Source organism: Chenopodium album, chromosome 2 (assembly GCF_948465745.1).
Source record: "Chenopodium album chromosome 2, dcCheAlbu1.1, whole genome shotgun sequence".
In the NCBI taxonomy this organism is placed as follows: Eukaryota; Viridiplantae; Streptophyta; class Magnoliopsida; order Caryophyllales; family Amaranthaceae; genus Chenopodium; species Chenopodium album.
The window spans coordinates 41,036,949-41,109,037 of NC_137835.1; the positions used below are offsets into that span (position 1 = coordinate 41,036,949).

Genomic DNA, 72,089 nt, shown 5'->3' on the forward strand with positions numbered 1-72,089 from the left:
CCATATGGGGGGTTCCTAATGCTATTTTTCTACTAGTGAATTCCTTGAGCTTAGATTTGGCATCCTTCAGCTTTGCCTCATGGTCATTAGCCCGACTGGTGGCTTCGTCGTTTGTAGCCGTCAAGCTCCGGATCAGCTCCTCCTATTTCAACTCTACTGCTTTAATCTTTAAATCACACATATAATTAGCATATTCAGCAGAGTTGAGGTTTTCAAGGGCCCTCCGTTTGGCGTCATTTACCTCTTCCTGCTTCCACCTAAAGGGGCCCCGGAGTCCGTCCACTCTCAGCATTACCTGAGAAAAGAGCAGCCGGATTATGATTTACTTAGTAAAATTAAAAGAAAAGATATCATGGTTGTGGGATTCTTTACCTCAGCCAACTGGCCCATTATCCGGTCGAAGTCCACTACCTGCAGATCAGGTATGAAGTTCTTCTCTGACCGGGTGAGGGTCCTCACCATCCGTTTTGCGAAACCAGCAAGATCCGGCTCGTCGGATGTTAGATCTGCACCAAAAGTAGTACTCTGTGAGTAAGAGGCAGCATAGTTGGCATTCATCCGCTGCCGGCTGCTGACCGAACCCCCGGAGGGGTCTGCCTTAGTTTTGACACTCATGAAGTCAAGTGGCCAAAGTATTTCAATCTCTCCCTTACCTTGGGTATCCGGATGGGGTGCAGGCTTCTGCTCCTCCCCGGTTGTTGCCGCACCGGCTGCAACATTAGGTGGCGTGCCACTCTTCGATGCCGTGGAGGCATCCAGCGCTTTCTGCTGCGAGCGTTCTGAGCTTTCGCTCAAAATCTTCATCGCAACAGGAGATTTGCCAGCGGTCGTTGGACGATCGGTTTTGGCAGAAAAGTCTGATCGGGGAGGGTCTTTTCTAGCTACCTTTGCAGCCGGAGTCTTTTCTAGGTCCTCTCCTTGCCTTTTGAAAAGCTTAGAGAAGGATCGGGGTACACACTTTGCAGAGTCCTGCAAAATGAAAGTGCTTAAGTATGCCCAGCCGACAACTTGTTTTTTTTTTTTAAAAAAAAAAAAATAATATATATACTCAGGCGGTCTTACCCCGCCTTTTTTGAACTCTTTGGCGTCAACGGCTGCCTTCTTGGCAAGAGCCGCCTCCTTGCGCAGCTGTGCCGCTGACTTAGCCCGTGTCTTTGCCGGATCTACCATTTTCAAGGCGTCGGCTGCATGAATGGAATTCAAGGTTAGAAGAAATTGTGGCAAGTTTGTAATAAAAATAAAATAACAAACACTCCGGATGTAAGTGGATCTACCCTTGTGAAACATGGGACTTAACCCACAAGCGGACAAGAAGCATTCATCCTTGAAATAGTCCGGATGGGGGATCCAGTTTTTGGGTACTATAAAGTGAGTCCCATCCCCCTTGGGCTCAGTTGTGGTCTCAAATAAGCCCGGCTCTATTATTTGATCCCGGGCCTTAGTAGATAGCTCCGGGATAGGGCATTTCCTTCCTGAAGAGTCGACGCTGTGTTGTACCGGCGGAGAGTCCGGTTGTGTCTCAGAGTTGGTGAAGAAATCAAATAGAACTTTTCCTTCCACCCGGATCATTTGGACACCTTGTCCAAACTCATCAAATACTGGGGCAAGGTAGAAAGAGTGTATCATGCCCCATGACTGCCTGGTGCCTTGCTCAAATAATGCATGTGAGCGAAGGCGGAGAAATTGGGATTTATGTTTTGCAGGCGGCGATGTAACTCAGAATATTCACCCACGAATTGGGGGTGAGCTGCCAGACTCCTAAATCATACCCCTTTAGGATTTTCCTAATCCAGGTATAGAGAGGGAACCGGAGGCCGGCTTCTATTACCGCCTCGTAGCAGACAAAATAATGGTTTGCATTATCAATGTCATCGTCCCACGCCATTACTGCGTCAGCAGGCGGAACGATGATATCCCACCCCATTCCAAAGGGGTGCTTCTCTTTAAAGTCCCTAAAGCCGCTTCTTAGTAGGGCGATGTCGCTCGACAGCATTCTAGTCCTTTTTGGGTTAAGGTGGTCAGCGACTTTAGGCGGCTGCTGATAGTTAGCCGCAAAGTTATCCGGGTCAGAGCCAGAAGATTCGGCCTTTGACCCTTCACCGACCTCATCGTCGCCGGTTCCGTTAGAGGAGGCGGCTTCCTCACCGCCTACCTCTCGTACTCCTGAGCTCCCAGAAGTAGAGGGAGCCTGTTCATTAGAACCACTCTCCTCCCAATCCCTCTGTTCCCCGTCTGGAACAACCTTATCGGCTGGCACTGACATAGTGTGCCGGCTCCTAGATTTTCTGGCCGTCTGTTTGACTCTGGCCATTGTGTCCTTCACAGACACAGAGAGGGAGGAATTCGGAGATGAGCACACCGGTTCTGACAGTCCAGAAAAGGCACCCCCTATTCTAGACTCAGTCGTTCCGGGGGACCAGCTGAGTGTCCTAGGCAGTGCCGAGTGTGTGGATTGAGAACTCATTTTTATTTCTAAAACTATGTATATAGGCGGAGAAAGAATGTATACAAGTTTAAATAAAGGAAAGCTAAAATGGTACAGGCGATTACCTTACTTTAGCTCTTATTAATCTGAAAACAGCTACAGTCGGTGAACCGGGTGTTACAACGCTAGCACACGGGAATCCTAAAATATCTGACGCAGACGGAGGTAGAGAATCTCTCTCTAAAAGCTCTCTCCTTCTCTCTCTAAAAAGTCAAATGAAAATGAGGTGAGAGAAAAGGGGGGGGTAAGCTTCTATTTATAGAAGGTGAAAACGGGGGGAAAATTCTTGTTTAAAATTTAAATTTTACTATCCGTTACTGTTCACCTCTGATAGGTGAACAGTTGTCACAGGCCCCACGTGATATGCACGTGACCCTTGTGAGGGGCAAATGTTTAGGGTATTTTTACCCTAGACAAGTGGACCAATGAGAGGAGGCCACGTGGAGAGTTCAGGATGGCCCTAGTGGCCTAATATCCTCTTGACACATGGCCCCCTTGGATAAGCCTCTGAAATGGCGGCCTTCAAGGGCCCAAATCCCTAGGAGCGCCGTAAAGCGGCGCAGCCCACTAAAATCTAGGTCAAGTGACCTAGATAGGGGCACGTTCTTCAAAGACCCTATAAATAGGGAGATATTTCCCCTTTTTGGGGACACGTTCAATCATTTATTACACCTGCATTCTCTTTCATCAGAGAAACTCCTGAGCTTGGAATCCAAGCAGATCTCCACCTAAATTTCCGTACTCTTTATTCCCTTTCAAGTTACTAACTTGATTTTCGGAGGCGGCGCTCCAACCATCCGAAGTTTCCGTTGTTTTGCAGGTACAACTCAGCCGGACCAATCTTTGTGACGTAACTCTCCCGAGGAACAAAAACACCCAAAAGAAGCATGACCCCTTGAGATCTATAAATCTTCAAAAGGTATTCATTTGCAATTTCATGGCTTCGTCTTCCAAGAACCTCCATCTTCAAGACTTGACCATAATTTAATGCAACTACTAGTATCTACGATGAGGAATAATCTAAATTCTAAGGTACAAAAATACTCAACGGTACGCAGACCGTATTTAGATTTACAAAAATACATCACGGATCGCAGTCCGTATTTTCTATCCTAATCGGGCCCAACTAGTTGCCATTTTATAAAACCTGTGAGAGAGTATACATTCCATTCATCCATTCACTATTTGTGAATGGCCCATGCATTTTACAACGATAAACAAGTAACAATGCATAAATACACGTGAACTAGTAAGTAATCTAGGTGGTTAATCCAATTAACACGCCTAATTAAAACTAGTCAAAGTTGTTTTAACCGGTTATGTAAATAAGCGCAATTTAACATTTGAAGCTCCCACTAAAATCCGAATCCAACTTAATTAATCCAATTAATTAAGCCGTTAATTCCCAAAATTTGTCAAAATAAATTTTGCAAATGCTGCTTAAAACCGAGGCCTAGCCTCCAAAATTTATAAAAATAATTAAAATAAATTAGATCAATAAAAAAATTAAAACAACAATTATTAAGCATAAAATACGTAGTCCAAAATGTCTAAGTGCCTAGCACTAAGACACGTAGTGCTCACATTTCGCACAACCGTTCGATGCTCAATGAACGTGGGAGTGGGCCCGATGTCGCTAAGCGTTACACCGCCCACTTCAGCGAACTTTCACACATCAAAAACGTGGCCCTTGATGGCCCATGTTGAACGAATTCATTGCACTACATTGCCTCGCAAGCAACGTCTACGCATACCCCTAATTACACGATGCATGCACCAAGTCCAAACGATGCACCATGTGCTCGTGCCCCACATCACCGCGCCACAGCAGCCCCAAGTACACGCAACACAACACATACGCACGCACGCACATGGCAGCGTGTTATTGCTGTGCTGCGTCGCTTGTGCTGCTGCTGCTTGCGGCCGTGCACACCAGCCACGCACAGGGCATCGCAGCCCCTTGGCAGCCACATGCGGGCTGCTATGCAGCCCGACTAGCCAAGGGCGCTCATACCTTGTTTTGCGTGCCATTAGCCTCAGGATTTGATCCCCAAAATTTTGCGTGACTTTCAAAATTTATTCTAAATTAATTTTAGAACTAATTTAATTAGTAAAATTAAAATTTAAACAAGTCTAACTCAAATAAAATTTTTAAAGTGCATGCAACCAAAATAATTTCCAAGAACCATTCTTTAATTAGATTGGTTTAACTCGGTGCAACAAAAATAATAGGGCAAATAATCAGTATTAATTTAATTAATTTAAATTAACTGTGAGTATTTGACAAAATAAGAGGAAGTTGGAAAAATGAACATAAATTCAATAAAGATTCCAACTTTAATACTTCTGAATCCTTGAAAAATTATATCTTCCAATATGAAGATAAACAATTTTTCTATCACAAAGTTTCAAACTTTATGATTTCAATCAACTAAAAAATGATTAAATCAATAAAGTTTAAAAAAAATTCATGGAATTAAGTAATATAAAGTTTCAATAACTTAACATAATTAAAGATTGAATCTTTAATACTTGGAAGCCTCAAAGAACAACAATTTCACACTTAATGCAATTAGTTTGCAATTATGTGAAAAATAAAACCAAGCATTCAAGCATAAATTACTACAAAGTAACCATGCCTAAAGTGGTTTAAAATTTCATATAAAATATGTATTGAACCAATTACATAACCACCATAAATATGCAATTAATTTTCAAGGTTTGAAAGACTTAAAATTTTTCGTAAAAACAAAACAACCCTCGAAAATAGCATTTCTGGTTGTTTTTTAGCTAAAAACCGCTCTCTAAAAGAAAAAAAACATTTCTAGAACACATTTTCCACCCAAAATTCAATATTTTTGGGTCGAAATCTGGGTTCGGGGCTGAAGGTAGCTTAAATACAAGATTAAAATAGATAATACGAGCTACTAATCTAATTACCAACTTAAACCAGAAAAATTAAGCCATAAAAAATCACCTTGAAAAATATTATGATTTTAAAAATAAACGAGTGTGGCTCCGATACCGCTTTTGGGGTTTGGTACGTCCAACTTACCGCGGAAACGACCCCGACCCAAAGAACCACTCGCAATTATAAAACCATAAAGCATAACAAATAAACATAAAAGGATAAAATCGGATTTTACCTTTGACGCGTGCTTCGCCCGACCTAATGGGCTCTTACTTGAAAGCTTTAGCTCCGAAAATACCGAGCCTCCAACGATATCCACCCACAAAGGACGAACACCGACATTTTAGGTCCGCTACCTTGGAGTTAGCAAGGTCCGACCAAAACCCGAGTGATTAAATGAGTTCAAAGGTTTTCACAATGGTCATGCCTTTTCCAACTCTCACTCAAGTGATTTTCCCAATACCCCAACTTGGGTATTTAGAGGGAAAACAAGAGAGTGAAAAAGGCTCTCCCATTAATGTGGGAGAATTTGATTTTTCCATTTTATTTTAAAGCTAAAATAAAATAAATAATCAAACTAGTAATAAATCAACTAGTGGCAAGCTCATGAGTGAGGTTAGGTGAGGACCATTTGGAGGAGGGGGGGACCAAACTTCCTCCCCACTCCCTCTCCAAAAACCGGCCAGCTCAACCCTCAAGCTTCCTCTTACAATGAGCCACATGGCACCACACTTGGGGACCAAGGCACCCAAGGTGGGCTGCCATGTGCGGCTGCCAGCAGGCCCAGCACAAGCGTGCGGGCTGCTTGGCGCTGCTAGCCAGCAGGCCCAGCACGGCTTGTGCGGGCTGCTTATGCACTCGGCCAGCAAGCCGCGCATCAAGGATGCGGGCTGCTGCTGAGTGCCGATGCTCCTTGCGCGCGTTGGCCAGCGCTGCTAGCATGCAATGGTAGCATTGGTGCGCTAGCACGCACCAGCCAGCCTAGGCTCGGCTTGGTGCGCATGCTAGACACTATGCTATACCAAATGCCCCTAGCACTCGGTTTGCTCGGGGCATCCCAATGCTAGGGGTATTTTGGTCTTGTTGATTTTTTGTTTTCATGTCTCGTCTTTTATTATTTTGACTCGACTTCCAACGCTCGGTTTCGACGCTCTAAACTCGAATTTTCGACGTCTAAATACTTAATGCTCGGGCGACGAATTAGTTTCTTCCGAATTAATTCGTCGATTCGGTTCGTATATTTGCTAGAGTTTGACTCGAAGGGTTCATTCAAAATAAAGCTGTAATATTAATTATACATTAATATTGCTGATCGGAAGCGGCCTCCACCCAGGCATTCCGATCACTTGACCTTGCTGAATATATTAGCTTTCTAATAATTTTGAACCCGATATCAGAATAATACACTTGTTCGAAGGACACCATTCCTTTCACATACATGTAGCTTGACTTTCATTATCTATTAATTGAGTTTCCATAATATCATTACTACTTGTGTTGGTGTTTGAAGACACCCTGTGACGGATAATTGTACCATCATACCCTTATTGCTACAAACTTAAAGAAATTATGTGCCATCTTGTGTTGGATGGTACATAAGATACGACGTTGAACTTGATGTAACATTCAACTTGATGTGACAACTCACTCCACTGACACTCAGCAGATGAGGTCAGCAGATTACTCAGAGTGCCAACGTTTAAACAGATGATGGCAGAAGATTAAACAACACAATGACGTTGAAATTTTAAAAAATGGCTGAGTTCAAAGTAGCAAAGAAGTTGTACCGCTGATGAGTGACATTTATGTCACTCTTAGGGAGTAGTTTTAGAGTCATTTTCGTGTTTATTTTATCTTATTTTCCCTTTCTTTCTCTTGTTTTCTCTTTAATAAAGTTTCTTGTTTATTTGGTAGTGTTGGAGCGTTTTAGTTTATTTTCTTTATTTTATTAGCTTTAGTCTATTTTCGTATTTTATTTCACTTTATTTGCTTGTATAGTTTTTGTCTTTATTAGTTTTAGTCTTATTTCTCTTATTTCTATTTTACTTTTATTTATTTTAATTAGTTTGGAGTGTTTTTCACATTTTATTTGTTTGTGTTTTATTTAATTTTGTTAGTTTTAGTTTTAATTCTCTCATTTCCTATTTTAGTTTATTTAGTTTTATTTTATTTATTTCATTCCTTTTTGTCTTGATTTCTCCTCGGTTTTGTGTGTAGGGGTTCGGGTTTTATGTCAAATGGGTTCGGGTTCCAAGTTGAGTCAAACGCCAACCAAACCTGCTGCCCCTTATCCATCACCGCACCCTTCATTATCCTACACCACACCATCAGCAACAACAACAATTCCCCTGCTCCTCTTTCCCATCCAATCAGCCAACAACAATTACCACCAACCCATTTACCATCACCAACAGCCACCACGTACTTCACCCCGCAGCACCAGCCACCACCAAACCACCTGACCACATCACAACCAACACACACGAGCCGCAGCAGCACCAACACGAACAAACCGCAACCCAGCCTCACAACAGCCCGCATCACCCCGCAACGCCACCAGTCCAACAGCATCACAACCAACCATCTGACCACCAACTGAAACCCCGCAAACACCACACACACCACCACTCACCTCCCTTTCCCCCTACTACAATTCGCACCATTGCCCCGCAACAGCAGCCACGCAATTACCAACACCACCAACACCAACGCAATCCGCAACAACACCAACGCAATCCCCAACACCACCAACGCCAACGCAATCAGCCGCACCTAAACAAGCAACATCAATCCACCAATTCACACAAGCATTTCGGCCCCTCATTTAAGCAAAAATCAGATTAAATTTTGATTTTAATCAAGATCGAGCATACCGTTTGTGGTTCGGTCGAAGTTCGAGTCAGAGACTTTGTGGGTTTCGTTAATTGAAGAGGAGTGGTCGAACATACCCATGGTTCGACCGAACCAACCCCGTAGTTCGGCCGCACCAACCCATGGTTCGACCGAACCGCTTCACGAGCTATGCACACGAGTTTTAATGAAAATTGGACGGCCACGATCTTGGATGCTTGATGAAGATGATGATGATAAGCGGTGATGATTGATTATTTTGATGCGTGGTGATGGTGATGAATGGAAATCGGGGAGCTGATAGTTTTTGGGGAATTGATGGGTTTTGGTTTTCTTTTTTCTTTTTCTTTTATTTTTTATTTCTTTTCCTTTTCCTTTTCTTATTTCTTTTCTCTTTTGTTTTCTTTTCTTTTTTATTTTCTTTTTATTTTCCTTTTCTTTCTTTATTTTATTTCCTTCTTTTATTTTTCTATTTTTCCTAGTTTTATTAGCTTAGTATAAATACCCAATTTTTGGGGTAATTAAAAACATTGAATAACTATCTATTCCTCTCTCTAGTTAGTTTTAGTTTTAGGTTAGGTTAGGATTAGTCTTCTTTGGTAGAGAGAGAAAGTGAGGTTTTCTTCATTAATGAACTTGGATTTTGAAGAAGGAGCTTGTTCAATCCTTTGTAGACCTTCATCTTCAATTAATGAGCAATTTCTTACTCTCTCTCCTCTATTTTTATTTGTTTATTTTGATTATTATTTTAGTTGTTGGTATTGCTTGTTGATCATATTGATTCTTGATTATTTGTTGATTAATCTTGTTATTATCATGATTAGTGAGTAATTTCCCCATTAAGGGGATGGTTGTGGTGTAGTTGGACCTTGAGCATGTTCTAGGGTTTAGAATTGATTTATTTGTGATTAAAGCCTTTATATGCTTGATATTCTTTAATCTTCTTGCAAGTGCACATTGTTGGTTGATTAAAGGTGAATCTTTGCTAACAAGAAACGGAAGTTGACTTAGTTAAGGTTCATTACTATCGATTGTTATTTAATAGTACCTCCTAGTATATGGTTCTAATGTGGAAACATAGAGGCTATGTTAGGAGAAATCGATTAACCCCGGAAGGCGGTTAGATCGAGTTTTAATTTCGATATTCGAGCATGTTTAGTTCATAATTAATTCAATTTCTATGCCTTTGTTTATGTTCAAGTGAATGCTATACCTAAACCATTTCCCTTAGTGTTTTATTTCTTGTTTTAGCTTTTTTTTTAGACTTTAGTTTATTCATCTCCTATTCCGGACTAGCTTAATTGTCGATAACATTTGGTGGTGTTTACCGTTCTCTGTGGTTCGACCCCTATGCTTGCCTTATACTCGTATTAGGTTTGTTTAGGTTGTATAAATTGTATTTGATCTAGGGATAGACAATTGACGACGCGTTTATTTACCTTGTCAAATTGGCGCCGTTGCCGGGGAATGGCTTCCATTACCGTTATGTTATCTTATTGAGACTAGTCCATTGTATATATTTTCTTTTGATTTGTTTTTGTTCTCTTTGTTTTGTTTTTGAAAAATGGCACATTTTTCTTTTCCTCAATATGATGATGAGCCTTTTTGTGTCTACTTCCATAGACTTGTGGGGTTTTTGAACTATAATGGTTGTAATCCTTGTGAAGCTTGTGAGATTTGTTACTATGGCATGAATGAACAAACGAGATATGAAGTTGAAAGTAGGTTTAATGGAAAATTTCAAGCATTATCGGTTCATAGTGCTTGGAGCTTTTTTGTACGGTTTGCTAAGGAAGTACGCAATAGGGCATGTAATGTTGCTAATTTTGATTCTGAATGTGATAATAGTTTTATTAGTGGCATGCATCCCCATGATTTGTCTTGTGATCCTATTTGTGAACCTAGTACAAGTGATTTCAACTCTTTTTCTCGTATTGTTGATAATGAATCTCATTTGCTTGATTATGCCCCCTCTCCCCAATATGATGATGCTCATGTTTATAATGTGAATGATCCTCCCTCCTCATCTTCTTGTTCTTACATGGCTTCAAATGATTTCCCTTATGCTTCTAATGAGTCCTTTTATGAGGGTAATTCTATGGAAAGTTTGAAGGAAGAGAAGATAATGAGGATAATAGAGATGATGGAGAAGTATAGCGAGATGAGGGAAGTTGAGAATAGGGAGACGGAAGCTAGAATGAAGATGCTTGAGAGCCAAATTCTCCAACTAGCCAACTCTCAAGAAAATGCCCTTCCTTCTTCTTCTCTTCCCCATATGAGTGAGAATCCCATTAGAGAGCATTCGAGTGATGGTGAAGGAGTTGAAAATGAAAAGAGTGTTGATTTTGAAAATCCTAATCCTTCTTCCCATCTTGATGAGTCTCAAGTGTATGTTTGTGACCTTTCAATCTATGAGTATATAGACTCTTTTGAGGTAATGTCCCACATATTTTTCAAGAGTCATATGAGGACTTATAGATTATTGGATGATTTCATCGAGAATGCTTCTTGGGACTTAGATGAGTTTGAGATGAATCTACCTCCCTTCATGCACGATTTTGGGACCTTGGGTTTTGAGATAGTTGAAGGAAAGGTTGTCTATTGTGGTGAAAAGGAGGATAAGGTTGACTCCCTTGGAGTTTTTGAGCTTGAGGGAGGTGTAGATCGTGAGTGCCCTTCATTTGAGGATGCTATGATATATTTTCATGCTCTCATTGGCGATGTGAGACCTTGTGGTGAGGGAGTAGCTACCCCTTTTCCCGTTTCTCATACCCCTTTTTCTCTAAGGTTCGACCACATCCTTCCTTACCCTACTTCTCTCCCTTCATATCTCAAACAACCTATTGGGAAGCCGCCCTCTATGGATGATTTTCATGTCTCTCATTCCATCATCATTGAGGAAGAGAGGAATTTTGTCAACAAAAAAATATGTGATGAGGATTTGCCTTTTTCCTTTTCTTTCCACTATTCTTTTCCTTCTTCTACTTCTTACTTTCTTGAGTTTCCTTTCGATCCTTCTTCTTATTTCTTTTGGCATCTCCCTCTTCACTTGCGTGCAATGATTTTGTTGCACGTTCTTATTCCGTCATTTGCCTATTTACACCCCCATGAAATGTGTAGTAGTGCATTTGACAAGCTCTTGCGTGCGTTGAATTTTTATTTCCTAGAGCGGTCTCGCTTGGACGTTAAACAAGCCTTTGCGGGAAGTAACCCGTGTTTTATTGCTTTCATTTTCTTTTGTTTTTAGATTAGATTTTCTCACATGGACGTGTTTGTGTTCCTTGCTAGGTACACAACTTGATATACTCTTGCGCATTGGTGATGATCAAGAATCAAGGAAATGTGCCTCAACTTACCTATCATGTGGAATTCAAGCCTTATTTGTAGAGATTATGGCTCATATGAGGTTATTTCGGGTTTTTTGTGTGATTTTGCATTTATCCCATATCCGGTAATATCCTTCTTTTCCCTCTCTCTCTTACTTATTGTGACTTGAAGATCATGTGTTGGTAATGTTGGATTAATTTTTCCTTGTTTTCCCCTCCTTGGTTTCATTGTTTATGATTTGAGAGCTTGGTTTCATTCAAGCTTGGGGGAGGGTATTCTATCATGTTTGGTGGGATGTTGATTCATATATGCCATGCACGTGAGTATATGCATTTCCATGTTTTTCATGCTTTTGGAAAATCCAAAAAGATTTTTGTTTACATCAAGGCAAGTTTAGCAAAATTGTGTTTTGTTTGTTCTTAATTGGGCATTATATCTTTTGGATTTGTTTACTCTTGAATGTCTTTCTTCCTAAGTGGTTAATGTGTGAACGATTTGAGAGTGTCATTGGTTGACTCTAGGATATTAAATGCTAAGGTAGCCGGGTTGAGAACTTTTAGGAATCCATGAAGCCCTAGTTCACGGGTATGTGGTAAGATGGTGTTGCTCTCTATAGTGGATTTGGCACCCTTAGTTGGTATTTGCTTAGTTATAATCCCGTGTGAGGTAACATTGTTCTAGCCTTCATCACTTTGTTGTGTGGCGCATTTGGATCCTTAGCTATGCATGTCTTGATCCTTGTTTTGACTTATAGCTCCCAAGATCGTGACCGAAGCACTCTAGGGGAGGAAAAGGGCACTTCTTTCTCATTTTTTTTTTCTTTATCTTCTTTTTGTTTTGTTACAAATTTGATTTTCTGTTTTGCATAAACCTACTTGCTAACCAATTTGAGCCTTATGTTTCCCGCTCTTGTTTAAACCACATTACAAACCTAATGGCCTATGTTTACCAAACTTTTAGTTAGTGAAGCATTGGCATGTGAGGTTTAAGTTTTGAGTTGTTGATTATAAACAAGAAGCACTATGAGATTTGGTTAGAGTTGAGCTTGTAAACAAATATGAAAATTTATGAAAATCAAGTGAAGTTTCAAGAAAAAGTCGTCCAAAATTAAAAAAGGCAAGGACAATGAATAAAGTTAAAAAATAAAAAAGAGAAAAAATTCGAAAAGAAACAAAAACAACAAAAATATATTAGATTGATTCATTTTCTTCCTTAGTCTAAGCATTGAGGACAATGCTTTGTTCAAGCTTGGGGGGAATATTGTGTGTTGATGTTGAATAAGCTTGGGGGAATGGCATTAGTGGTATTTTTGCTTGATATTTAGTGAATTCTTGAGTTATTTTTGAGTGTCGGCCGCACTTTTTGCTTCACTTAGGAATTATAACCAAATTTTAAATTTTTTTACCCCGCCTTAACCCTTAGCCTTACGTTACAACCAATAAAAAGACCCTTAGACTCTAGTGGTTTAGGTCAATAGAACGGTGGAGGGAGATAGAATTCAAATCTATGGAAAGAGTATGCATAGTTGAGACGTCGGGATTACCTTCTCAAAGTTTTTCATTTCTTTATCTTTTTCCGGTTCCTTGGTGGAATCTTGAGAAGCTAGCTTAAGGGTTGATTTGAAGCTAGTGGAGAGAACGTGGCCCGATTGGTTGGGCTAGGGTGGATTGAGTCCTAAGTAGTTCTCTATGCTTAGCATGTGTTATGTTTCAATCAACCATTGACATCTTGGAACTTGCATACATTTGTCCATTTAGAAAGGTTTGCATTCATTAGTACTCGTCCTTATTTCTTGTCCATACATGAGCTTGTGTTTCGCTTTTTCTCTTAGTGTTCCTTTTCCTTTTTCCTTTTGTTGCCTTGCCTTGGTTTTTGTCGAGAGTTGTGGGTTAAACCTCTTAGGAAACCCTCACGAGAGCTTACTCGTCCTCTTTGGCGACATAGGGGTTTAAAGGTCTTGATGCATACGCTAAATGCATCCGTGATTCCTACGGCAGTGAGTTAGTGTACATTCTTTCTCTTTGTTTCTATTTTGTTTCTTTTGCCTTTAATAATTCCATCTTGTTCTCTTTTGCCTTAGCTTTGCTCGAGGACGAGCAAAGGTTTAGCTTGGGGGAATTTGATGAGTGACATTTATGTCACTCTTAGGGAGTAGTTTTAGAGTCATTTTCGTGTTTATTTTATCTTATTTTCCCTTTATTTCTCTTGTTTTCTCTTTAATAAAGTTTCTTGTTTATTTGGTAGTGTTGGAGCGTTTTAGTTTATTTTCTTTATTTTATTAGCTTTAGTCTATTTTCGTATTTTATTTCACTTTATTTGCTTGTATAGTTTTTGTCTTTATTAGTTTTAGTCTTATTTCTCTTATTTCTATTTTACTTTTATTTATTTTAATTAGTTTGGAGTGTTTTTCACATTTTATTTGTTTGTGTTTTATTTAATTTTGTTAGTTTTAGTTTTAATTCTCTCATTTCCTATTTTAGTTTATTTAGTTTTATTTTATTTATTTCATTCCTTTTTGTCTTGATTTCTCCTCGGTTTTGTGTGTAGGGGTTCGGGTTTTATGTCAAATGGGTCCGGGTTCCAAGTTGAGTCAAACGCCAACCAAACCTGCTGCCCCTTATCCATCACCGCACCCTTCATTATCCTACACCACACCATCAGCAACAACAACAATTCCCCTGCTCCTCTTTCCCATCCAATCAGCCAACAACAATTACCACCAACCCATTTACCATCACCAACAGCCACCACGTACTTCACCCCGCAGCACCAGCCACCACCAAACCACCTGACCACATCACAACCAACACACACGAGCCGCAGCAGCACCAACACGAACAAACCGCAACCCAGCCTCACAACAGCCCGCATCACCCCGCAACGCCACCAGTCCAACAGCATCACAACCAACCATCTGACCACCAACTGAAACCCCGCAAACACCACACACACCACCACTCACCTCCCTTTCCCCCTACTACAATTCGCACCATTGCCCCGCAACAGCAGCCACGCAATTACCAACACCACCAACACCAACGCAATCCGCAACAACACCAACGCAATCCCCAACACCACCAACGCCAACGCAATCAGCCGCACCTAAACAAGCAACATCAATCCACCAATTCACACAAGCATTTCGGCCCCTCATTTAAGCAAAAATCAGATTAAATTTTGATTTTAATCAAGATCGAGCATACCGTTTGTGGTTCGGTCGAAGTTCGAGTCAGAGACTTTGTGGGTTTCGTTAATTGAAGAGGAGTGGTCGAACATACCCATGGTTCGACCGAACCAACCCCGTAGTTCGGCCGCACCAACCCATGGTTCAACCGAACCGCTTCACGAGCTATGCACACGAGTTTTAATGAAAATTGGACGGCCACGATCTTGGATGCTTGATGAAGATGATGATGATAAGCGGTGATGATTGATTATTTTGATGCGTGGTGATGGTGATGAATGGAAATCGGGGAGCTGATAGTTTTTGGGGAATTGATGGGTTTTGGTTTTCTTTTTTCTTTTATTTTTTATTTCTTTTCCTTTTCCTTTTCTTATTTCTTTTCTCTTTTGTTTTCTTTTCTTTTTTATTTTCTTTTTATTTTCCTTTTCTTTCTTTATTTTATTTCCTTCTTTTATTTTTCTATTTTTCCTAGTTTTATTAGCTTAGTATAAATACCCAATTTTTGGGGTAATTAAAAACATTGAATAACTATCTATTCCTCTCTCTAGTTAGTTTTAGTTTTAGGTTAGGTTAGGATTAGTCTTCTTTGGTAGAGAGAGAAAGTGAGGTTTTCTTCATTAATGAACTTGGATTTTGAAGAAGGAGCTTGTTCAATCCTTTGTAGACCTTCATCTTCAATTAATGAGCAATTTCTTACTCTCTCTCCTCTATTTTTATTTGTTTATTTTGATTATTATTTTAGTTGTTGGTATTGCTTGTTGATCATATTGATTCTTGATTATTTGTTGATTAATCTTGTTATTATCATGATTAGTGAGTAATTTCCCCATTAAGGGGATGGTTGTGGTGTAGTTGGACCTTGAGCATGTTCTAGGGTTTAGAATTGATTTATTTGTGATTAAAGCCTTTATATGCTTGATATTCTTTAATCTTCTTGCAAGTGCACATTGTTGGTTGATTAAAGGTGAATCTTTGCTAACAAGAAACGGAAGTTGACTTAGTTAAGGTTCATTACTATCGATTGTTATTTAATAGTACCTCCTAGTATATGGTTCTAATGTGGAAACATAGAGGCTATGTTAGGAGAAATCGATTAACCCCGGAAGGCGGTTAGATCGAGTTTTAATTTCGATATTCGAGCATGTTTAGTTCATAATTAATTCAATTTCTATGCCTTTGTTTATGTTCAAGTGAATGCTATACCTAAACCATTTCCCTTAGTGTTTTATTTCTTGTTTTAGCTTTTTTTTTAGACTTTAGTTTATTCATCTCCTATTCCGGACTAGCTTAATTGTCGATAACATTTGGTGGTGTTTACCGTTCTCTGTGGTTTGACCCCTATGCTTGCCTTATACTCGTATTAGGTTTGTTTAGGTTGTATAAATTGTATTTGATCTAGGGTAGACAATTGACGACGCGTTTATTTCCCTTGTCAACCGCTGAGTTTCTTCTTGGGTAAGGGTGGATCCTCAATCCTACCCGGAGCAGATCCTTCGTAGCTTCTGTGGATTCCACTAACTGGAGTAGTGTTGTTACGGATTCCCGATGCGACTGTGAATGGTGTGTTTGTCCCCTCAGGCCCGTTGTAGGGCGTACGGATAACTCCATGCACACCTTCATCCTCACCGGGACCTTTCTCATTCTCTCTTGCAACCGACCTTTTGGCAACCAGAGCAACAACTTCATCAACTCTCAAATCCATGAGCTGCAACATTTCTGTCACAGCCTACACTGCCTCCTTACAAGTGGAAGCCTTAGAGCAAATCGGTTCATACGTCCCCATAAGATTGTGATAATTCCTCACCTCATCAGTTGTCAATGGATCATGGTAAGAAACTTTTACCCGTGTGTGTTTCCGTTGTACATCCTTCCTCCAACGACGAACTATATACTTCTCAGGAACAATCGTTACTCCACTAATATCATAAACAAGAATCATATGGTGACAAATGATTCCGTGACACTCAAAGCATAAATAGCAACTTCATAAGTATTGGTATTATATACAACCTGGTAGCATCTACGAATCTTTGTCACGGACCCATTCTTTGCATGTTTAGGCTTGATCCAAATACGGTCCTCAATGAAAAACTTGATTTCATTTGAACCAATTTCATATTGATCTAGGCAATGATAATACAACATCTTCTTGCACTGTCCCTAAACATCTTTGAATTTCACATCCGTGTAGCACTTTTGAAACAACACCTCGGCCGGGAAATCTGTCACTACATGCCTCATATACGGTTGTGCGTTCGAGTCTGCCATTCTTTGGGCCTCTGCCCTTACTTGCATAGCATCGCAGTACCGAATCAAAAACTCAGACCACGTCGTATTCCTGTCAACATACCCTTTGAAGAAATGATTGAAACTCTCTGAACGTTGTGTCGTTTTCATCTAGACCCAAAATAAATGTTTCAAATACGCGGGAATCCACATAACTCTTTCCACATAAAGCCCTATTTGAAATAACTGCAATTATTAGTTTTTCCACAATAAACAACTTTAGTCCTAATAACTTAGCCGCACACAAACATCAACAACATAGGGAAACAAATGCTTTTGCTACCTGCAAGTACTACTTACAGTGGTACAATTAATTGACACAGTCAGGTCTCAAAATTGATAGTGGTACAAAATATTTAACTGTGGGACAAAAATATGTTAAAGTCGGTATAAAAAATTAACATTGCTACACATTATTCGTAATGGTATAAAAATAATACCACTGGTACAATTATTACTTTTCAGTGGTACGTAAATTTAACATTTGGTGCTTACTGCCGATAATGCACAGCAGCAGACCATCCAAACTACTCACACCAATCCTTATATATCAGCAAGAACAGGCACTTACTCAAATATTAAGATCATCAACTACACAGACCCTAAAAATGGGAATACAAAATCATAAGATTACTCAAACAACATAAATTATAAACCTTTACGAAGTGTAATAAACTAACCCTCTAGCCAACTTTTATCCTGTAGTTTGTAATGATCAACTGCATCACACAATCGACCTTCAAATTCATCAGCATCTAAACTACCGTATATGAGGCTCTCAAAGTCATCTTTTACATCATCGTACTCGTCATGCTTCAAATACCTACCAAACTTATGAAGGATGTGCCATATGGACCACCTATGGCAAGTGTCAGTCATAGTAGAATGAATAGCATTCCTAATTGTCGGATCTTGATCTGTTAGAATCGATGTAGGGGCTTTACCGCCCATACAATGTAGCCATGTCCTCATCACCCACTCATACGTTTCTGCGGTCTCTCGAGAGATCAATGCACAACCAAACAATATACTGTCCGTGGTGGTTCACACCAAGAAATATAGTAAAGGGCAAATGGAATTTGTTAGTCAAGTAAGTACTATCAGAACAAACAACATCGACAAACTCCTCATAAGCAGTTCTACTCCTCGCATCAACCCATACAACATCCTGTAATGAACCATCCTTCCCAAACCTACAAGATAATTTTTTTTTAATTTTCTGCACTCATTTTGTTAAAGTACTCAATCATCCCATTTGCATCACCCTCAGTAAGTTCTAGCCTCTTTTTTTCCTCCTCAGCCAGTGCATTCGTCAAGTCTTTTTGAGTAGATGTCATTTGATCCACCCCATTCCGTTCCCTAGCAAAACATCTGTACAACTGGGAAACCTTCACCCTCGACTTCTTCGCTGAAACCATCTCTTTCACCAACTGCTTATTGTTAACAACTAAATCATGCTTCCTGTACATGGAAACATCCTTGGACTTTCCCGGTGTAACTTTGTGACCAGTGTGCTCCAACTTTAGCCTACAAACAACCCAATTCATTTTTGCATTCACACTAGCATATAACTCCACAAGACATCCACACTTTTTGGTTTTCCTATGTGTAATTGTCTCCTCATCTTGAATCAAGCCTTCCTTCAGTGGATCAACTGTACGCTTCCTAGAAGGTCTTCCATAGCAATCACAGGTCCACTTAGCATTCCTCCGCTGCTTACAACAATTCCCACTACCTAATTCCTTCTTCATCTTCACCCATCTAGAAACAGCCCTAACTATGTTAAACCCCTTTTGCCTAGCATAGCTCCAGAAATAAGTATCTAACTCATCCCAACTACCAAATACCATACCCAAAGTTGGGAGTGGTATTTCCTCTTCCACACCGAAAATAGTTTGCACCATTTCCCTACCCTTCTTTTGTGTTACGAATGAAGAATCTCCTCCCTCTGCCCCTTCACCATCTACATCGTTTTCACCATGTAATTCCTCATAATCTTACCCCTCATTTCCTTCATCATCTCCTTCTCCAATTTAATCCTCCTCCTCTTCTGTAAAATCATCCCCACTCTCTACCCCCTCATCATAAACATTTACATCATCCTCTCCATCATCCTTACCATCATCCTCACTATCTTCTCCAAATGGACCAACCTACAACACATATACATCAACAACTCATTCAAGTGGCTCATTATAGAACCAAACAAGAACATAACAACACAAAATACCAAACAAAAAAGTCATAACATGCATTTTGCCCAAATTCGAAGATCACACAACACCTAAAGCCAAAATTATAGAACAAATGCCATCACTATCATCAATTAAAAAAAATTATTACAAACATTATCCTATAAATTCACCTACATTAGCTTATCATCAATTATAAAGAACAACAACAACAACGATAAAAATTGAATAACAAACTTACCCATATAACAATCACAATTTGGACTATAAACACAATAATTACTTAATAATAGATTACCCACCCCTACCAATTAACCAACATAATTACTAAATTACAAAAACTCAACATAAACCCTAACCTCCTCTTACCCATGCTTTAATTTTTAAATTCCACGATTGCTTTAGTTGATTACCCCATTAGCGAACAAACAACCCTATAGGCGTCGTTTGAAGTGTGCCTACGTTAAGCACGTGTGAATATGCTTGGCACTCATAGAAGTGGGAATTGACATTACGATTAGGGACAAGGAAAGTAGGGAGCCGCCAACAAGTTTTTTAAGGAACTTGTAAACCGTTCACGGATCATTTAAGGCAACCACAATAAGGAACAACGATAGGCAACAACAATTGACCTGTGAAGGTTACACCCCATTCATAATCCATGAGATTACAAACTCCATATGGTTCGGAACCACGAAAGAAGGATCGGAGATGATGGTACGAAGTGAGTCATGGAGTCACATTCGCCCGTATTGGCCTCTACTCGATTCTTATAGTGAAAAGTGATTCCTGCGATCTCAAAGGCATACAAACAAAAATTCAATTTGCTCCAAACTATTATTATGCTAAATTGGTTTAATATTAATGCAACACATTACTCTAAAATATTGTGATCACTTGATTAAACAACAAGATTAAAAAGGAACCTAAACCGGTTGTCCAAATTATCTTATTAGGCGTGATTTCCAATTAAATATTCCCTTTGAACATGCAAAATGGTGATCAATAAATATAATAGAATAAACATTAATATTGGAAGCAATTTAACAATAAATTGTTAGTCAAATAAAATATATAATAACCTAATCACGATACTAGCAATATAAAATAAAACAAGAGTAGTTAAATTAATTAATTACTCACATTCCGCACGTTCCTTTAAATTGCTACATCATGAATAAACTGTTAGTAACTTCAATTAAGATATAAATCAAACGGAAATTAAATTAAATTAAAATTAGAATTGATTTGCTCCAAACCCTTAGCTAATTATACCTTTCACGCCTTGGTTTAAGTATAGAACTTCAGGTATTGTATGGACTCCTTGGAGTGCTTAAAGGAAGGAATAGTGAAAGAATGGGGAGGCTAGTGTTTAGGCTAAAGAGGGAGAAGAGAATAAATTTGTGATCAAGCTTGTTGATGATTTAAAAAGGGGTGATATGAGCTCTATTTATAATGAAAAAAGAGGGGTCGAATCAAGAAAAGATAAGAATTCGAATCGGATAAAACTCTTGCGATAGGCAGCAGTTTTTGCGGTTTTTGTTTTTATCATATCTTTTGATCCAGAAATCGGAATAAGATAAATAAGATATCGTTGGAAAGCTCTTGAAGTCTACTTTCTAACCCAATTATATTGGCCGAAATAGTGAGACGGTGTAAGTTTTTGATAGAGTTTGATATTTAATTCATATCTTTTCCGTTATAGCTTGGAATTGATATTATAATATATCATTGGAAATATAATTTCAAGGGCTATCCAACCATATAAAATTTGGATAAAAAATATCAGGCACGAAAATAATATCTTTCTATCTTTGAATGTCTTTCAATTCGAATAAAATTAGGACTTTCAAAAAAAGGAGTTTTATTCAATTTCAAACTATTTAATCTTATCTTTTCAAAAAGGATAATTAAGATCTTTTAGAAACTTATAGAAGCTTCCAATTAATCCTAATTGGTTTAGAAATGCGATTAAATAATTTGGACCCTCGACATGATCATTGGGTCGTAGGTAAGGTGGGCTTAGGTTCGATTTGGGCTCGGTTTAATATTTTGGCCATAACTTATTCATTATAACTCGGATTTGGGCTTATAATATATCGTTGGAAAGCTCTTTTCAAGACCCATACAACTATTCAATCATTGGACCCAGATTATGGACCAAAGTAAACTGGATCAAACGTTTTTATAACAAGGACACGAAATGAATGATTTTAAAGGACACGAAATGAATTATTTTAGGTTTAAAGGCACGAAAAGAGGAAAATAAGTTATGGTTTGGGGAAATGGGCTAGGAATTGGGTTGGTTTATGAAATGGAAATATGGATTCAAGCCCTCCAAAAATTAAATATTTAATTCGACCAATAATGGCGTTGAAAGGTTGTTCATCATCGAGTTTGGTTTTGGGGAGACATTTTTAGGTGTCTACAGAAGCCCCCACTTTGACTGAGTTTGTAGAAACGTCAGTTTCGAAAACGATAGTCAAAGTAGTCGATAAGGAAGGAGAATGTTTTAAGACGTTCTACGATCCTAAATCATTCTGTATACGCCAATACCTGCAAAAAAATGTTAGTTCTACAGATAAAAGAGTAAAGGGATAGAATGCGTATCTGACTCCAGTGTATCGGTGACAAATGAGTTTGGTAGCTTCCTATGCTTGAAGGAATCCACCGGATGACGTTTTTTGAAATGCTTTCCATGCTTGAGGAAAACCGACAGATGAGTTTGGTAGCTTTCTAAGCCTGAAGAAACCTACAGGATGACATTTTCCATGCTTGAGGAAAGTCGACATATGATTTTGGCGTTTTTCTATGCTTGAAGAAATCCACCGATAATGCTTTCCATGCTTGAGGAAAGCCGACAAAGGAATTTGGCGGTTTTCTATGCTTGAAGAAATCCACCGAATAATACTTTCCATGCTTGAGGAAATTCGACAGATGATGAGATTGCAAGTCTCTGTGTATCGAGAACCTTGCGTCATGAAATTATGGTGGTTCGATTGTCCCCGAAAGTGGGCTGTAGATGATCCGCTTGTCCCCGGTCGTGGGCTGTAGTTGGTTCGCTTGTCCCCGAACGTGGGCTATAAATGGTTCGCGTGGCCCCGAACATGGGCTGTAGATGGTCCGTTTATCCCCGGACGTGGGATGTAGATGGTCCGCTTATCCCCAGACATGGGCTGTAGATGGTCCGCTTGTCCCTGGACATGGGCTGTAGATGGTCCGCTTGTCCCCGAACGTGGGCCGTAGATGGTCCGCTTGTCCCCGGACGTGGGCTGTAAATGGTCCGCTTGTCCCCGGACGTGGGCTGTATATGGTCTGCTTGTCCCCGGACGTGGGCTGTATATGGTCCGCTTGTCCCCGGACGTGGGCTATAGATAAGACCTGCAAAATAAAATTTTCCAAGGGACTCGTATATACTGTGATTGACTTGACCAACTGACTTGACCAAGTTTGACTTGACATAACATGACATGTGTATGACTTGTGATTGTGTGTGTCTTGAGTGAGTGTGTGCACTAACACAAGCAATTAAAAATGCAAAGGCAAAAGACTTGACCAAGTTTGACTTGATATGACATGACATGTGTATGACTTGTGATTGTGTGTGTCTTGAGTGAGTGTGTGCACTGACACAAGCAATTAAAAATGAAAAAGTAAAAATTGTTCGTCATTTTTGTCATGAGTGGAGGGTACCGACTTTCTCCCGAGAAAGAAAGACGTGAAAAATGAAGTTTTATTTTTTAACTTCCCCAAAATAAAAGTCATGATAAGAAAAGGGGAGAAGTTTTGAACTTCCTTGTTGAGTAAGATGAAATGAATCACATAGATTTTGTTCTTGTCATATTGAACTGCCCGTCTTGAGTATAATGTATGCATGATTTATGTTCTTAGGCTAGGAGGCTAAGGACAATTACGTCATGTGACACGATAGATGAATGAACTTAGGTCATGGAGCTAAGCATCACATATGGTGTAAAGAAACAATCTTGAACGTTACTAGGTTTGGAAGCTAAGCACGTATATAGATGAAGTGATCGATGAGTATCGCATAATGAATGTCACATAGGTCAAGGATCTAAGCACAATATGCGATGTATGAAACAATGGACATTGCTTAGGTCTAAAATCTAGGCAAGTATACAATGTCTCTTTTGATGTTGTCTTGAAAGATGACGAAACATGCGCATCGTTGAAGTAAGATTTCATGATAGAAGGTTCCTAGAAGGAAAGGTGATATGGATATGTATGTGTGAGTGAAGTGTGTGAATGTGATACTAAGGTTGGCTGCAAGGGTTATGGCGATGGAAAAAGATGTGAGAAGAGTCAAAGATGATGACTCTTTAGGCTAGGTAGGCTAAATGATGTAGGTTCAAGCCCCCAAGTCTAGCTCTAAATGGGTAGGGGTAAGCGTTGGATATTCTTTGACTCAATCAAGCATGGGTATGAATATAAATGTGAATATGAATGTGAATGTGGCCGCACCTCGATGTGAGGTTGCCTACGTATCCGTTAGGAATAAGGCCAACTTAGCTCTAACCGAACTTTGCACAAGTGTATGTAAACCTCAAAGAGGTCTTTCAAGGGTTGTAATGTGGTTAAGCTTAAGGTTTAAAGAAGAAAGGGGTAAAAGGCTCAAGACCCGAGAGAAGCCCCCAAGATATGCAATTATGTATTAGACTTTGCATGTTTTATTTTTCATATATTTTTTTTTGTTTTGAATTTCTTTTTATTTTTCTTTTTTCCATTCTTGCGAATCAATGTAGGCAATCTCAGATCATGCAGTCCATCACTCACTTAGCATTCATGTTTCTCAGGCACGGTGCCAAGCACTCAATGAGAGACGCAATTTATTTGAACTTACTTTCTGAATGTTACACAATTTGCACACCTTCCAATTCCAAGGTTGAGTGAATGTGGGTTGAAAAAATGAAGGCCAAACGTTAGACGAGGCTCAAAGTGGTTAATGAAAAAATGGCTATGTGATTGAGTGGTTAATGGGGAATGAATGGGTTGCAAAGGTGCCTCAAGTCATTGGTGTACCTTGTGTTTAGTTCAGCAAATTTTTTTTTTTTTGCTAATCACATGATCGAATGTAAGAAAGAGATGTTCATTTATGAAGAAGGTAAAAAATGTGACACATAGACACATGGATAAGGAGAACCTATGCTAGACTTTTTAGGGGGAAGGGTTTGAAACAAAAGAAGAAGAAAACATGAAATCTTGGTGAGAAGCTTGCATCGTGCTTTTTCTTCATGGCTATTTATGAGTTAGTTCTTGTCGCCTACTGAGGAAAAAAGTTACTCGTTGTTGATGCTTTGATTGGAAGGAAAGAAGGAAGGAGTGATGTTCCCCTTATTCTTCCAACTACTGCCTATTGATTTTAGACTCAAGTATTGTGTAAGGAAGAACTCATCTAATACATTAACTCAATACTCGGATTGGAAAGGAAGAGTGCATGAAACAATTTTGAAAACTTATGGGAAATACTCTACTCATTCCTATTACGACGGAAAGCGATGCATTCATGGTCCTAGTATAAGATCATAAACAATATAGTGCATTACTCGAAGACAAAGTGTGTGCAATGACTCAACATGTGTGATTAGTTGAGTTTATTAAGACTCGTGGTATGATCGCATGGCTAGACATGAGGACGCTGTGAAAAACAAAGGACCCAATGACCAAATAGAACGGAAGACTAAAAGACAAACTAACTTGATTAATTTTGTCCAATTTTAATGGTTATGCTATTTACTAGGTGAAAACGGTCCATTGACAATCGTTAGTCATAAATAAGATCAACCACAATCAAAGACAAAGAACACATGTTACGGTTAGCACAAAAAATTACAAGAAACTAGGAAGAGGACTAGAATTCTAGAAGAGTTATAACTCATGGGTATAATAAAATAAATATATAAAGATAAAAATCTATAATCCTATGTTATACGAGTTGACACGAATTAAAGGACTTGGCTAAGAATAGCTTGACACGAAAAGATATAAAAAAAAAATTTTAAAAAAAAGAAGAAAGTTGACGCTAAAAAGACACCTAAACTGGACAGGTTGTAATATATCGGTTATAAATTTTTATCTGTCACTCTGATTGAGACGAAACCAACGCCAAATGAAAAATAAAACCCGGGGCTACAGATCCATAGTTGGCACAACACGTAACTCTTTCTAGAACTCCGGCTATGACCAAAACAAGTTAACTCTTGTGCAGTATACGGGAATTAAAATCCGGGTGACTCAAAAATTTAAAAAAAAAAAAATCTATGGCTCGACTCTAATAATAAAAAAACGGGGTTTGATAAGAGAAAAAAAAATAATTAAAAAAAGTTCAATAAAAAAATGCACACATAAGCATATCGTCACGCATGATGCAATGAATTTCGCAACATAAAGTCAAGTTCTATGTTCGACTATGGTCAAGCTTTTGGGTGTCAAAGGGTACCATGGCTAAGAGTTTGGACGCGTTAGCAAGGCAGCCTCCCTTGAGGGTGTATGCCAACGGGCGGCTCCGCAAGTTCGTGATGAAATTGAACTCGACTCCATGGATTGGGTGGATTTAAAAACTCGGATGAACCATTATTGCCATGAGCGTTTTCGGGTTGATAGAGCATAAATCCCCCGGGCTAACCACATACGCATAACACGTACTATTGTGGCAAAATAGGTAACCTAAAAAAATCATATGCATATTTGAAAATGCCAATTAAATCGCAGGAATACAATTCAAGAATCTTTCAAATCTCATCTACTCATCTTAATTAAATACCGATCACGCAAATCGATAAATAACCAAGAATCCTCCCCAGCGGAGTCGCCAAATTGTAGGCGTCGTTTGCAGTGCGCCTACGTTAAGCATGTGTGAATATGTTTGGCACTCATAGGAAGTGGGAATTGACATTACGATTAGGGACAAGGAAAGTAGGGAGCCGCCAACAAGTTTGTAAGGAACTTGTAAACCGTTCACGGATCATTTAAGGCAACCACGATAAGGGACAACGATAGGCAACAACGATTGACCCGTGAAGGTTACACCCCATTCATAATCCATGAGATTACTAACTCCATATGGTTCGGAACCACGAAAGGAGGATCGGGGATGATTGTACGAAGTGAGTCATGGAGTCACATTCGCCCGTATTGGCCTCTACTCAATTCTTATAGTGAAAAGTGATTCCTGCGATCTCAAAGGCATACAAACAAAAATTCAATTTGCTCTAAACTATTATTATGCTAAATTGGTTTAATATTAATGCAACACATTACTCTAAAATATTGTGATCACTTGATTAAACAACAAGATTAAAAAGGAACCTAAACCGGTTGTCCAAATTATCTTATTAGGCGTGATTTCCAATTACATATTCCCTTTAAACATGCAAAATGGTGATCAATAAATATAATAGAATAAACATTAATATTGGAAGCAATTTAACATTAAATTGTTAGTCAAATCAAATATATAATAACCTAATCATGATACTAGCAATATAAAATAAAATAAGAGTAGTTAAATTAATTAATTACTCACATTCCGCACGTTCCTTTAGATTGCTACATCATGAATAAACTGTTAGTAACTTTAATTAAGATATAAATCAAACGGGAATTAAATTAAATTAAAATTAGAGTTGATTTGGTCCAAACCCTCAGTTAATTATACCTTTCACGCCTTGGTTTAAGTATAGAACTTTAGGTACTGTATGGACTCCTTGGAGTGCTTAAAGGAAGGAATAGTGAAAGAATGGGGAGGCTAGTGTTTAGGCTAAAGACGGAGAAGAGAATAAATTTGTGATCAATCTTGTTGATGATTTTAAAAGGTGTGATATGACCTCTATATATAAGGAAAAAAGAGGGGTCGAATCAAGAAAAGATAAAGATTCGAATCGGATAAAACTCTTGCGATAGACAACAGTTTTTGCGGTTTTTGTTTTTATCATATCTTTTGATCCAGAAATTAGAATAAGATAAATAAGATATCGTTGGAAAGCTCTTGAAGTCTAATTTCTAACCCAATTAGAATAAGATTTAAATAGTTTGTAGAACAAAAGATATGGCCGAAATAGTGAGACGATGTCAGTTTTGGATAGAGTTTGATATTTAATTCATATCTTTTCCGTTATAGCTCGGAATTGATATTATAATATATCATTGGAAAAATAATTTCAAGGGCTATCCAACCATATAAAATTTGGATAAAAAATATGAGGCACGAAAATAATATCTTTCTATCTTTGAATGTCTTTCAATTCAAATAAAATTAGGACTTTCAAAAAAAGGAGTTTTATTCAATTTCAAACTATTTAATCTTATCTTTTCAAAAAGGATAATCAAGATCTTTTAGAAACTTATAGAATCTTCCAATTAATCCTAATTGGTTTAGGAATGTGATTAAATAATTTGGACCCTCCACATGATCATTGGGTCGTAGGTAAGGTGGGCTTAGGTTCGGTTTGGGCTCGGTTTAATATTTTGGCCATAACTTATTTGTTATAACTCGGATTTGGGCTTATAATATATCGTTGGAAAGCTCTTTTCAAGCCCCATCCAACTATTCAATAATTGGACCCATATTATGACCAAAATAAACTGGATCAAACGTTTTTATAAAAAGGACACGAAATGAATGATTTTAAAGGACAAGAAATGAATTATTTTGGGTTTAAAGGCACGAAAAGTGGAAAATAAGTTATGGTTTGGAGAAATGGGCTAGGAATTGGGTTGTTTTATGAAATGGAAATATGGATTCAAGCACTCCAAAAATTAAATACTCAACCCGACCAATAATGGCGGTAAAAGGTTGTTCATCATCGAGTTTGGTTTTGGGGAGACATTTTTAGGTGTCTACAAACCCACAAAGCAAAGAACCAAACCATAACTAACCATCTCAGAGTCGAATCTCAGCTCCCTTGCGCAACCATGCCCGCCTTCTCCATCTTCCCAAATTCCTTTCCCTAGATCGACACCCAAAATATCTACAAGCCGATTACTCATTCTACTAATCCACTGCTACACTTAGGAGTTCACATTTGACAAAGAAAATTGCTTTGTTGAGCTACATTATCGCCATTAAAGAACTTCTTCCATTTTTTTTTTACAGACATGCTTACTGACTTTTGCTTTACAGTGATAGAGTAAATAGTTTTCTCGCTTCTATTTTCACTCCCCGTTACACATCATTCACCCCGTAATGAAGATGGCCCACTTGCATGTTAGAAAGTTCCATCAAATTGCAAAACTGCCATCTTATATGCCCCAAAATCCATAGTTGCTACGCGCCAAGACTTAACCTTCATCGTATGGTGCGCACGCACCCCTTACCTGCGCACACGCACCATAAGGGTCAGGGATTTTAGCAAATTTTTAGCATTTGGTCGATAATTTCATCCCTCCCCGAGCTGAATGTGGTGCGCGTGCACCCCCTACCTGCGGGTGCGCACTACTGGGGTCAGGGATTTTGCGAAAAGTCACCCCTAGCTTGCTCTTGCTGGTGCGCACACACCAAGGCCCTGCGCGCACGCACTAGCCGTAGTAGCAAGGTGCGTCCACGCCCCTTTTTTACCCCCAAATATGCACCCTTATTTCTCCTTTCTTTCTCCCCTCTTTTTCCCCTTACTTTCCCATTTTGTTCACTCATCAAACCCTACATTTTCTCTTGCAAAATCAAAGCAATTTCACCTCTTTTATTTTCATTTCAACATCAAATTACATTAAAAACATCTCATTTCCGAAATTCAACAAAAAAAAATTCAGATTTTCAAATATAATTTTTAAAATTTTGAATCTTTTTCGAAAATTTGAAGCTTGGTGTGGAGGTTTGGAGATTATCTTTGGGTGTTTTATTTGTTCTTTAAACTTCATTTTAGGCAATTTGCAAGCAATTCAAGGCTTCATTGAGGTATAATTTCTCATTTTCTAGTCATCTTGTTCCTCATTGTTCAGGCTTGAAACCCTTGTTTTTGCTTTCATGGTAGAATTGCATTAATAGTTCTTTTAACTTGTAATTTATGTTGAATGATGTCATTGAGTGTTGAATTGAAACTTCTTCATGATGAATTTGTATAATTTGATTAAATACTTGAATCACCATTGTTGCTCATTTTCTATCTCATGGGTATTCTTATGATGGTTTAATTTCTTTGATAATTCAAGGTTTGAGATTATTTTGCTCAATTTGATTCATGATTTAGTCTTTTGTGTTCAATTTTGCCTTTAATCCATGCCTATTTGACTCACATTCATGATTCTATATTAATGGCATTGTTCATATGTAGCCATCTCTTGCTTTAATTTTGAGATATTTGCATTTGTGCTTGATTCTTAAGCAATTGCTTATGCTTATTCTTGAAATATGACAAATGTTAAGATTTTCTCTAAGTAGTTTTCCTTCTTTTAAATGGCTCCGATCCGTCAAAAGAAGCGGGCAAGATCAAGTTCAAGCAAACCTAGTCATGTTGTTCCACCTCCTCCCAAGGTAGAAGAAACCTACGGCATTGGATTTTCTATAGAATCACATTGGGATCGTTTTAAGCGTCTATCCAAGAGGAAACTAAGACCAACAAGATTTTACGATCAAGCAACAACCAAGTTTCTCGGAATAGATGACGACGTTCACCCTCTTGCAAAGGGCCTCGATCTTTTGGAGTTTTGGATTCGAGTGCTCCTAGTTATGATAGGGTGAACTATAAATTTCTTTCTTCTCTTGAAGTATTTCGAGAACCCGGTGGTGATTCCTCATGGATTTTGACTTTCCAACTTTTCAATAATGATCACACATTGACGGATTCTCAGCTATGTTCCTACTTCAAGTATCCATGGGTCATGGATCAGGACCATATTATCTATCCGGCACATGTTAGAATGGCAAGCGACCATGGATATAATGAGCAACGTTGGTGGAGAAGTATCTCTGAGGACGGGAAGTACGAGCCTCAAAATTCCAAGACAGCTTTAATGATTTATCTAGCTATGCGGTATTTCAACCGCATCCTCACTTACGCCCTTGGCTCTAAGGACTCTTTGGGAGCTATCTCCCGAGAGGAGCTTTGTTGGTTGTGGGTAGCCGACCAAAACGACCATGAGATTGAGCTAGTGGATTTCACGGAGCATTTGATCAATTGGTTTTTAATATCTATGATGGAGTTAGTCTATTGGAGAGCATCTAATTGGGAGGGATGATTTCTATCCTAGCTCTCTACATCAATGATGCCTATAGGACTTTGTTATATGAGCTTCCCCCAATTATCGATCCTAAAAAAAATCTTCTTCTCAATTCCTAAAAATCACCGCCCTTGTGAACCAAATGTTCCTCGATCATACTAGATGGGATGATGTTTTTATTTGGAAAGTTTCCCGGATAAAAGAATGGTTCCTAATCTCATGCAAAGAGGCAACTACCCGACAAAAGGAGAAAGATTCCTTGTCTTTGAGGCCTCCGGTGTGCGATATTGATCCTTCTATTCGACGAAGGAAGAACCATACAAGAGGCCGCTCAACCAATGCCTTCTCGACGAATGTTTAAACTCTTCCCCCGGTTGAACTAGGAGGTACGCCTATTCCTTTTCCCTCTCCTACTCCTTCTACTTTTGATTTGTCTACCATTCATGCAAGGCTTGATTCTATTTCTAATGTGTTATGCTCTATGCCTACGGTGAAAAACCCATATCTTTGCTATGACTATCATGCAAATCAATTGTACGATTTACATTTTTGGAGGGGGAAGATTGAGCCTATTAGAATTACCCGTATCTCCCGGTCCAACAAGGACCTATCCCTCAATGGGAGTCTTTTGATCCTACCATGGGTCTAGGCCTTGCTACCCTTATTGGGAGGTCCCTCATGTTCACCCTAGTGCTATCATAGGCACCACCCCGGCCACTTACGACTATAGGCGGCACGTTGGTTGTGATTATACATACGATCCCGCTAACCCTTCGCCCTTTCCAGACCCCGAGGTAGGTGGGGTAGGTCGGGTGAGCCGGTCTTAGATGATTGGTCTCATTTTTATGTGGTTGATAGAGCTAGGAGGGAAGGTAGGTTAAGGGGTAAGGCTCCCATGGAGGTGAGCGAGATGGCTAGCTCTAATCATATGAGGGACACTGATGAGGGGAGTTTTAATTTTTCCCCTTACCATAGTGCGGAGTGATACTATCATGGCTACCCCCCTTCTTATGTTCTTTATATGATGTTTCTCTGTTGCGTATATGTTATTAGGTTTAGAGTTGGGGGGTAGTCCATTTATAGCTTGGGGTTGCTTTATGTCGTTTGTTTATGCGTTTCACCGTTTCCCCCCTTGCTTTTGTAGTTCATTCCCGGTCTCATATGCTTCTTGTTTTGATCTATATGTCTCTTGGTTTTATGATGATGATGTTGTACTTCTACTGAAATATGTGTCCGGTTATTGGTTTTATTGATTGTTTCGCTGATCGATCTCTGCTCTGTTTCTCTGTGTCTTTATTATGATGATTCCTAATGATGATTGTTTGATATCTTGTCTCTTGATTCTGCTTCAGTCTGATGATTTTGCTTCCTATTCTCATTACTTAATCCTATTCCTGATGCTATCATTACTTGCTTTTTCTTTATTTTCATACATTTTATTTTCTCTTTTATTCTTTTCTTTTGTATTGAAGTTACTAACAATTTTCTTTGTATACAGTTTTTATTTCTGACGTTTCTTTATTCCTTATGCTTTGGATTTCGAAGATTCGTAAAGGTTCTCTTTCTCCTTGTTTAATGTAGTATAGCTTTGGTGCTCGGTGAGATATTTCTATTTCTCTTCTTTTTCTTTTCTTGGTTGCTTAGTCTAGGATTAGTTCTAGGAGGAGTTGAATGGTTCGAGTTTGTTTTCTTTTTAACACCCTAGTGTGTTTGTGAACATTAGCGTTGTGGCCGAATATTCACTTGTTTGTTGATTGGGATTTATGTGTGTTAGCATTACTTCCTTGTTGCTTTCGACTTCTCCTTTGCTTTTTTATTTTTCACTTCTTTCCTTTTTCTTCTTTTTCTTTTTCTTTTGGTTTTCCTTTTCCTTCATGTTTTACTTTTCTCGTTTTCTTATTCTTTTCTTTTTTTTCCTGACTCTCTTTATTATGATTTTTAGTCCTTTTCTTTCCTTTGATTTAAAAAAAAAAGAAAATAAAATTCCACTTAAAAAAAATTAGTTTTTTGTAAATATGAATAAAATGTTTTTAAGGCATTGCTTTTCTTTCTTCATAATTTTGCTATTATTTTGGACTTAGTACCACATGAACTTGCACATTGGCTATTATTCTTCCTAAAAACAATGGTTTGCATGGTTTGAGAGTATCTTTGGTTGACTCTAGGATAGGGTATGCTAAGGTAGCGGTTTAAACCTTTTCGGGCCTTGAAGCCGGATTCTTTTGGTTTGTGGTAAGACAGAGATGCTTCCTTTGGCGGATTTGACAACTTTAGTAAGTTTTTGCTACAACCGTGTGAGGATTTTTCTTTTTCAAGCCTTCATCATATTTGATTGTACGGCGTGGATCCTTGACCTTTGCATACCTAATCTTGAATCTTGACTTATAATTCTCAAACACGAGACCGAACCAATTAGGAAGGACAAAGGCAACTTTTCGGGGTTGTAATTTTTCATTTCTAGGATTCTCTTCGTTCTTTTTAGTTCAATCGGTTTACATTTGCCTTCTTGCTAACCATTTGAGCATTTCCCCTTCTTTTCAAGCCATATCTTTAGAACTTTGAGCCTTTTGTTTCTTTTTGTTCCATTTTTGGTTTTTGTGAAGCAAATGGTCACGTTTTTGGAGTTTGTGGTGTAAAAGGTTGGATATTGGTTTTATTTGTAAGCAAGCTCGTCTTTTGTATATATTAAGAATAATGGCAAGTGAATAAATGAAAAGGTCGTCCAAAGTTAAATAAGGCAAGGACATAATAAATGAAACATTGAAAAAGCCATCAAAAGTTAAAAGAGGTGAGGACAACTGCTTTGAAAAAATGGAAATTGCAAAAAGAAAAAAAATAAAAAAAATGTAGTGAAAATGAGAAAATTCAAAAATATATATATATAAATGTGTTTCTTTTCCCTTTTCAAGCATTGAGGACAATGCTTCCTTTTATCTTGGGGGAGAAGCTTTTATGCTTTTTGTATATATGCTTGTGAATATAGCTTTGAATTAGCTTAAGGGTATTAGTTTGTTTTTGTTTGGTGACTTCTTGGTTTTGGTGTCGAGGTTTGGCTAATCTTTGCTTCATAACCTAGGTGTACCACCAAATTGTAAATTTTAGGCCTACCCCTAACCTTTTTCCCTTACGTTACAACCTTTGGGAAAGTCCTTTCGACCTAGTGGTTGAGTCATATACTGAGGGAGGGCATTATGAGTTAAAGCCTAAGGAAAAGGAATGCAAGTTAAAGATATCGAGAACCCTCAAATTTTATTATTTTCTTGTTCCTTTGAGGAACCATAGAGACTCTTCCTAAGGGAAGATTTGAAGCCATTGGGAGAACGCGGTTAGATTGGTTCGGATGAAAGTGGATTGCGCCTCATTAGTTCTCTACGCGGTTAGATCAAACTATATAGATGCTTACTAAAAGAGGATTTGATGCCAATGGGAAAATGTGCTAAAATTGTTTTTAGATGAAAGTGAATTGCGTTTTGGTAGTTCTCTATACTTAGCATGTCCTATGTTTCAATAAACCCTCGATATCTTAGAACGTGCTTACCATTGTTGTTTTAGAAAGTTTGATATCCTTTCGTGCTTTGATCATGTGCAAAAGTCCATGTATAAGCATTTCTTTTCTTTTCAGGGTTTTAAACTTTCTCTTTTCTTTTCTTATGCTTTGCCTCCCTTTTAATAAAAGGAGTTATAGGTTAACCTTTTAGGAAACCTTTACGAGAGCATCACTCGTCCTCTAGGGCGATCTAGGGGTTTAAATGGCTTTTCTTTAGTTGCTAAAATTGACTGTGATTCCTACGAAAGTGAGTTAGTGTATATTCCCATCCTCTCTAGTTTTCTTGTTTCTTTCTTTGCTTTAATAATGTCATCATTTTCCCTTGGGATTGATTTTGTTTTGCTCGAGGATGAGCAAAAGTTTGGCTTGGGGGAATATGATGAGCGTCATTTATGGGGCTCAAAAGAATAAGATTTAGGTTAATTTTCTTTATTTTCTTTCATCATTTTCATATAATTTTTTTAGTTTTATTTGGCTTTCAAGTTTTTATCATTCATTTTGGTTCTTGATTAGTTTTTACGAGTTTCTCATATTTTTAGATGATAATTCATAGTTTTAGTTTTAATTTTATTTTATTATACTCTCTCTCTTAGTTTTATTTGTGTTTTGTAGGTGAATAATCAAGTCAATTTGCCCATTTTGGGGTTGCCTTGCTTGCGGACATCACCTCGAGTTCACTGATGTTAAGGATGCTCTGGAGTGCGGAGTTTGATAAAGCAAGCGAAGGAGCCAAGGCCTCGTGCACCACATAGGGGTGCGCGCAGACCCAGCTTTGTGCGCGCGGCTGTTGGCTGCGCGCGCACGGCCCTATGTAGCCTCCTTCGCTCAATTTTTCTATTTATAGCTTTTAACTTTCTTTTTTTAAGACGACTTAATTTTTTTACGTGAGAAATAATTTTCCAAAAATAGTAGAGAGAGAAAGTAGAGAGAAAAGCTTAAGATTTACTTATTTTGTAATTGAATTTGATCTTAGATTTCAATTGGATCTTTAAATTCCTTCTTCAATTCAATGAAGATTAGTAAGAATTCTTTCCTTTGATTTACTTTTAATGCAATTCTTTCTAGTTTCTTGAATTTTGATTGAGATTACATTCCTTGCTCTGGAATTTGTTGATTGATTGATTTTCCTTTTGATTAAGCTTGAAATGAATATGATTTTGATTGAAATTGTTTTATTTCTTAATTTCACCATGATTAGTGAGTAGATTAGTTAATAGGGAGAAGGGGAAGCATGCTTGATTGATGATTTTTGCTAGTTGATGATACTAACTTGATTGAATGTTGCAATTAAATTGGTTGACATAGTTGTGCTTGTGATTAATTAGACTAGGAGTGATCAACCTATAAGATTAAACTAGATTGCATTGCAAATTTCATTGACATGAACCCTTGATTTGAAAATTGCTTTAATTGATTGAATTTGATTGTGATTTCTCCTAGTTAGCCATTCATAGTGAGCCCTTGATATGCTTATAAGAGATAGCTTTTGGATTCCTTTGATTGCAACTATTGTTTGTATTTTGTGATGTTGAATCAATTGAGTGATCTATGAATTAGCATAATCATTGAGCTTGCATGAGGAACCTAAATCCCTACTGTTTAGCATATTAAAATTCTCAATTTGTCTAGTTTCTTGATACTTTAGTTACCAACCATAACCATTATATTCTTCGAATTAGCTTGAAATAGGCTATAGCTTGCAGTTACTCATTCCTTTGGGTTTTACCCTTGACTTACAATATACTCGTATTACGTTGGTCGAGTGTTTACAAATTAGGTTTGGCTCTAGGGAGAGGTAGATAACGACCTACATTTTCCTCTTGTCAGGCATCAGCAAATTAATTTTCCACCTTAGGTAGATATGTGTATTCTATCTTTTCCAACTGTGTTTTGGTAAGGGGGCAAGCTTTCACTCCTCACTTTTCATATTTTGGAAATTTAGTTGATGAAAAAAGAAGTGTCTCCGAATATTCGAAGTTTCGTTACTCCCAACGCCAATGCTGTTTTGAGACCTTCCACACATGCTTCATATTGCACATCATTGTTGGTAACATCGAAATCTAGCTTTATGGAGATTTGATTTTGTTCTTCTTTAGGTGATACTAATAATACCCGTATGCCATATCCCTTTTGATTTGAGGCTCCGTCGAAGTGTAGAGACCAAGTATAATCTTCCGTGACCATTAAGTCTTTGTTTTGAAAGTCATTCTCGTGTATTGGCGTGGAATCTTCAATTGGGATGTCCACTAAGAAGTCCGAGACCACAGATCCTTTAATAGCCTTTTGGGGCTTGAATATTACATCAAATTGGGCTAAGTTGACTATCCATCTTGGTATTCACATATTTAGTATAGATTTCTCGAAAACATACTTAAGTAAATTCATTCGAGATACTACAAAGACTGTGTGAACTAGCATGTAATGTCTTAACTTGGTCGTAGCCCACACTAATGCGAGGCACAATTTCTCATGTGGTGTATAGCGTATTTCATACTCGAGCATCTTTTTACTTAGATAGTAGATGGCATTCTCTTTTCCTTCTACTTCTTGTGCGAGCATAGCCCCATTGTTTCTTTGGTGACTATTAGGTACAACCTAGAGGAATTCCGGGGAGTGCTGGTGCTAATACAGGAGGATTAGCGAGATAAGCTTTGATCATTTCAAAGGATTTTTGGCACTCGTTGTCCCATATTACTGGAACATTCTTCTTGAGCTTCTTGAATATTGGTTTACATATTGTTTTTAACATAGATATTAACCTACTTATGTATTGCAACCGGCCAATGAATCCCTGAATTTCCTTTTAGGTCTTGAGCAGTGACATTGACATGATTACATTGATCTTGGTTGGGTCTATCTCTATTCCTCTCGAGCTAACAGCGTATCCCAAGAGTTTTCTTAAGGTGACTCCAAAAGCACACTTAGATGGGTTCAACCTCATTTTTTATTTTCTTAGCCTTTCAAAGAATTTTTTTAATGCTATTAAATCCCCTTGGCAATCCTTTAATTTTACAATCATGTAATCTACATACACTTCCACATCCTTGTGCATCATGTCATTCACGTTAGTAAGTCGCTGCTCGTTGATAAGTGGCACCCGAATGGCATCACCGTGTAACAGTAAGTGTCCCAAGGTGTTATGAATGTTGTCTTCTTCTGCCATAAGAATCTGGTTATACCCCGCGTTTCCGTCCATAAACTTAAGAAGTGCGTGATTCGCTGTATTTTCTACTAGAATATTGATGTGTGGTAAAGGGAAGTCATTTTATGGACTTTCCTTATTTAGATCTCAATAGTCGAAACACATTCTTACCCTTCCATCCTTCTTTGGAACTAGGACCACGTTTGCGACCCATTCAGGATTTGGATACCCTGATAAAACCTGTAGTTATTTGTTTTTGTACCTCTTCTTTATTTTAAGAGCTACGTCGGGTTTTATTTGACATAACTTTTGTTTTACAAGTTTCATTCCTAGAATTAGTTTTATTTTGTGTTAAGCTATTTCTCTATTTATTCCTGGCTATCTTTATATGACCAAGCGAATACATCGATAAACTCTTTTAGTAGACTAATTAAATCGGTTCTTTTATCTTTATTAAGTGTTAATCCGACTTTAACTTCTCTTTTAATGGTTGGATCTTTTGAGATATCAACCGTTTCAGTATCTTCAATTACCGGTGTTTTATTTTAAAGTGTTTCCAATGTTTTAATTATTTCTTTGTCATTTTCATTGTTAGTTAAGCAATGCTCGTCATATTGAGTTAAAGAGTGACACGAGGAGTAAGCAAATGAAGGCCTATTATTAAACTCTGAAACCATTACATGAAATAAAGATATATCCGCTGGGACTTGACTACTAACTATTCTAGGAGAAGGTGCTAAAACAGAACAATTGGGGGAAGGTGCTATAGCTAGAGATTTAGAACACTCGATAGGGGAAGACTCTTACTCGAACTCTAACTCAGATGATTCTTCAAACATTGGTCCTTCTCCTATTGTTATAGAGATCTTTCTTCCACTTGGAGTACTCACCTTCATGGTCTTTTGCCATCCTTGAACTAATCCCTCTACTAAAGGGATAAGCTTAGAATGGTAAAAGTTACCACTTTAGAGTACCATTTGAATGAGCAAGGAGTTATCCTTAATATATGTTGACTCATTCTTCTCGTGCCCAAAGAGAAGTTCCATGACATTAAAGTCAAAGCATGGGGGTGCTTTCTTCTTATAAATAGGAGTTGGGATATCATCTAGAAAGTTGCAATCCAAGAAATTTTCAAACCCAGGTTGTCTTTATCCCATTATTGATAAAGGGTTCGGGAAATTCATGGCATGGATAATCCTCTCCCTCTCTTATGAATTGTACATTTAGGGTGAGAGGATAATAATTTATTGGGATTGCTTTCTTGTGGGTACAAGCGTTCCTACGTGCATTGGCCTTTTCCCAGGCTCGCTTAACGTTTTCCAGAGTTGGTTCAAAACTAAGTCCAAAAGTGCCAATTTAGGGAGGCCAGGTTGTCCCATTTGCTTTGTTATCTCCTTCTTCTTTCCAAGAGTCATTCCAGGATAGTGTCCTTGCTTTCCGAGGATAGCATTTAATTTCATGTTAGAGTGGAGGTTGTAGTAAAGAGGGGTCCTTTTATCCTCCTCGATTACGGAGACCTCTTCGTTAAAGCCCCACAAATCTTCATCATTTTCATCATGCTCCACATTTATGATTGGATTTTCGATGGCCTTTATTCTCATTAGAGAAGCCTCAATTGTAATAGGAATTCCTCTAACTCTATCCTTCACTTGTTGATGAAGGGATGAAGGGACGACCTTGAGGTCATGAAGCCAAGGGCGTTCCAACAATAAGTTGAAAGATGCCTTAATGTCTACCACTCTAAAAGTGGTAGCATGTTCTATGACTCCTACCGTTACATTCATGGTGACTGTTCTAAGTGCTTGACGGTGAGTTTTTTCATAGGCTCTTATTCCCTGTGCAGATGGAGACAAGTCTTCATCCCTTATACTAAACATTCTCGCAGTTTAAAGTGGACAAACATTAATTGCTGATCCATTATCTGCAAGAGTCATTGGGACATTCATTCTCTTGCACATTACTGTAAGAATTTAGGATTTGTTGTGTTTGTAACCTTCTAGGGATAAATCCTTGTCAAAAAAGGTTATCAAATTGTTGATCTTAGGTGGATCACTTATGAGAAAGTTATCCAACGCCTCCCGAGGGGTTTCAGAATCTATTCCTATTTTAGCTAGAGCATTCATTAATGCTACTCTATGTTGATGGGATGTAGCTAGTAGTTTCCATACATTCATCTCGAACTTAGTCTTTTTGAGTAGTTTCAAAACATCGTTGTCTTCTATGATAGGTATGGGAACTTGTTGAGTAGTAGGAATATGTTTTTGTGCGTTAATAAGAGGTTCCATTCTCTCGGATCTTATGAGAACGTTTATGGTTGAATCTCCTTCATCCCAAATATCGTCCACTAGATATATTATAGAGAGTGGGGATTCGTTCATATCTTTGAGGTAGACGTCCTTGTAATCACTTTCCCAAACTCCATTGATGGTAGCATCTTTCTCTTGTGGAATTTGGACCATTTTTTTTATTATTATCATTCAGTTTTTGAATTAAATCCGTGAATTTAAAACAATGTTCTATAGTGTGTCCCCTTGATTGATGATATGGACAGTAAAATCTGTTTGTCCTCTTTAGTGATTCAAATGGTCAAAATGCTCTTCAAGATTGGCATAATCAAACCCTCTCGAACCGAGACCATGTTGGGTCAACACAATTTTCCTCTTCAGAAAGTGGTTCATTGTTAATACTTGGCTTCTTGCTTGCAGGAGGCACTGGGAGTTTATTACTATCAATTAAGTCTTGTATAGCTTCCTTTAGCTTCCAGCAATTCTCACTAAGATGGCCCCTACCTTGATGGTATTTTCAATGTGCATTGGGATTTCAATTAGTCGTTCTCCTTTTGACTGGTGGATCCGCAATGATCCAATAGGAGTTATAAGACCTTTTGCATGAATATAGTCAAATGCGGTGTCATAACTCATACCAATAGGAGTAAAGTTTCTTATATGGTGTCTTTTGTCCTTGATTATTCATGGCGAGGACTTCATTCAGATTAACGGTGCTAACATTATTTGAGTGGGTGGTTTTGGGTGAAGAAGGATTGTCGCTCTTCTTTCCTTTCCAGCCACTGTTGGAGTTATTGTTAGCAGCTTTTTACTTTGCAAGGCCGTCTTCAATATTGATTCCGATGTCATAAACGGCCTTGAAAGTATTCAATTTGCTTTGGTACCTGAGATGCTTGGAATAATTTTCCTGGAGATTCTTTATGAATAATCTCACAGACTCTTTTTCAGTAGGCACCTCAATCATCTTAGCGGAAGTTTCCCTTCACTTATTAAAGAAAGAAGTAAAACCCTCATTCTCTTTTTGTTTGAGTATCTCAAGCTCCCTATGATTAGTTTTAACTTGAATATTACATTTATATCTATCAATGAAAGCGTTTACTATAGCATCCCAAGTATAGGTTTTCTCTTTGTCAAGGGAAATGAACCATTGTTAACAAACTGTTTTCAAGAGATAGAGAAAACAATGAATGAAAGACTTTTCTATCAATCCCCTTAATATTCATAATAGTCTCGAAAGCTCATAGGTGGAAATAAAGATTTTCTGTTGCCTTGAATCAAGGGATCTGATGTCATTGGCATTAAACTTCTGCGGAATAAGCTTCTTGTCAACTAGAACCCCTTGTGAGCTAATGCCCAAGAACCTATAGTCATTTTAGAGTTTGCTTAAGCTTCTTGCATGAACTCCATTTGTTTTTGCTTAACAGGGTCATTGATTTGAAGGGACATAGCCTTCATCAATTCAATCATGTCGGCCACATCCTTCCTAAGTTCGTTGAATTCTTCTTGAGTTGCCATTATCTTCTTAGCTTTTCTTTTCGGACAGATTGGTTTGTTAAAAAGTAGTACTTGAACAAAGGTGTTGTCCTTGATTAATTGCCCTTCCTTTCTTGACCAAGTTCTGGAAATTAAACCATTTTATTTGTTGTAATGACTTGACTCTAATTGACTTTGAATTTATTTGTTTTTTAAGGAAAAAAAAAGAAAAAATAGGGTGCATATTTTTTAGAATCAAGTAAAGGTTAAAACAAGTATGGTTTAATTGCAGGATTAATATCAAACGTACCCCAGTAAAAAAATGACGGAAAACAGCGCATACAATACTCTCTGGACATGGTCAAAGTGTGACATACATATTGAGTGTGTGCTTTAATAGTGAGCGTGAGTGACATGCTTTGACTCTTATGTGAGACCATGGAATATGTGCTTAGACTCAATTAAAAACATGACAATTGTCATTAATAAACTGGTTAAACTGATTAAGGAAACTGATTAATAAGACTCGTCGTGATGTCTTAAGTAGAAAATTGGGTTGTCGCTGGAGCAACGGGACTATCGCCAAACCCAAAGACCAGCACCAGGCGACAACATTTTCGCCTGGCGCTCATCACTAGCGCGTGGCGCTACAACCCAAACTTTTGCACCACTGCTGGAACATTGGTCTGGGACTGTTTCCAGTATTTTACTCTAAAGGGACAAGCCTAAAGTTCTACTAAGTTAAGTTTGATCAATTTAATTAGACTTTAATCATTTATATTAATTACTTAATTAAGCAAAGTCCTTTAGTAATTAAACAATTGATTTAGACTCATTCACAAGTTAAACAATCGGTTAGTGAAAACACATATAGGTTATGCACAAGCAAAGAATGAGTTTGCAACCCAATCATGGCTATAGTTCTCTAAAGTTCAAAGATATGGGTTAGTCAAAGAGGGTCCATGGTTATAAGTCCAGATGCACCGCACGGAAGCCTTACCTTTGGAAGGGTTGGCGTGAGAGGATGGGATCCCGTGAGTCAAACTCGCTTCCACGTTTTGATGAATTCAACAAACTCAGATGTACCCCGTAGCCAAGAGCGTTCGATTGGGTATATGGAGCGTGAATCCCCAGAGGGTTATGGACATATGTAGAACACATATGGGTTCAGAAAAAAGGGAAAAACTCAATCAGGATGTAAAATCGAGCAAAAAGTACTAGAACTGGTCAAAAGAAGAAGGTAGATTTCTTGCTTGGTATTGGAAGAACTCGGCGCAAGACAATAGTGCTTGTTGCTAGACTATGAAACTGTTCCCATACAAGAATTACTGTCGCCAAGCGACAAAGCCATCGCTTGGCGATGGCACTATTTTTGCACCGCTAATTCCTATATGACTCAGCAGCTTTCTAGTCTTGAATTTTCTAGTTTTTCGCAGCGTTATATCGATTTTAGTTGTGAAAGATATTTCCCTAACTTACTACACGTAAAAATCCTTTGTTTTCGACGCATTACGGATGGCCTTTCCAATGTGGACCTTTTTATGCTTGTGCCAATAATGTAAATAAAAATTATGCACATGAAATACTTATAACTTTTCGAGTCTCATCCACTCATTCTAAATTATTGCCAAAATAAATTTTAGGAATTAAAATATAAATCCTCCCTAGTGGAGCTGCCAAAAAACTTTAGGGAATATTTCAAGCATCCAACACTTGAGCCCCAATGTAATAATACACTTAAGCATGGTGGCATCCAAAGGGAAGGAAGGTAGAGTAAAAGAGTCGCCAACAAGTTTTAGGAATTTGTAAACTGTTCACAGGGTGAAGGTTACACCCCTTCATGATCCCTGATATCGCTAACTCCATAGTGGTCTAGAACCATGACTGGATATTCGGGGATAAAGGTACTAATCCAACCTAAAAGAGATTGAACCTACCCTAAAAATAGGCCTCTCCTTTATTGTTCTCAAATTCATCTGCGCTTTCTAACTATCATACAATCAATAGGTTAACCCTAAACCTGTTTAATCTATTTCTTGGTTGAATATTAATGCACAAACAAAACTATTATTGGCGAGTACTTGAATTATAACCATATTAACCTAAACAAGATTATTAATTCTCTTATTAAGCGTGATTAGAAGTACAAATTCCCTTTAAGCATGTATAAAAGGAGTGATCAAGCAATAACAATAATAATATCAAGCAAAAATAATAAATAGTCATCATATTAATAATCTCAATCTCAAAGCATAATAATATTAGCAAGATCCTAGGCATGATACTAACATAATTAATAACAAATCCTAGCATAACACTAAATATTAAAGATCAAAGTTTTAGCCCTAACATGATACTAATATCGTAGAAACATACATGATATTAGAAATTTTAGTTAATACCCTAAACATGATACTAGGAAGCAATAAAGTATCCTAACATGATACTAGGAATCAAAATAGTTAAAGCATGATTTCATTATCAAAATAATAACAATTAAATTACTTACTTGGATGCCTTTTATCTCTTTCTAATAACAAAATACACGCGTTAGTAACTTCAAGGAAAATATTAAATCAAACAATTAAATTAAATAAATTAAATAGAGATTTGGGACCAAACCCTCAGAAATTATCAACCTTTCACGTCCAGGGAAAAGGCAACTTTGAATTTTGCTAGGTGTGTCTAGCACTAATGTATGTGGAATTTTATAAAAGGGAAGGTTTAGAAAAAGAATAGAGAGAGAGTAAGCTTCTAGCTTTTAGAGAGAGAAATAATAGAGATAGATGGTTGTGAAACCATAAAAATGGGGAGATACGACCCCTATTTATAGAAAATTAGCCCGAAAACAAATCAAGTCCCATTCGGAATAAAAATACCTCCATTCACAAACAACAGGAGTTAGCGCCAGACGACAGGCTTAGCGCCAGGCGACAGCTATTAGCGTCATGCGACATCTATTGGTGCTAGGCGACAGACTTGTCGTCTTGTCCTGAGTAAAATAAAATGCGCTTTGCACGCGGAATCCTCTTCTTAATATGATTAAGCAGAAAATTCCGGGTTTATTAATTTAAAATCGGGTCTATCATAAAACACTTATTTTATTCCAAATAAAACTCTTTAAAATATAATTATTAATCCTAATTCTATTAGTATTTAAAAAAACCTTCTAGATTATTACAGAAGATTAAAATCAATCTTAATAACTTTAGGAATTATAATTAATAGGCCCTCCTCTAGATCATTGAGCCACATATAAAATTTATTTCGAGCCTAATTTAGTATTATGACCATAACTTCCTCATTATTCATCGGAATTGGGGTTATAATATGACGTTGGAAAGTTCTTTTCGAGCCCCATATAACTACACTATTATTGGACCCTTGTCATGGACCAAATTAAATTGGACTTGCTATTTTCATTAATAGAGTATGAGAAGAATCATTTTCAAAAACAGAAAGAGAGATATTTTAATAAAAACAACCACATCACTAGACTTTTCACGCACTCACTTTGTTCGATAATCAAATGAAGTGAAAGGTATTCGTCATTGGGTTTGGTTTTGGGGAGACATATTTGGGTGTCTACAACCATTATGCATGTGTTTAACTTCATCCCTAGTTTGCTCATTCAAACCAAAATAACAAATCTCACAAGCCTCCCAAAGACTACTACAATTATACTTCAAAAACCCTATAAGTCTATGGAAGTAGACATGAAAAGACTCATCATCATATTGAGGAAAAGAAAAACATGCCATTTTTTAAATAAAACAAACAAAAATCAAATAAAAGAAAAGTATATATAAAGATCTAGACTCAAGCAATCAAAAACACACAAACATAGACACCGTTCCCCAGCAACGACGCCATTTTGACGAGGGGTGAACTAGGTCGTTAAAACTAATCCTCCCACGGTCAAACAAAACTTATAAACACTTAACCAACCTAAATGCAGGTATAGAGGTGTAGACACCCATTTGGGTCTCCCCAAAACCAAACCCAGTGATGAGTACCTTTCACGTCGAATCATAATCGAATGAAGTGAAAGTGTGGAAAGTTTAGTGTTGCAGATAGTTTTAATTTCTTTTCTCTTCTCTTTGTTTTTGAAAACCTATTTTAAGAAAACAGCCAATCCAGTTTGGTTGGTCCATGATATGGGTCCAATAGTAGTGTAGTTGGATGGGGCTTGCAAAGACCTTTCCAACGATATATTATAAGCCCAATTCCGATGAATATTGAGGAAGTAATGGCCAATTTACCAAACTGGGCCCGGTTTGAGCCTTATATGCGGCCCAATGATCTAGGGGAGGGCCTAATATGATTTATCATTCCTAATGCAATTAGGAATGGTTTTAGTCTTCTAGATTCTTCTAGAAGGTTCTTTTCATTCCTAATTCCATTAGCATTGATAAATTGACTTTTGTTGACTTTTCAGAGTTTTAATCAAAATCAAATAGCATTTTCGAAGAAATTATATTATTTTATCCTCCAGTACGGTAAACTTATCGGATTTTCGAAAACGCATTAAATTTGAGCTTGGCGTCTAACCCCAGGCCTTGGCGCCTGCAACCAGGCCTGGAGCCTGGCGCTAGCCATTAGCGCCTGGCGCTAGTGCTGGTGCTTGGCGCCAGCTAGCCAGGGTTGGCGCCAGCCCTGTTTTCTGAGCGTCAGACTCTGTTTTGTTTAATTTACCTTTTGGCTGATTTTCTCTATAAATATCGTATTAAAAACTCCGTTTTCATTCACCAATTATCATCATCTACATTCATTCACGAATTCTCACCATTCATCAACAATCGGTTTTCATTCACAAGTTTTTCTTTAGCATTCTCTAATTCATTCATCTCTTTCTTTCATTTTTTCTTACCTTGTTTTCATACAAAATTCCGCATTCGCAAGATCTAGAAACACCTAGCCATATTCGAAGTTGTCTTCGCCCTAGGCGTGAAAGGTTTAATTTCTGAGGGTTTGGTCCCAAATCTCTCTTTCAATTATTTAATTTAATTGTTTTGTTTATTATTTTCCTTGAAGTTACTAACGTGTGTATTTTGTAATTAGAAAGAGGTACGAAGCATCCAAGTAAGTACTTTAATGGTTTTAATTGATATTATGATGTAGACATCATGTTTAGATTGTTATTATGATTCCTAGTACCATATCTAGGGTAATTTTAATATCAAATATGCTTATTATGATTCCTGCGATGCTTCCTATGTTCTTCCTAATGTTTATGATTGCTAGTATCATGTTAGGGCTAAAGATTTGATTTTTATTGCTTAGTGACATGCTAGGGTTTGTTATTAATCTTGTTAGTATCATGCCTAGGATCTTGCTATTATTATGCTTTAATGTTAACATGAACATGATGATTATTGTAATTGTTATGATTTATGATGATTGTGAATATTATTATTATTATTATTTTGATGATGATTATTTTATTCATGATATTTATGATTATTATTATGTTGCTTGATATTTATTGTTATTGCTTGATCACGCCTTTATGCATGTTTAAGGGGAATTTGTTATTTGTAATCACGCTTAATAAGATAATTAATAATCTTGTTAGGGTTAATTCGATTATAATTTCAAGTGATCGCCAACAATAGTTTATTTGTGCATTAAATTCAACCAACATAGATAAACAGGTTTAGGGTTAATCCTACTGATTGCATGTTAATTAGAAAGCGCACATGAATACGATCAGAATAAAGTAGAGGCCTATTATTAGGGCAGGTTCAATCTCTTTTAGGTTGGATTTGTACATTCATCCTCGAACCCTTATTTGGTTCTAGACCTTATGGAGTTGACGATCTCTTGGATCGTTAAGGGGTGTAACCTTCACCTCGTGAATGGTTTACAAGTTCCTTAAAAAACTTGTTGGCGACTCTTTTGCTCTATCTTCTTCCCTTTTGGACGCCACCGTACTTTAGTGTATGATCACAGTGGGGTTCAAGCTAGTGGGATTAAGGCTTGAAATTTATTCCCTACAAGAGGAAAGTCAAGGGTCGAACCCAAAGGAACGGTAATGTTCAAATGCTTTCGATTTGGGTGCCTAAGTTAGGTCAAAGCCAACGGTTAAAACAAACAACTAACAAAAAACGGACCAAGGAAATAAAACACTAGGAACGGGGATCAACAAGTAACCATGACAATTGCAATAACTTGGGACAAGCATGCCAATCAAAGGTTGTGAAGACTAATGATAAGAGTAATCAATTGGAATAAAAGAGCTATCTCCTAATAGTTAAGCTTGATGTCTTTACGAATAACAAACTAAGAGAATCACAATCCAAACCAATCGATAATTGTAATTCCTAAATCAATTGTTCATGTCATTAGCAATTATAATGCAATCTAGCATATATCTCTAGGCCTATCAAATTACACACATGCACAATTCCATTAATCACTTTAATCTCAACAATCAATCAACACAATTCCCAAATTAATCACAATCAATTAATCATACAAGTTTCACTCAATTCCTAGCCAAAAAACTACTCAAGAATCATCATTACACTAAATCAGAATAAAATATCAAAATGAAGCCAAACAAACATGAAATTAAACAAAACAATAAGATCTGATAGAGTTAGAAATGCTCATTGATAATGGAGAAAATATTCAACACAATTGTCACCATTGAATCTTCAATCTCTCAATCAGCATTGAAATTCCTCACTTTCTCTCTCTAATCTAATCCTAAACTAACCCTAAACCTAGAGAGATAAGCTCTCAACTAAGCTAAGAATATGATCAAAATTATGTCTAAAAATTGCCCCCCAAAAATCGGTTAAAGAAAGGTATTTATAGCGGTGCGGAAAAGGAAAACGAGCAAAGCTAGAAACAAGGAAGGAGCTCCCGAGCGGGCAGAGGCGAGGGCCCATGCTCGAGGGTGGCGCACCCGGGATGGCCAGTGGCGCGCCCGCGCTGTTGGCTTGCGCGCCTTCTCCGATCTGGGTTTCTTCCGCCTTTTCGCCGCTTCGTGTGCTCGATAATGAACACGCGAGCTTTGGATGATGCATGATGGTAAGGGTAGTAGCTAGGAGCTCTCTTGGTGGGTTCGGCACCACTTCTTCATGGAAGCACGGCTCGAGAGCGTAAGAGCTAGAACTTGGAGCATCCATTTTCTTGCATCTTGTGTTGTCTCAATGCTATGAGCTTACTCCACAAGCATCTTCCAACTTGGAAAATCATCACTATCGAGACCCAAACCTCGTACAATACCTACAACCACGAAAAAAAACAAATAAAGGAGAAAAGACTACAAAAACCATAAAAACACAAAACAAGATAGAAAAGGAAATAAAGGGAAAAAGCATAAAACTAAGCACTGATTAAGAAAGAAAGCTATGAAAAGAAGGTAAAAAAACTTAAATGCTCATCAAATGAGTCAGTACCCTCCACAAAAATGATGGAATTGTTTTTGTTTTTCAGAATTTTCTTGTCACACGAGCATAATCACACGATACAATGACCACACGAGTCATGTACGTTTAGTCACGTCATGTCACATCACATCGAGTAGAGTTTGTACCTTGAGTCATGTGAAGTTACATGTGTCGAAACATATTGAGCCAAGTTGATTTAAAGCAGATTTTGTTGCAAAATGAGTTGAATAGCCCTAAGCCTTCAGTTAACCCTAAGAAAAACATGGGCAAAGTCCTATAGTAAAAAAATATAGATGCAGGTACGCTAAGTCAAAAGCTGAATGAGAAGAAAAAGCTCTAACTTAGCTTCTAGCGCTTTGCAATATAAACCTCACAACGCGATGCACCCCAATGCAACACAATGCACTCTATCTCATCGAGATACACTATGACGCGGTGCGATAGACCTGTTGCTGCGCGACGGCTCTGATTTGCCCGATGTAGACACCTAAAAATGTCTCCCCTAAACCAAACCTTGTGATGAACAATCTTTCACTGCCATTATTGGTCAAGTTGAGTATTTAATCCCTAGAGTGCTTAAAATTCATATTCAATCATATTCAGTTCATAAAATAGTCAACAGATCAGTCCTAATGTTTAAACAAAGCAAATTTCAACTTTTATTTTGGCCCAAACCTTTTTATTCATTTCACATTGTTTATTATTTTAGCCCAACTAATAAATAATAAACCTGAAATAGCCCAAAATTATGAAGCGGCACTTAAAAAGGATGAACATAATTAGGGTTAAAATGTATTTGGACAGAAAAAAGTAAGCAGAGTTTGAAATCCACCATCTAGACGGAACGTAATTAGAGTTTGAAATCCACCATTTATTATACTGTCAACCACTCTTCTAAAATGCTCATTTAATCCCAAATTAATGATTTCACAATAATCACCCTTGGTAATACCCTTAACACCGTCTAGTAAATCCTCAAGTCTATTAAAATATATCCAAACGGTTCATTATCAAATTGAGGAATAGAAATATAAGCCATTTCTTCAACAACACAAATATAAAATCTAACAAATAAAATGATAACTATACACAATGGACTAGTCTCAATAAGTTAACAAAACGGTAATGGAAGTCGTTCCCCGGAAACGGCACCAATTTTACAAGGGAATAAACGAGTCGTCAAATGTCTATCCCTATATCAAATACAATTTATACAACCTAAACAAACCTAATACGAGTATAAGGCAAGCATAGGGGTGGAACCAAAGAGAACAAATAAACACCACCAAATGTTACCAACAATTAAACAAGTCCGGAATAGGAGATAAATAAAACATTAAGGGAAATGGTTTAGGAATAGCAATCACTCAAGCATAGCAAAGGCATAGAAGTTTAATTAATTATGAACTAAACATGCTCGAATATCGAAGTAAGGGGTCTAATCTAGCCACCTTCCTGGGTCAATTGGCTTCTCCTCACATAGCCTCTATGCTTGCACATTAGAACCATATATTAGGAGGTAAAATCAAGTAACAATGAATACAAATGAACTTAGCTTAGTCAACTTCCGTTTCATGTAGCAAAGATTCACCTTCAATCAACTAACAACGTGCACATTGAAAGAAGATTAAATAATATATATCAAGCATATAAAGACTTTATCACAAATAAATCAATTCCAAACCCTAGAACATGCATGCTCAAGGTCCAACTACACGACAACCATCCCCTTAATGGGGAAATTACTCAATAATCATGAAAATAACAAGATTAATTAACAAATAACCAAGAATTAACATGATTAATAAGCAACACTAATAACTAAAACAATAATCAAAAGAATGCAAAAAAATAGAGGAGAGCGTTAGAAATTCTTCAAAATCCAAGCTCAACAATGGTGAAACCCTCACTTTCTCTCTCTAAAACCCTAACTAAAAGAGATAAGCTTTTAACTAAACTAATTAAGAAAAATAGAGTAATAGTTGATTCACTAATTACCCCCAAAAATGGATATTTATACAAAGCTAAAGAAAATAAATAAATAAAAAGAGGAAAATAAAGTAAGAAAAAAAGAAAGTAAAAGAAAAAGGAAAAAGAGTAATCTAATATATAATTTAAGAGTCGATTCAATGAGGTTGCAACAAATCCCCAACCCTGCTTTCTCATTCAATCCCGCCAAAACATTTAATCCCTCCAACAATCCCCTATTTTAAAATTAAAAATAAATAGATTATCACCCTAAAAAATAGCACGTACTCTATAATAGTTTGTTCATGTCACTCTCTTATTCTCTTATTCCAAAAAATGGGTAACAGAAAAAAAAAATACTCCAACCATCTCCATTTTATCAAGTATTGGTGCATCATCAGCCACGGTTCCTTCTTGGCTTCTTTCAAAATATGGTGATTTCTGAATTAAAGGTCCTTCATGTCTTCTTCCCCTGTTGAAACCGCCATTTTAGAAACCCTTGAAGCTTTGAATCGCTAGGTATCATCAGTTCATCATCACTCTTGAAACATTCAAATTCATGGTTTGCTTAATCTTAATTTTTGTTGAATTGATGGCAATAGATTCGTGTTACAGTGGGAAATCGTTGACAATGAATGATATGTTTGATAGAATTGAGGTAATTTGCATGTTATCTATTTTATTTATCAGGAACCAATTTTGTTGAGTTTATTTGAAATTGCTATTTTTTTTAAATTACTAATTTTTAATGATAATAGTTGAAGTTGAGGTGATATACTTCCCAATTTTAATTCCTGTATCTGTCAAAAATCGTTATCATGAGAATATAACCTCATTTTCTGGATAGTTTGACACTTTGCTCTTCAACATCCAATATCAATTGGGTCGTTTTTTTTTTAGTTCTCTATTCTCTCTCCTTTTAGTCCATGACTTCTGATTTCATGTCCTCTATTTTGGGTGCTGCCATGTTGTTAGGTGGGGAGATGGATCTGGGGGTTGTTATAAGGGATGAATTGAAAGAAGGGTACACCGGGTTTTGTGATTTCTTTTTCTTCAACGGTTTGAGCTGAAAGGTTTGATTTTTCCTCTTAATATATAATTTGAATTGTGTAATTGATTTTTGAATTTGTGTGTTTTTCTGGGATGTGGTTGAATTTGAGTTTCTGCAAATTTGTTTGCCAGTTTTTTTAGTATGTTTTGATATTTGAAATGGGCACTTTTCATTTTGAAAAGAGATAAATTTTTAAAAATAGAATTGGGGTTTTTTAGCAGATTAAACGGGAAATACATATCACATAGTAAGATATTAAATTTTACGATTATAATTTTGTTGGGTGTTCCAATTTCCCTCCTATATATATAAATATTCATAATAAAGATAAGACCTTTTTCTCCAAATCATTCATTTAATTATATTTATCATTATAAATATATACTTCGTATATAGTTTAGTATACTGACCTTATTAATTTTATAAGCTTTGATCTATTTTAGTTTTTATATAGCATAATCATATGTTTGTTGCGTTTGATTTGTTTATTCCCTCATCATCATGCTTATTAAATTCGTTTTCAAATTTGGCTTTATGAAGATAATATTTGTTGGTCAATTAAATTAGCGGTTTAACAACTCGAGTCGGGTCAATCCGGATTAAGGTCGTAATTTATGCGGGTCGAGTTCGGGTTGGGTCATGCTTGAGTCGAATCACGTCAAGTCATACATCTTATCAGTTTTGGGTCAGGTTTAGGTCAAGCCAATAATAGGTTGGGTTACATTCGGGTCGAGTGAATAATAGGTCGGGTTTAATTCGGGTTTTCACGGGTTAAAATGAGTTAGGGTCATTTTAGGGTATGAGTCGGGTTCGGTTGAAGTCAATAATTTGCAAGTTATTCTTAGGTCGATCTGTTCAATTTGGGTTCAATTGAAGTAAAAAATTTGCAGGTTATAATTAAGTCGGGTCATTTTGCAAGCCAAGTCATTCTCGGGTTCAAGTCGAGTTCGGTTTAAGTCAATAATTTGCAGATTATAATCTGGTCGATCGAGCCATACTCAGGTTCGAGTTGAGTTCGATTCAAGCAAAAATATTTGCGGGTTTTAATCAGTTCGGGTCATTTCTAAGTCGGGTCGTGTTCGGGTTTGTGTCTCAAATATTGGGTTAACCTTGGTTTCGGGTCGATTTCAGATTAGGTCATATCGAGTTCGAGTATATTTTCAGTTCAATTTGTTAAAAAATCATGTAATGACGTTTACGTTTAATCATTATCAATTTCTTCATTTATTGTAAGAGAAATAATTTCACATAAGTTCAAATTTGAGCTAATTGGTTCAAATAAGTTTTAATAAGATATACGTAATATGTTCATAAAAAACAGTAAATAAAAAACATAATTAACGTAACTATATAGCTATACTTTGATCAATATTAATAACATGGTCTACATTGAATTTAAGGTGCTTTGAAATTAGATCAGGTCAATAACATGTTAGATTTAGTTCAAAATGGGTTAAGAACAATACGAGTTGCATTTGGTTTGATCGGGTCAATAACAAGTCGTGTTGATTTAGGATCGGGTTAGTAACAGATCGGCCGGTTCGGATAGTAATAGGCCGTGTAAAATTTGAGTTGGGTTAATAACCGGTCGGTTTAAATTCGGGTCGGTTTTGTAACAATTCAGGTTAAATTCGGGGTGGGTTAGTAATGGGTTGGGTTATATTCGGGTTTGACGGGTTAAACGGGTTTGGGTCAATTTCGATTTAGGTCGGGTTTGGTTTAGGTCAATATTTCACGGGTTATATTCAGGTCATGTCATCTCCAGGTTAGTTGGTGTTCGGTTCGAGTCTCAAATTCTCGAATTCACTAGGGTCTAGAGTTTGTTTCGGGTCGGGTCATATTAGGTTCGGGTCACCATTTTTTCAGGTTCAAACAGATTGCTTAATGACTGGGTTTGGGTCGAATCAGCTTTGATAGGTCTTGATACATCGAGAATTTTATTAACATGTAGCATATTTATAGACTGTAGTTCTCTTCTCAGATTATCCACGGAAATCACTCTTTAGTAACTAATAACTTGGTAATCACTTCTATAAAAATATTGGAGTACTACTAACCATTTTTCTTTTTTTGGTTACTATTTTATATTTTATTAAAGATTATCTGCATCTACTATCTTTGTTAATTGTTATGTGTAACTTTGGGGTATTATTTGTGACATTTAAAATATTCTAAAGTTGGATATAACATTTAACAGAGGTAGTATATACTTTGTATTTTTTTAATCCTATCTTTAATTATAACACGTGCGCACATTCTAGTTAAAAATAAAAGGAAACCAAAAACAAACAAAAACCCACAAAACCATCAGACCCTTAACTCTTTTTCTTCGATTTTGGTTGCAATAAAAATGAGATTTAATCCTCTACTTCACACCCATCAAAATCCATCATTAAGCTTAATCAAGGAATCACTACCGTTCATCCTCAACAGCGATAATCGATCATCAAATCAAAGCCATTTGATCTTCATTAAAATCATGTGAGAAGCTCGTGATTGAACCCACATTTGTGTGTCGGCAAAGACGTCACGCATAGCTTACTGCCTACATTCTGTTTTGGACTCCGATGTGTGCGCATTCTGACAAGACTGCGCGCCCGCGTTTAGCTTCAATCAAATTGGGGCTAAATTGAGGGTTTTGCTAGGTGAGAGGCAGGGGTTGATATAGTTTGAATTGTGGTTGCTGTAGCGGTGGAATGAAGGTGAAGTGCGGCCAAGATTTCTGCTGTAATTGGTGCTGGGCTGCTTGCGCTAAGTTATGGTGGAGATTGATGGTGGTTTCGGTGGCAGGTGGTTGATGTTGTAGGTGGAGATTGATAGGCTGCTTGCGGTTTGTAGGGTTGTGTTTGGTGGTTGAAGGCGAATTGGTGGTTGCTGCATTGGTGTGTGATGCTAGTGTTGTTAGGTGGTTGTTGTGGCTGCTAGGTATGTGGAGCCAAGGTTAGGTTTTTTGTGTGAGCAGGGCTGCTGTAATTATGGTTTGTACGGTGGCAGCTGTGAGGGGTGTGCGGTATTGGTGGTGAATTGATTTGAGGAGAATGGAGATTGAGAGTGCAGGTGGCTGGGTAGTGGTAAGGTGGTCATTGCGATGGTGATGGGTGATTGCTGCGGCTGAACAAGGGGACTGGTGATGAGTGGCTGTGATTTGGTGGCGATTGATGAGAGGTGGAGTTGTGTTGGAGATGTGTGGTGAGTGTGAGGTTGAGTGGTGGCTGGGAGCAGGGGAGTTTGATGTGGTGGAGGATAAGATATGGGGTGATGGATGGATAATGGTGGCAGCACAAAACAACAACTTAGAGCTAAAGTTTGGTCAAGAGTATGATACACTCGAGCTTTGAACCTGTATCAAGAATAACTTGACACTCAAACCTCAATCAGAAAGCAAACCTACACACGCAAACAAAACCGAGGAGAGGATCGGGACATAAAATAAAATAACTAATATAGAAATAAATAATAAAAATAAAAGAAATAAAACTAAAACTAATAAAATCAACAAAATAAACTAAAAACGCCGAAAATACGAAAATAAAAAGAAACTTTATTAAATAGAAAATAAGAGAATAAAAGAGAAAAATATAAGAAAACAAGCATGAAAAGGATCTAAATTTACTCCCTAAGAGTGACATAAATGTCACTCATCAAACCTTCACGCATTTTTAACTCCCGTAGGCTAATTATTTCCTGTGTCACTCCAGACTATCCTGTGTCACACCAACTTTCCCGTGTCACGGTATGATTTGCCGTGTCGCAGCAGTGTTTTTAGGGTTTTTTTTCCTTTTTAAGGCTCCGTGTGTTCCCTCTACTCATTTTTCCTATAAATACCCCCACATTAATGTACGGGGCATCAATTAATTCTCTCTTCTCTCTTCTATACACTAGCCTAAAAAATGGCCTACCTTGTGTTGGGGTTTGGTAAGTCCAACTTACCGCGGAAGCAACCCCGACCCAAAGAACCACTTGTAATAAATAAAACCATAAAGCATAACAAATAAACATAAAAGGACAAATCGGAATTTACCTTTGACACGTGCTTTGCCCTCAAAGTCAGGCTCTTACTTGAAAGATTTAGCCCCGCTCACACGAGAGCCTCCAACGAAAGTCCACCCGCAAAACTACTAGCGACTTTAAGGTCCGTTACCTAGAGGTTAGAGAGGTCCGACCAAAACCCGAGTATTATGTGAGTTTAAGAGTTTTTGCTAATGCAATGCTCTATTGAACTCCTACTCAAGCACTCTTCCCAAATACCCAAAGATGGGTATTTATAGGCAAGAGGGAGGGTGGGAATTTCTATCCCATCAATGTGGGAGTCTTGAAATTCCACAATTTATTTTAAAGCTAAATTAAAATAGATGATAAGCAAACTAGTAATAAATCTACAAGTGGCACTATCATATGTAAAGGGTGGTGAGGACCACATGGAGAGTAGGGGACCATACTTGCTCCCCACTCAATGCTCTCCTTGTGCCACATGTCCCTCACCACACTTGCTTTCCATATACTCCCACTTGCTCCCCTAGTGCACGACCTTATGGCCCAGCCACAGCCCGCCTAGTGCCTAGCCCGTGCGTGCGCTGCTAGCTGTGGTGCGCTAGCACGCATCAGCCGGCCGTGCATGGCTCGACTTGGTGTGCTTGCTAGCCACCTATGCTAGGACATTTTTGCCCCTAGCACTCGGATGCTCGAGGCACTCCGATGCTAGGGGTATTTTGGGAAATATTGGCGATTTATTATTATTTGCACGTCTCGTCATTTATTATTTCTTACTCGACTTCCGACGGCCAGTTTCGATGCTCTAAGCTCGAATTCCGACGTCTAAATATTTAATACTCGGGCGACGAATTAATTGCTTCCGAATCAATTTGTCGAGTCGGTTCGTTTACTGCAAAGGATGTGACCTGAAGGGTTCAGTCAAGATTAAGCTGTAATATTAATTATGTATTAATATTACTGATCGGAAGCGGCCTCCACCTAGACATTCGGATCACTTGATCTTACTGAATATATTAGCTTTCTAATAATTCTGAACCCACTAACGGAATAGTACACTTGTTCGAAGGAAACCATTCCTTTCACCTTGTTCTTTGAATACCTTCCTTAAGCACCCCAAGGAGTCCATACTTTACTCGAGGTTCTGTCCATAAACCAAGGTGTGAAATGTAGAAATGTTTGAGGGTTTGACACCAAATAAACTATTTTTAATTAGTTTTAATTATTGTTTTATTTATTTCCTTGAAGTTACTAACTCATTTATTGTTTTATTGTTGCAAGCAAATAAAATTAAAGTAAGAATCATGTTTTTTTTTTCTATTATATTTCTAACGATTTTATATTGTTGGATTTATTGTTAAATTGCTTCCAATGTACAGTTAATGTTCGTTCTATTATTCATTTATGATCACCATATTCCATGTTTAAAGAGAATATGTAATAGAAAATCACACTTCATAAGATTATTTGGACAATCGGTTTAGGTTCCTTTTTAATCTTGTTGTTTAATCAAGTGATCACGATATTTTAGAATTATATATTGCTTTAATATTCAACCAAATTAGCATAATAATAGTTTGGAGCAAATTGAATCTTTGTTTGCATGCCTTTGAGATCGTAGGAATCACTTTTCACTATAAGAATCGAGTAGAGGCCAACATGGGCGAACATGACTCCATGACTCACTTTGTACCATGATCCCCGATCCTCCATTCGTGGTTCCGATCCATATGGATTTAAAAATCTCATGGATTGTAATTGGGATGTAACCTTCACGGGTCAATTATTGTTGTCTATCATTGTCCCTTTATTCGTGGTTGCCTTTTATGATATGTGAACGGTTAACAAGTTCCTTAAAAACCCTTGTTGGCGACTCCCTACATTCCTTGTTCCTAATCGTATATGTCAATATCCACTTCCTATGAGTGTCAAGAATATTCACAACATGCTTAACGTAGGCGCACTTCACACGATGCCTACAATTGGAGACTCCACTGCGAAAAATTCTAACTGATATTTAAAGGGTACCAAAATTACCATTTTACCCCTAGAAAGCATCAAAGTCACATTTTCGACACCCAACATGGTTGGATAGTCGACTTAAAGGTATAAAACATCTACGACCCACATTCAGGGACAATTGAACCACCATCATTTCACAACGAAAGGAGACTTGTAATCTCATTAGACAAGTTTTTCCTCAAGCATGGAAAATTGTCGGTCGTTGTCACCTCTCAAAGGAAAGAATTCAGCGATTATATATGTTATTGATGAGTGACATTTATGTCACTCTTAGGGAGTAGTTTTAGAGTCATTTTCGTGTTTATTTTATCTTATTTCCCCTTTCTTTCTCTTGTTTTCTTTTTAATAAAGTTTCTTGTTTATTCGGTAATTTTGGTGCGTTTTAGTTTATTTTCTTTATTTTATTAGTTTTAGTCTATTTTCGTATTTTATTTTACTTTATTTGCCTGTATAGTTTTTGTTTTATTTTTATTAGTTTAGTTTTATGTCTCTTATTTTCTATTTTACTTTATTTATTTATTTCTATTTTATTTATTTTATTTTATTTGTCGTGGTTTTGTTTTATTTCGTCCTTTGTTTATTTTCATTTTATTTTATTTTATTCTTTGTCCCAATTCTCTCCTCAATCTTGCTCGTGTTTGTAGGTGTGTTCGGGTTGACGCTCGATTTCCATGTTCAAATCAAGTTCGAAGTCCGAGGTTCAAGGCACAAATTTTGAGCCAAGCAAGCTGTGCTGTGCTACCTTGTTGCTGCCCCTTAACCTTCACTTCACCTCCCTTATCCTCCACCACATCAACCACAGCAGCCCCTCAGCCAACCTCCTCTGCTTCTCCCCTGCTGCCACCAATCGAACACCACAGCCCGCCAGATGCTAACACTACACACAACCAATTAACTCCCCTGCTCCCTCACGCACCAGCCCATTCACTCACCTGCTGCCACCCTCACACCACTCACCACCAGCAATCACCACCTGACCACCAATTGCAGCAGCCACACAACAGCAGCTACCCCCTACTCTCACCACCTCATAGCTGCTGCCTCCTTCAACCAATCAACTCCCCTGCTCCAATTCGCAACAATCAACCACCACACACCACCAGCCTGCAGCCCACAACCCAGACCACCGCAACCACACCTCAATTCTACCACCACTGCGCAACAGAGCATCAATTACAACAACAATTGCACCTTACCGTCACCAATTCGCACAGCAACATCCCCAATTTACAGTAAATCACAAATTCTCAAGTTCGAGCAAACCGTTGAGGGTTCGGCCGAACGTCGAGTCAGAGACTTTGGGGGTTTTGTTATTCGAAGAGGAGTGGTCGAACACACCCATGGTTCGACCGAACCAACCCAGTAGTTCGGCCGCACCAACCCACGGTTCGACCGAACCATTTCACGAGCTATGCACATGGCTTTTAATGAGGATCGAATGGTGGTGTTTTCTTGGTGCCGATTTTCAATGATGATGAGCGGTAGTGATTTGATGATGATGGTTGTTAGTTTGATTTGGTGAGATGCAAAACATGGGATCATTCCCCCATTTTAGAGCAGCCAATTTCGAAGAAGAAGGAATGGGGTAGCTGATGGTTTGGTGGGGATTTGTGGGTTTATTCGATTTTATTTTCTTTTTCTTTTATTTTTATTTTCTTTGTTTTCTTTTCTCTTTTTCTTATTTTCTTTCTTTTATTTTTTTTTATTATTCTTATTTTAGTTTTCTATTTTTACTTTTCCTTTTAATTTATTTTATTTTATTTTCTTTTTCTATTTTTCCTAGTTTTATTAAGCTTAGTATAAATACCTAATTTTGGGGTAATTAGGAAAGAATGGAATAACTATCTATTCTTCTCTCTATTTAGTTTTAGGTTAGGTTAGGATTAGTCTTATTTGGTAGAGAGAGAAAGTGAGGTTTTCTTCATTAATGAACTTGGATTTTGAAGAAGGAGCTTGTTCAATCCTTTGTAGACCTTCATCTTCAATTAATGAGCAATTTCTTACTCTCTCTCCTCTATTTTTATTTGTTTATTTTGATTATTATTTTAGTTGTTGGTATTGCTTGTTGATTCTTGATTATTTGTTGATTAATCTTGTTATTATCATGATTAGTGAGTAATTTCCCCATTAAGGGGATGGTTGTGGTGTAGTTGGACCTTGAGCATGTTCTAGGGTTTAGAATTGATTTATTTGTGATTAAAGTCTTTATATGCTTGATATTCTTTAATCTTCTTGCAAGTGCACATTGTTGGTTGATTAAAGGTGAATCTTTGCTAACAAGAAACGGAAGTTGACTTAGTTAAGGTTCATTACTATCGATTGTTATTTAATAGTACCTTCTAGTATATGGTTCTAATGTGGAAACATAGAGGCTATGTTAGGAAAAGCCAATTGACCCCGGAAGGCGGCTAGATTGGATCCTTTATTTCGATATTTGAGCATGTTTAGTTCATAATTAATTCAATTTCTATGCCTTTGTTTATGTTCAAGTGAATGCTATACCTAAACCATTTCCCTTAATGTTTTATTTCTTGTTTTAGCATTTTTAGACTTTAGTTTATTTATCCCCTATTCCGGACTAGCTTAATTGTCGATAACATTTGGTGGTGTTTACCGTTCTCTGTGGTTCGACCCCTATGCTTGCCTTATACTCGTATTAGGTTTGTTTAGGTTGTATAAATTGTATTTGATCTAGGGATAGACAATTGACGACGCGTTTATTCCCTTGTCAGGTATCGACTTTCCTCAAGCGCGGAAAGTATTATCGGCGAATTTCTTTAAGCATAGAAAACTGCCAAATTTATTTATCGGCTTTCCTCCAGCATGGAAAGTATTATCGGTGGGTTTCTTCAAGCATAGAAAACCACAAAATTCATATGTCGACTTTCCTCAAGCATGGAAAGTATCATCCGGTAGATTTCTTTAGGCTTAGAAAGCTACCAAATTCATCAGTAGACTTTCCTCAAGCATGGAAAGTATTTAAGCGAAAAGTCATTTGGTGGACTCCTTCCAGCATAGGAAGTTACCAAACTCATTTGTCACCAACACACTATTGTCAGATAAGCATTCTATCCCTTTATTCTTTTAACTGTAGAACTAAAAATTTTCTGTAAGTATAGACGTATACACAGTGATTTAGGATCGCAGAACGTCTTAAATCATTCTCCGCCCCCTATCGACTACATTGATTATTGTTTTCGAAACTGACGTTTCTACAAACTCAGTCAAAGTGGGGGCTTTTGTAGATATCTAAAAATGTCTCCCCGAAACCAAACCAGATGATGAACAATCTTTCACCGCCATTATTGGTCGGGAAGAGTATTTAATCCCAGGAGTGATTAAAATTCATATTCAATTAAATTTAGTTCATAAAATAATCAACGGATCAGTCCTAATGTTTAGACAAAGCATAGTTCAATTTTTATTTTGGCCCAACCTTAATATTCATTTCACATTATTTATTATTTTAGCCAAAAAAACAAATAATAAACCTTAAATAGCCCGAAATTATGAAGCGGGCACTTAAAATGGCTGAACGTAATTAGTGTAAAAATGTATTTGGACGGAAAAAGGAAGCACAGTCTACTGCATCACGGCAAACTGTGCCGCGTCACAGGATAGCTCCGTGTCTTTTCCACGTAAACCCTTCAAGCGTTTTTAACTCTCGTAGGTTAATTATTTCCCGTGTCACTCCAGACTGTCCCACGTCACACAAGCGTTTCTCGTTTCACGGCATTATTTTCCGTGTCACAGCATTATTTCTTGTGTCGCGACAATGTTTTTAGGGTTTTTATCCTTTTTAGGGCTCTGTGTGTTCCCTCTACTCATTTTCCCTATAAATACCCCTCATTTATGATGTACGGTGCATCAATTAATTCTCTCTTCTCTCTTCTATGCTCTAGCCTAAACACTAGCCTACTTTGTTCTTTCAAAATTCCTTCCTTAAGCACTCCATGGAGTCCATACTTTACTAGAGGTTCTATCCTTAACCAAAGCGTGAAAGGTAGAAATGTTTAAGGGTTTGGCACCAAATCAACTCTTTTTAATTTAATTTTAATTATTGTTTTATTTATTACCTTTAATGTATTAACTCGTTTATTGTTTTATAATTGCAAGCAAACAAAATAAAAGTAAGAATCATGTTCCTTTATTTCTATTAATTTTCTAACGATTTTATATTGTTGGGTTTATTGTTAAATTGCTTCAAATACTAATGTTTGTTCTATTATTTATTTATGATCACGATATTTCATGTTTAAAGGAAATATGTAATTGAAAATCACGCCTAATATGATAATTTGGACAATCGATTTAGGTTCCTTTTTAATCTTGTTGTTTAATCAAGTGATCACGATGTTTAAGAATTATATGTTGCATTAATATTCAACCAATTTAGCATAATAATATTTTGGAGAAAATTAAATCTTTCTTTGCATGCCTTTATCGGCGAATGTGACTCCATGACTAACTTCGTACTGCCATCCTCGATCCTCCTTTCGTGTTTTCGAACCATATGCAGTTAGTAATCTCATGGATTATGAATGGGGTGTAACCTTCACGGGTCAATCATTGTTGCCTATCATTATCCCTTTATTCGTGGTTGCCTTTTATGATCCATGAACGGTTTACAAGTTCCTTAAAAACTTGTTGGCGGATCCCTACTTTCCTTGTCCCAATTGTATATATCAATTCTGACTTCCTATGAGTGCCAAGCATATTCACAACATGCTTAACGTAGGCGCGCTTCTAACGAAGCCTGCAATTTGGGGACTCCATTGGGGAGGATTCTTGGTTATTTATCAATTTGAGTGATATGTATTTAATTCAGATGAGTGGGTGAGACTTGAAAGATTCTTGAAAAGTATTCCTGCGATTAATTTTGCATTTGTTGCATATGCAAAGACGTTTTAACGTCGCATTTAGGTTTGTCCCGTATGAAAAATTGAATAACCTGATTGCGAACGAAGGAAAAAAGGCATCAGTCAGATTTTCTGATTGTCGTGCCACGGCGCTGGGCACCGTCACATGGTGTGCAACACCGTGCCACTATACATTCTGCCGTGTCGCAGCAGTCCTAAAATCTTTCCAGTAGCTTATTTTCTCTTCTCACAGTCTGCTTCCTACGGTTCTTCTGAAAAAACGTGTGTGTTCTACATGAAGGATTTATGTTTTCGTCGTGTGAAATTACTAGATATATAAATGGATTAAATTATGGAGATAAATAAGTTCGGACATTTGGGTCGTTGTTTTATCATAGCTAGAGGTACTAGAGATCTTTGGGCTAGTAAAATAGCCGAAAGTCCAATTGGATGGATCCTATAAGCTCACACAAAGGGTTTAGATCGGGCACGAGAGGACGAGGCCCATAATAGGCCTCATCCCCTAGTATGGCCGACCACATGAGTGGATTGAAAGGTTTTGGGCTTCTTAACCCTAGTCTAATTATAATGTGATTATAAATAGACTAGGTGCCTAAGGTTTGCACGCAAGTTGAATTCAGTTGATCAGTAAGATCAAAACCGAATTAGCAAACATGAGACCAACCCCTCTTAAACTCTCCACTCTCTCACGGCTCTCTCTCTCCTCCTCGGCGCCAGTGTGGTGGTTCATGGTGATGTACTACTAGAAAACATCTTATTTCAGACGGAAAAATTCCATCGGAAACACCCTATTTCCCGACGGATTCCGTGTTTCCAACGGAATTCCGTTGGAAAGTGTTGTCGGAAAAGTATTCGTAGGAAAATCGACCTTTTCCAACGGAATTTCAGTCGGAAACACTTTTCCGATGAAAACTTCCACGGATTTCATACGTCATAAGAGGTTTTTCTGGTATGGAAAAGTTTGTCGGAAATTTTCGACCGAATCAGATTCCGTCAAAAATTCTCGACGGAAATTCTGTCAGAAATTTCTTTAAAAAAAATTTAAAAAAAGCCCACAACACCAACCCCAACCCCCACCACCAGGTACCACCCCACACCACCAGCCCACCCAACCAGACCCCACTGCACACCACCACACTCACACTGACATCACCCCACTACACACCACCCCACTCACACGGACACCACCACACTCACACCGACACCACCCCACTCACACGGAAACCACAACACTCACACAATAACCACAAAACACAAAAGTTGGCAAAAAAAAAAAACCGAAAATTTAACCCAATAATTGAAAATCAACCCAAAAATACGAAAATAAAGACAATAAAATCGAAAAATAACACATAAATAAATCAAAACAACTAGATCTACATATTTAACAAGAATTTCATAAGAAAATTAAAAAAACGATAATTAAACAATAAAAATTAAAGGAATCATATAATTATACAATAATCTTAAAAAATTGATAAATTAACATTAAAATTACATAAAAAAAATTAAGGATATCTACAATGTAACCTAAATTTAAATTAGATCTATGATCGGTTCACGATTCTTGCGCGGTGAATTTGCAATTCATGTTGTTGGGCGATGTCGTTGTTGTTGCACGATGGTTATGGTGTTGTTGGTGGCGCTGATGGCGACGATGTTGGTTGTTGTTGGTGGTGACGGCAGTGATGTTGTTGTTGGTGGTGAAGAGGACATGAAAACAAAGAGAAGAGAAGAAATAGAAGCAGAAATAATTAAAAAGAAAAGGAGGAGAGAAGGGGCGAATCGAGAAGAAGGAAGAACAGGAGGAGAGAGAAAGAGAAGGAAGAAAAGAAGGAGGAATGAGGAGGACTAGGAGGAGAGAGAAAGAGAGGAAAAAAAGGAGGTTGAAGAAAGGGGATTAGGGTAAGGGAGTATAAATTTTTCCGTCGAAAGTTTCCGACGGAATTTTTCCGTCGAAATTGACTTTTTTGACGGAATTTTCCGTCGGAACGTCCAATTATTTCGACAGATTTATTTTCCGTCGTAAGTTTCCAATGGAATTTTTTAATTCGTCGGAAATATCCGACGGAAAATAAATCGATTTTTCAAACGGATTTTCAGGTTCGTCGGAACCAATCAGTCGCTATTTGACATGATTCTTGCAGTAGTGGTGGATAGTGGTGGTCGCCTTAGTCCATTAAAGGTGGTGATCGCGGTTTTTCCTCAATCACTGAACCAATCAAGTATTGGTGGACGGCTCGTTTGAAGCTCATGGGCTAAGTAAAGGAGCAACGCTTAGGGCTCTATTCTCTCCTTGATTTGTCAATCAAATTGCTATGTGGAATTCACGCTTCACAGATATGATTATGTGTCTTGTGTGTTATGCATGTGATCTTGGGATTAGGTGCTTCTATGAATATGATTCATGATTTTCCGCTACGTAGTACCTATAAACTCCTATAGTGGTATCAGTTAGCCTCTTGCATGAACATGCTTGATCATAATAATAGGATTAATTTGAAGTCCATGTTAATTTTATAATCAATTAAGAGGGAGAAATTAATTTAATTATGGTTCAATTGTTATATTTAATGTGATTAAACTTTTAAAACTGATTAAATGTGATTTAGTTATGCTCAAAATAGCCATGAAGAGGACCGAATTAAGCCCTTGAACTTTAAAATTTTAGAACCCTAGAACCCTAGTTTCAAATATTCGGAAAAAACGATAACCCTAATTTTTAATTATTTTGAAAATCCTAGCCCTAAAATGTGTTTTTTTTGCTTGATATTGATTTAATTCAATTTGTTTTATGTTTCATAATTTTAATCGAATTGATTTATGCATCAAAATGTTTTGTTTTAGATCATCAATCTAATTTTAAGAGTTAGAATTAAATTGGGATTAATTGTATGATGAACCCTAGTTTAAAACATTTAATGTTGATTTAATTTTAATTTTTAGACTGATTTAATTTAATTTTAATAAATGTTATTTTAATTAAATTAAAAAAAATAGTTTTAAGGCCGGCAGATGCGGCTAGGTGGCGCAGCCACCGCGGCTACCGAACTTGTGGAGGTCCAAGAAGGAGGGGAAGGGGAGGGCGCAGTCCTGGTTGCTGGAGACTTGTATATGCCATCTAAAACGAGCGACGCGACGGGGAGCCTTACTTTTTCAGGGGGGGAGAGTGGAGCCTCGAGAAGGACTGCGTTTTTTGACTTCTCCCGTTGTTCGAGCTACTGGCTGCCACTGCTACGGGGTGCTGCTGGCTTGCGGCAGTGAAGTAGCCAGCCACCGATCGCCAGCAACCGTGCAGTACAGTTTTTCAAAAAAAAAAATCTAAATTCGAAAAATATTTCAAGATAATTACAAAATTATTTTGGGATAAAATCAGTTTTATTTTGGATAAAATCTTTTGTTTTAGGATAAAATCAAATATTCAAAAGTTGTTATATTTGATATTATCCACATTTAATGTTGTTAAACTGGTAATTATCCATAATTAAAGTGGTTAATTTTGGATAAGATTGATTAGGATATTTTGAGCATATTCCAAAAGGATAATTTATTTAAATAATGTGATTATCCCATAATTAGATTAGGATATAATTTATTTTAAAATTATTTTATTGGCTAGTAATTAGGATAGAATCTCAAAGAGTTGTTAGGATAATCATGGAAGATTAAATTGGATTTATCTTTCTAGATTAAAATAATATTTAATTCTATCTCATGCCTAAATTAAAATATATGATATTTTATGATTGGTCATGAATAATATACGATGTTATCTAATTATGATTTAAATTTCATGTTATTTTAGGAAATATGTTGCCTTAATTATGAACATTCGATGTTGTAGTGTAGACAACAATGTTGAGTGATTTACTATATGAAGTTTTATATAATATATGATATTATGTTGCTATATATAGACTAGTATGGCCCATAGATTCTAAAATACGATCTGCGCTTCGTGATGTATTTTTGTAATCCAAATACAATCTACATACCGTTAAGTATTTTTGTCAATTTTATTTAAAGTAAACAGATTAGTTAATTAAATAGTGTTAGGCCATAGAAGCCCATGAAGTGAAGGCCCAAACGAGCAAGGTGGATGGAGCTCCATGATGACAGTGAGAGCTTTTCATTTCTTGTTTTCTTAGGACTAATGGGCCATACTATGTCATGTTTTATTGCATTAGTAGATTATGCTTGTTATATTTTATTTATGTTGATTGATGACGCGCTAGAGTTCAATAAATAATCATAACATAAATGAATTTAGGTCCCAGTAATATTGAGATTGCTTTACAAATTAAAAACCTAACAAACCCTTGATATTTATGAAAGGTCATGCCAAAGCTGGGTGTCATTTTATATCTTGGGAGACTTGGGGTAAATCAAGTTTCACAATTTTAATTGGTTATGCTCAACAAGGTTACCTAAAGAGTTTAGAACCTTGAAGCAAAGGGAAATAATTAAACATGTGATGGTTAATTATTCAACCAAGAGTTACAAGAGTTGTAATCAGTAAAGAGTTTACTCACCTTGAAAATGTAATGGATGACGGTAGGGCCAAAGTCCGGTCAATTATTGCATCAATAAAGGGTCTTGGAATCACTTAATATTCAATTGAGATCATTTAATTGTTGAATAAAGTGTTTTAAAGTTACCTATATTATTCGTTTATGGTACTTTAATCTTAAATTAAACATAATTCTTAAAATTTGCCTTATTTTGACGTAGATGGGTAGCCGTAATCACAATGACAACAGCATTTACAATCTTCGACCATTCCTTGAGAAGGATAGTTTAACTGGAGAAAACTTTTCCACTTGGGAAAGAATGCTAAGGCTCGTTTTGAAATCTGAAGGTAGAGAGGATGTCATTGACTCCCCATTGCCAGGACCTTTGCAAGAAACTGCAACTGTGGCAGAGTCAAGAAGCACAAGGAAGCTCATGATAGAGTTGTACCTATCACTTGATTTATGATTGCTACCATAGAACCTAGTCTTCAAAAGCATTTTGAGGATCAGGATGCGTAAACAATCATGCAAGAACTCAACGCATTGTTTAAGAAACAAGCAAGAGTTGAAAGGTATGAGCTTCATCGTCAGTTTCCGGATTGTGGAATGGAGAAGGGTGCCATAGTTCAAGATCATGTTTTCAAAATGATCGGCCTTATTCAAAATATGAAGAAAATAGAGCACCCATAGAGTGATGAGATGGCAATAGACATCGTTATCCACTCACTTCCAGAAAGTTTAACTAGTTTATCATGAATTTTAACATGACTTCGACTACAAAGACTATGAATCAATTGCATGCAATGCTAGTTAGTGCTAAAAAACAAATCCCTAAGAACCTAAGAAAGAGGTTCTCATGGTTCAAAAGGGAAAGGAGTTCAAGAAGAAGGGACAAAAGTATAGTGCCACGAGCAAGGGCAAGCAAGTTTCCAAGGCTCCTGAGAAGCCTAAGGCGAGTCCAAAACCCAAGGGTGCAAGTGAAAGTGAATGCTTTTACTGCTAGAAGAAGGGGCATTGGAAACGCAATTGACAGAAATACCTTGACTTCCTCAAGAAGAATGGAGAATCAACCTCAGGTATTATAAAAATTTTAACTTTCACTTAGGTATGTGATACCTAGTTGTAGTGCTTAACATTATTAATGTTGCGCAGGGACTGCAAACAAGTGAGGCTAGCATAGAAATGGAGCTTGTGCACTGAAAGTGTTCGAGTGGCCAAATATAGCTTCATAGTTTTATTTTCTATTCAGTTTATCATGATTTTAGAACAATTTCCAGTTTTTGATGAGACAATTTTCAATGTTAGTTTGAATACTGATTTGGTTTACATAGCTTGGACAAGTGTTGATCCATGACCAAGGCAATAAATTGTTTTCATTTTGCTAGATATGAGTTATTTTGTTTTATGACATTAATATAAGTAGATCACAAAAGAAATATTTGATGATTCAAAGATAAACTTAATCACAACAACGTAAGGTTAGGTCACATAAACAATTTGCACATCCAAAATTACTTTAGATGGACTCTTATTCTAATTTGATTATGAATCACTTGAGAATTAGATGTCATGCTTGATAAGGTAAAATGACCAAGTTGCCTTTTAGTTGAAAGGGTAAAAGAGCTAAAATGACATTTTAAAACACATACATATGATGTGTGTGGAACATAAGTTCAAGGATTATGACATGGATTTAACTATTTTAATTACTTTTACTAACGATTTAAGTAACTATATTGATAATTACTTAATGAAGTAAAGTTTGGAATCATTGAAATGTTCAAAATTCCAAAATGAAATGTAAAATCAGTTTGACATGAATAATTAACACTATCATATGATTGTGGTGATAAATATTTAACTCAAAATCAATGATCATCTAAAAGGGAATTGTTGAATTAGTTCACAGTCTAGAAACATTACAATTAAAATGTATATTTAAAGAAGGAATCAAACTTTTCTCGCCATGGTTTGATGCTATGATTTACATAATATCGTTTTGAGGATATGCTTTACAACAACAATTGCGAATATTCTAAATAGGAAACTTAACCAAAGCAGTAGAAAATATGTCATAAGAGTTTTGATTTTGAAATGTTCCAAAAGTTATCTTTTCCATAAAGGATTAAGGGTTATGAAATCAATGTAAAATGTTTAGTAAGATAACATAATAAAGCCTAAATCAAGTAAAAAGTTCTTCATGGGTTATTACATGAAAACTAAGAGGTATTATCCCTACAATCGCGTAGAAAACAAAGTATTTGTTGCTCGCGAAAGTGTCTTTATAGAAAGAAAATTCTTCCTATAAAGCCAAGTGGGAGTAAAGTTAGATCTCGATGAAATTTGAGATGAGCAACAAATGGATATGGATAAAACTACATTAGAGACAAAGGCATATGAAATTATTTAATATGATAAATTATATGTCAAAGCAAGCTAATTTCACTAGCGAGTCTTCTATCGTCCCACTTAAATGAAAGGCTTCAAAGAGTTGAAGAGAATGATTCTATTGTTGCTCATAGCTATTTAAGGTTACTTGGGATTAAAAAAAAATTTTTGTTGAAATTCCGAGAAAAGGTGGATTCTAAAATTTTCCTATTTGAATGGTTGGAATCCATGCCTACAAGCAAGCATTGGATAAGTGCCAACTCAGTAAGTGGCTTAAGGACAAGAAATCAAGTATGGACTCTGTGTCTGTAAAGATGTGTTAGTTTATGATAGTCTTACATATAGGGCAAACCTATTAGATTATAAAATTCTAGTGATTGTTGATTTCGATTACGATTTTTAGCATTGAAGTCAACATTTTGATTTCCTTGAAAGAAAGAAAAAGGAATCTTGTAGAGACAAGAAGTTTAGTGGGAGCAATTGGTCTTCTTGGTCTTGTATGTAGATAACATACAGTTCATATGAAATAACATATCAATGCTTGAAAAAGTCGAGCAATGGTTAGAGAGTTATTTTATATGAAAGACTAAGAGATGTTAAATGCTAATTGGTAATCAAGATCCACAAAGTGAATCTAGAAGAATGATTGGACAACATCGAGAGACTTATGTTGATAAGGTTTTTGACAAGTTCATGAAGCAAGACTCTAAGAAGGGATGTCTTTCCATGTTTTATGGTACTCTCAGTAGAACTTAGTACCGTCAAAAGCTAGTAGAGTTAAGTTGTATGGATAATGTACCTCATGATTTTGCAAACGGGTCCATTATATTTTCCATGATATGTAAATGGTAAGATGTTACATATGACTTGTGCATGTGTAGCAAGTTTCAAGAAAATTCAGAATAAGCATACTGAAAGTTGCAAAAGCAAATCCTTGAGTACTTGAGAAGAACTAATGGAATTTTTCTAGCTTATGATGTTAAAAGTGAATAAGTTGTCAAAAGGTTATACGGATGCAAGTTTCCAAACAGGCAAGATAATTCTAGATGTTGATCTAAATGCATGTTTATGTCTGAATGTAGAAGTACAGTAGGCTTGAAGAGTTCAAAGATGAATATTGTTGCATACCTAATATCGGAATATGTGTTTTAGCTACTGTAAGAGTAGTTAAGGAGGAAGTTTGGATCAAATTGTTCTCTGACTAAAAGGATACCTTTGCCGAAACAAAGGAGTCAGGGTCACATCATAAATTCAATCAAATAGATTTGAAATATCACCTCATTCATGAGATTAATGACAAGCGGGATTTCGTTATCTGCAAAGTTTTATTATGAGTGAGAAATAACTAAACCCCTTCCATAGAATAAGACATGAGAGTCATATTAAAGACTTGGATTGAAGCAAGTTATATTGATTCAAGTTGTATATGTTTTGAGAAAACATATAACATAAGGAATGCATTATTTGCATAATTATGTTTAAAATAGAAATTTCATTTCTCTTATTTAATTATGGTTTGGAAATTAAATAAAATGTCCAAAATAATTATGAATTGATGGGCTCATCAGGTTGAGGACCTGGTGAATGAAACCCCACAGGTGAACAAAATTCATATATTATTTAAGTTCCTAGTTTTAAATCATTAAAGTGGACATAAATGATTTTAATAAATGGAATAGCATGTAAGATTGATTGGATAGCGTAGTTTCATGGGCTATAGGGGCATAGTGATGCTCGGTCAATTACTTGGATATGCATGAATGATGCATGATTGAACTATTGACCTACTTTAGTGTATAGCTTCCGGATATATTAGTGGATTCCTTTGACATGAGTGGAACATTGATTTCATTCAATGGATGTTGTGACTGTGGTACACTTAAACGTCTTCCCGTAACTGGAGATTATAAAGGGTGTTTCTCGACTATTTCAAAAGTTGAGTGGGAGCTTTGTTGTCACAAGATTGGATTGAGTCTACCTATTAAATTAGGAAATATGTCATGGCCGATTGAAGAGGGAGAATTCAGATAATACGTGGCCACATTCAAATGCATTACTCTGTAATCATTTGGTTTTGTAATTCTAACTGAATATCAGGAAACGGTTTGTAGATTAATATGATCTCGACATGTGATGCAATCATATTATCAAATCGACGTATACTGAATTAAGGAATTTGAATATTGCACAATTGTCTCAGATAAGTGGGGGATTGAAGGATTTATGTCTTCGTCGTGTGCAATTTCTAGATATATAAATGGATTAAATTATGGAGATAATTAAGTTCGGAAATTGGGGTTGTCGTTTTATCATAGCTAGAGGTACTAACAATCGTTGGGCTAGTAAAATAGCCTAAAGCACAATTGGACAGATCCTATAAGGTCACACAAAAGGTCTAGATCTGGCACGAGAGGACGAGGCCCATGGTGGGCCTCTTCCCCTAGTATGGCCGGCCACATGGAGTGGATTGAAAGGTTTTGGGCTTCCTAACCCTAGTCTAATTATAATGTGATTATAAATAGACTAGGTGCCTATGGTTTGCATGCAAGTTTAATTCAGGTGATCAGTAAGATCAAAACCCGAATTAGAAAACACGAGACCAACCCCTCTCAAACTCTCCTCTCTCTCACGGCTCTCTCTCTCCTCTTCGGCGCCAGTGTGGTGGTAGCCCATTAAAGGTGGTTATCGTGGTTTTTTCTCAATCACTCGATCAACCTAGTATTGGTGGATGGCTCGTTCGAAGCTTGTGGACTAAGTAAAGGAGCAATGCTTGGGGATCTATTCTATCCCTGATTTGTTAATCAAATTGCTACGTGGAATTCACGCTTCAAAGGTATGATTATGTGTCTTGTGTGTTATGCATGTGATCTTTGAATTAGGTGCTTCTATGAATATAATTCATGATTTTCCGCTGCGTAGTACCTATAAACTTCTACACTACATACGTCTTATCCTCGGGGAATTTAAGCTCTATCAACCCAAAAACGCTCATGGCAATAAGGGTTAATCCGAGTTATTTAATCCA

The 72,089-nt window shown here is 37.2% G+C and overlaps 1 protein-coding gene across 1 annotated transcript; it reads right to left on the minus strand.

The window, feature by feature from the left end:
• Window positions 1–16,483: 16,483 nt before the first annotated feature.
• LOC145571891 (protein FAR1-RELATED SEQUENCE 8-like) lies at window positions 16,484–18,947 on the minus strand. Its single transcript, XM_081630921.1, has 5 exons — window positions 18,286–18,947; window positions 18,075–18,236; window positions 17,724–17,902; window positions 17,639–17,645; window positions 16,484–16,673 (listed from the first exon to the last, which is right to left on the minus strand). Exons 1-5 carry the CDS (start codon window positions 18,945–18,947, stop codon window positions 16,484–16,486), a joined length of 1,200 nt encoding a protein of 399 aa, XP_081487047.1.
• Window positions 18,948–72,089: the final 53,142 nt, after the last annotated feature.

Coding starts and splice junctions, on each gene's coding strand:
- LOC145571891 (XM_081630921.1), bottom strand. CDS start 18,947: ATGGTGCAAACTATTTTCGGTGTGGAAGAGGAAATACCACTCCCAACT. Junction 18,237..18,285: donor GATGCAAATGGGATGATTGA/GTACTTTAACAA, acceptor ATTATCTTGTAG/GTTTGGGAAGGATGGTTCAT. Junction 17,903..18,074: donor GGTGTGAACCACCACGGACA/GTATATTGTTTG, acceptor CACTTGCCATAG/GTGGTCCATATGGCACATCC.